Below are 72089 nucleotides of genomic sequence, written 5' to 3' on the forward strand. Positions count from 1 at the left end.
CATCAAAACGAGTCATGTTGGAATAATCATTGCTACAATTAGGTTAAAGTTGAGAGATAATTGCTCAAATTGAGCTAAAGTTGAGGAACCATTTTCTAATTGGGTCAAAGTTGAGGGACTATTTCTACAATTTTCTCATACTTTCCCATATTTGTCATTTGATTCAACCTCACTTGCGTGACATGTGACTCATTTTGATAGAAGTTTTAACGGAGCTGACGAAAGTGGTCATACCTGCCCATTTTGATGAGTTAAAGGACTAATAGTTATGAATTTTTAATTGAGAAACCATTACTCCAATTGCCTCAAAGTTGAGGAATATTTGCTATAATTTTCTTAAACATTATTCCAACACTATATATAAATTAAATATAAAACCTAATTGGTTGTTGTTGGGGTGGGGGCTGGTGGTGGGGTATAATAAGCAAACAAAGAGGTCCACTTGGATATGATCAATATAATATTGGCAAGAAAAAGAGTCCAACCAAATCATGTACGTACTTGGTTCATGCATGGCAATTGCCAAAACTTTCTTTTCTTGGAAGCAAAAGTATCCAACCGCACAAGTCTCTGCAAATCTCAACTTTACCCATACCCTTCCACTACCACTTACTTTCTCACCACAAATTTCAAGGATCCTCTGCCACTTTGAATGAAAATTAATTAAATAAATAAATAGTTCTTTTCTTTCTTTTTTTTTTTTTTTTTTTAACAGTTCATTTTTTGGTCGAAATAAATAAATAGCTCAACCATTTTAGCTGTAGCCTGCAGGGAGATTTTTTTTTAAGGAACCGGATCCTCTCTAGATTCAAAAAATCTGAACTTAAGGAATAAATGATCCGGACCATTGAAATTTGATTAAACGCCTACAAATAAGAAGTTCTTCTAAAAGTATAGTCGTTGGATCAAATTTTAATGATCTGAATTATTTGATCTGCACATTCAATTCCTATAGATCCAAAAGGGATCCTGTTCCATTTTTTAAATACTGCAGAAAATGTATATACGAAGCTGCAGAATCCACTCCACCATTGGTTAGACTGAATACTTTATCCGAGCTTGTCCACTTTTCAGATCTCAGTCGGCAGTCTGGCTGAATAATTATTTGTTAACTATATACTCCCTTCTGTCCAACTACCTGCGCTCCGCTGGTTTAACAAACCAAAAGCATCTTCTATTTTTCTTTATCTTCTTCCTCCTTTGTTCCAAAATTAAAAAAAAATAAAAATCTCCCTTGAAGTATCATCGCCTTGTATTGATTTATCATGTATATTTCAATTACGAGCGTGGTGTAAAAAGTTGTGCGGTGTTTAAGAATAGCAACAATCAGAGCTAATTTCTTGCCCGTATAATACATTTTAACGTTAGTAAAAAGAGAAGGTAATATTCAATCGACCAGAAATGACAAACGAGAAGGTAATAACATCATTTTTTAGCATCACATTTGACAATGCTATTCATCAAGTAAACTGCATGTTTGGAGTGAAGGAAAAGGCACACACTTTTGCCAACACTTTCATAATTTGATTGTGATGTCTTTTCCACAATTTAAAACTAAAAACCTCCTTCACCTGCGCTGCCACATAACATACAAAGAAATCACTGCTGACTATTTAACTCTACCTCTACTCAATTTCTGCAGATACTTCTTATTGCTCTACTGTATATGATTTTCCAACAAGCTTTTTTTTTTCCAAACTTTTTTCGGTCTTTTACAAAAGGATCCCTCGGAGACAACTTAACTAAAGATTACCTGTGGTCACATCTGAAACTATCTGTGTAATTATAGCAAGCTCAACCGGACACGAGATAAAGCGGGGTTCTGCGTAACACCCCATGCTGGATTTTCGGTCAGAACTTGCTATTGTGCAACTTATGTCATCCCTTTGTTTGCCTGCAGCAAGACTCTTCGTAGCTCATTCATGATCCCTTGCAGAAGAACTGGTTTTCGGACAACCCCATTGATTCCAGTTTGCATACATCTATCCCACACATCTTCGTCAGCACTAGCAGTTACGCCAATGATCAATGGCCAAGTACGGCTTCGAAATTTTCTAATTCTCCTTGCAACTTCAAAACCATCCAACTCAGGCATGTGAAGATCAAGTAAAACAAATTGGAATGAAGATCCAGCAGGACCGATAGTACCAATAGTAGAAAGGCATTCGAATCCAGATGAAACGGCAGTTACAATGCAACCAAGCTTCTCAAGCATTTTCCGCGTCACAACCCTGTTCACATCATCATCATCAGTTAATAAAACTTGCAAGCCTTTGAAAAGTGAATTGGAATGTGGGTGCTCTGATGATTCTCCAGGATCTGAGATGGCTATTGCAGTGGACAGACAAGGTTGAAACCGAAGAACAAGTGCCATGCTTTGAGCAAACCCTTGAGGATTGGGGACTGCCCATATATTCCCTTGCATCATCTGCCGAATAAGAATTAATACTTCAGTTAAAACAAGAAAATACCAACTAAGGAACACCATGGGAACATACATTCCTCGCACAAAATGTAGAGCTAGCAGATATATGTAAAGGTTTGCAAATCAGGACAAAACTATATCTCCAAAAGATTTTACCATGTACTAATGCTAGTAAATTAGTAACGCTCTGAGAGCAACTACCATGTTCGAAAATCTTAAGACTATCTTTAAAATGAGCTACCATGCCTTCAAACTAAGTTCTTCACAAATATATGCATAAAAAAACAATAGTATTCAATCAAGTGGTGAAATAAATTTCACTGCCTCAGATATGGCAGTGAGGGCAGCTTTTTTCCTCCCGTACAACCTTACCTATCAAAGGCAGAGGTTCCTATTACATTCTGCTGTAGGGTTCACATCTTTGGCTATCAAGATTGCCTGTCCTAAAAACTTGTAACTAGTCACAAGAAGGGCTACGTAATTCAATTAGCATCTAATGACCAATTTTTGACACGGTAATATTGGAAGGAAAAGAAACATTTTACATCCTACAAGCACATGTGCGAACATTTTCATGCAGATTCTGGCTATACAAGCATCTTCTGCTATTGAGTTTCCTATCTCAAAAAGAATGCAGCGTCTAACTTTAAATTGTAATAATTTTTGTTCCATCACTAGTCCAAGGGGTATACTATTTGCGCATGTGTGAGCACGCACACACACAAACACAGAGACAAAGTTGATAACTCTCACCTGCACTAGCTTTTTGCAAATGGTGAAGCTCAAGCCCTCCTCAACACCTTCACTGGCGTATCTCCTACCAACCAGCTGCACTGCTGGAATTGTGACCTCTGATTGAGAGCCGCTATTGCTTATCCCAATCTCAAATCTAACACATAAATCACCATCAGACGAACTATGTCTCCAGGCTGCCCACCTTTGATCACTCCTCCCCTGACTCCCCTTCTCTGAAGCAACCCGAAACATTACCAACCCTCCCACACTGTTTCCATTTAACAGGCTTCCAATCATATGCAAAATCACTTGAAACACCCGTCTTTCATCCCCCATGACATGATCAGGTAAGGACTTGTCCACATCAATTCCAAAATCAACGCCCCTAAACACACACAAGCATTTGGCAAGGCAAGCTGCTTCCTTTATCATTGCATGCAACCCAAAAGATCTCATCTCCAATGGAAATCTTCCACTTTCCTTTGTCGAATTGTCCATCACATCATTTATCAAGGTTGATAGGACATTGCTCGTCCTCACCATCGCATCAACAATAACTCGTTGATCATTATCCAAAGTGTCGTCCTGCATCAAAGAAAGCAAACCCAAAATTGAGTGCATCGGCCTCCTCATCCCATCACTCATTACCTTTTGGAATGCAATTCGTGCATGGCTTGCCATCATAGCCTTCATCTTTGCCTGCTGCAAGGCTCGATTTTGCTCAGCCAACTTCTCTCTCATGAGTTGAGACTCCTCGAGGACTGCAGCATGGGATAAAGCCACAGCAACCTGATCAGCAACTACCTTAATTATCTCAAGGTCTTGGCTGCTCCAACATCTAGATTGACCACCAGGGAGGACCAAAACCAATATGGCATAACAAGCCTGGATCAGCTCCGGAGTTCCTCCTTTGAAATTGGAAACACGAAGCATTGGCATCCGAATTGCAGCCACTGGTCCTGGCTCACCTGAGTCACCACTGGCATGAACAAGTGCCGAGTCAGGCCCAAGGCTGCTCACCCCATCACTCCCTTTGATGTGTTCCACATCAGGATCACTTATAGGTATAGAAAAGTTGTACGCATGAGAGTAATTCCTCCCTTTCAACTCATGGGTGAGAATCATCTCTGTTTTAATTTCATTAGGCATCCAAACTGCACAGTACTGCAAACCCAACGTCTCTGATAGCTCAAAAAGTGTTGTCGACAGTATTGTATGCCTATCAAGTGACTTGCGAATCTCTTGGGTGAGCATCCGAACATGCATTCCAGCTTCCTTCTGTCTCATTATAATCCCAACCTCTCTCCCGAGATCCCAAGTCTTCTTCTTCAACATGAATTCCCTCACTTTCACTTTGAGAAGCAAAGGGATGAGAGTGATGAGTGTTATAGCAGTGGCACACGAGACCAGAGCAGTAAGAATTTTGAAAACTGTGAGTGCCAGCATAAGCTGGAACGGGTGAGGCCCGTAAGTCCAGCCATTGAGTAAATGTGTCAATCCACATAGCACAATGAAGGCAATGAACTCAAACAGAACCCATTTGAAAGGTACATTCGAGCAGCTGACAAAGTAGAGCAGCTCAATGGGGATCGAAAAGTAGGCTACGGCAATCAAGAAATCGCTCACTCTCTGACATTCTAGTATGCTCTCAATGCTCCACCAGCTTCCATCATCGTCACAATTGCACCGCGGGAATCCGTTATCAGACGCGGAAACACAGAATAGAAGCAATGAAATTGATAGCAAAGATGCCAATGCCTTTAACATTGCACCCCAAATGGCAACGACTTCAATCCATTTAACAGTAAACACAGATTAAAATTTCGAAACTAGAATCGTAAGGCCAGAAACTTTAATTTCCATTTCCTGTAAATACAGACAACCCAAAAGAAAACAAACCCCCATTAACAATTTGAAGGAATTTAACAGCGACAAATGTCAGATCTCACAGAACTAAATAAGAATTGATGAAAGGCACAGTGATCAAATTTTCCACAATTAGAAGAGATTAACCCAAAATTAAACAATGTTAATCTCAGAAGGAAAAAAAATTAATCACAGAAGCAAAAGAAATCGTTTTTAAACAAAACCCACCAAACCAATCTCCTAACTCTAACCAAAAACATCAAAACATACAATACACAATTATATTATATAAAACGCAAATAAATAAATAAATAGGAAATGTTGGGCAACTAAGAAACGCACCTGTACCACCACACTGAGAAACGCTTCGAAAACCCAGATTGGAGTTAAAGGACCTGCAGATCTTAGGCTTGCAGCACATGCAAGAGACTCAAAGTCAAAGCTCCTCTGCGGCCATCAGCAATGAGACCCGTTAATCTCATAAGTAAACAAACACAAACAAAAACCAAAATCTACCACCCCCCATTTATAGCAATTGGAAGCTTGCTTCCGTTAAAAAAAACCCAGAAGCCACATCCCAATAAGAATCACAAACCCAAGAAAAAGAAGAAGAAAGAACTTTAATTTTTTTTAAAAACCACTAAACCCAGTTGCCTGAATCAGTAAGCCGTGTAAACCGCTGGTGTGATTTGGTGGAAAGAACAACCAAAAACTAGGTAGATAGCCTCTCTCTCTCTCTCTCTCTCTCTCTCTATTGTTTTCCCTTTCTCAGTCTTCGGCTCCCTCTTTATAGCAACGAAGAAAAATTCAAAAAAACAAAATTGAACCTGATGAATTTTTTTTAGAGGGAGAGAGGGAATATTGTTTGCACCGTTGTTTCCTTCGGAGAGCAGAAAATTAAAAAGAGAAGGAAAGAGGGGGGGGCCCACTCTGTAACATGAAGAGAACTTGGACGCTCTTTGGCACAATCCGTCACTGTCACACGACTCACACCCAAGAGCATTTTTTTCCTCTCTCTCTCCTCTCCTGCTCCTCCATACGGACCCCCAAATATATAAAACAAAAATCAGCACAAAACTAGGCAGCCGAAGAAATTGCATCGACTTCCATGAAACGGGTTTATAAAAGTTGTGAAGTTATTGTCTAATAATACAGGATTCAATGTATATTTTATCCAAGAATGACTTACATTGTGTTATAAAGCTAAGAGTTTCAAACGCTAATGATGAATGTAAATTTCTCTTCTCGTTTGCCTTCATCGTCAGACTCATCGCTCTCGCATGAATAAAGTTTCTCAACTTCTTCACACGCAATTGAAATTGCATTAACAAGGGAGTGATGATACATTGAATATATACAATTTTCATTAACTCATTAATTGGAGAGGTTATAATTTTAATAGAAAAACTAATAAAAAGAGTTTGAAAATTTTGAGTTTTAGTGATAAGGACAAAATAAAGAATAAAGTGAATAGTACCAAGATTGACTTTTTAATGTAAAAATGTGGTTTTTTGTTAAAATGAACATTACCGTGGGCTTTTCGTTAAAACTCCCAATTTTAATTGCATTCTTTAATTGGTTTACCAAATTTACATATTAGGTCTTGACCAAATCTCATTAATTTGTTTTCCAAATATCCATTAATCCTACCCACCACTATTATATTATATCCTCGTATTCCATATGAATTAAATAAAAGAAGTATATCCTTTTTCTACAACTAGATAAAAGAAGTAAATAATATGTTTACAAACATGGTATTGTTTTTGAGCAAAGGTGGTATTAATACAAGGGGGGAAGAACATAACAAAATAGAAACTATGGATTTGTTGTTATGCTACACGGATGGTGGATCTTTACCCTAAATAAATGGTATTACTTATATAAGGTGTTCAAGTGGAATAGTTTTAAAAAAAAAAAAAAAGAGTATGAAAACACCAATTTTGAGTAGTGTTGATTTGGCATTGGGATATTTAGAAAGAATTTCGAGTTAAGATGTATTTTGACGGAAGACGTTATTTAATAAAAGTAGTAAAACTCATTTAGAAAGTGTACAATTAGACTCGACTCCACTAAGGCCTTGACTTGATGCAAATGCCCAATAGTCTTGGTATCGTCATTGGCGAAGATGAAACGCAGGAGTCCAAGATCGAAATGTAGAGACTAGGTAAAGTTATGAAAACGTAAGGCCATCTCTAATAGATGTGGTTATAGGGTCATAGGTTAATTTTTAGCCCCTTATTTTTTTATTTTTATTTTTTATAACAAAACTCAACTCTAATGAACAGCTGGGCCAAAACCAAGTGGATCCCACCAAAGACAAATTAGAGCCTTTTTGGCTTTCAGGTTGGGCATGTGGAGGCCGCCTGCCTGGCAGCGCGTTTGTTGGGTTTTTTTTTTTTTTTTTTTTTTTAGGATGAAATTAAAATTTATAATTTTTTTTCCTATAAATACCAAAGCCATCTCTAAACCATTTCTCACATCTTTTTCACCCTTTCATATTATCTTACTTTATTTTAATCAAATTCTTCACATTCTATTCACCTCAAACCTTCGAGTACTCCTTTGGCCGTTCGATCGCTAAACGCAAAACAAGATCCCTTCCGTTCGAAGGAGGATGATGAAGAAATTTTGGAGCCTGAAGTTCCTTATCTAAGTGCGATAGGCGCTTTATTGTACTTAGCTCAATGCACTAGACCTGACACACCTCATTCGCTGTTAATCTTTTGGCAAGATACAATAATGCACCAACACTCAGACACTGGACTGGTATTAAAGACATCTTCCGTTACGTTAAGGGTGCTACAACTATGGTCTTGTTCTATCCCTACGGATCCTCGAGTGATGCCGCACCCCCTTATCTCGAGTTGATTCTCACCTTGTTAGTTATGCCGACGTAGGATACTTATCTGATCCACACAAAGTGCATTCTCAAACGGGTTATGTCTTTATATTGTTGGAGGCACTGCAATCTCTTGGAGGTTAACTAAACAGATGTTAGTTGCCACTTCATCTAACCATGCTGAAATTCTCGCCTTACACGAAGCCACTTAGGAATGCTTTTGGTTGAGAGCAGATGTGGGCCATATTTGAAGCTTCTGTGATCTTTACCCTGTCATTGATGTCTTGACAACGATCTATGAAGACAATGCTACATGCATCGAACAACTCAAGAAGCGTTACATCAAAAGAGACAACACCAAGCACATTGCATCAAAGTTATTCTTCTCACATCAACAACAAGAGTATCAGAATATTGAAGTAATGCAAATCCATTTACAAGACAATCTGGCTGACATCTTCACCAAATCTTACCAAAGGCGACGTTTCAGAAGCTTGTTCAGGGAATTGGTATGCGTAAACTTTCTGAGTTGTAACATTGCTAGTTCTCTTTGGAATTGTGCCAAACTTAGGGGGAGTATCATGAAGTATACTTGCTTGATCTTAATGTACTTTTTTTCTTACAATTAGGAGCATTTTTTTCCACTGGGTTTTTGCTACCTAACTAGGTTTTAATGAGGCATCCACCTTGGGTTGATCATATCCTGATGATGTCTCGTAGACGTTTCATTTGACTTTGCATTTCTCACGCATTTTTACTTAGACTAGGGATTTTGTCCCTACTCGGGTTTTTGCCATAGCCATAGGGTTTTTTGTGAGACTTACTTCCTTATGCACGTTCCTACCTTATTTAAGAATAGCTTGTTCCCAGATTTAGTGCCGACGAGTCGACTTCCTCAACTTCTACATGATGCCAAATCTACCTTGAGTATTTACACACTCAAGGGGGGAGTGTCGTAAACTTCTAGTTTAAGTGTGATTGTAAATCCTAGATTAGATTTGATTATAGTTATTTCCTATATAGTCTTGTATTCCTTGGGTATGAAGGATTTCTTCTCTCCCTTATTACTATAAATAAAGGCACTACGTTGGGGAGATACAACACATTCCTCTACATCCCTACAAACACACAAACACACAAACACATCTCTCTCTACAATCTCTCATTGCCGCTGGCCCCCCTTCCCTTAGTCAGTTAAATATAGGCCACAACAAGGTTCTTTTTATTGGCATGGAAAAAATTTATCAAATAAGAGTAATGGGGCTTTAAATTTTTTATGAAGAATTTAATATTGAGATGATTATATCATAAAAATAGAATTTGTTTACGAGTTTTAATAAAAAAAAAAAAGGAAGATTCGAAGAAAAATTTAAAGTTGTAACTCAAAACTATTGCCATGAGATTTTACCTTTGTTTTGTAGGAACTGACAAGAAAAAGAACTTAGTCTTTATATGGTAAAAGGGAAGGCTAATTAGATTTAAAAAAATCACCCATTAAGTAAATTAGTTTTTTATGGTAAAAGAGAAGGCTAATTAGATTTTAAAAACCAAAATGGGTTGTTGATAAACACAAATTTCAAACTCATGACAAGATGGGATTATCAAATTCCACTCACCACTGTAGTACAGGCTCTTTATGGTAAAGAGTAGAAGATATGTATATATATATATATATATATATATATATATATATATTTCAAATTTCAGGATAGGCCTAGGCCTAGCTTGGCCTCCATGTGGCTCCGCCCTTGCCACCAGAGGTTCGTGGCTTTATTTCGAAGGCACCCATTGCCTCCACCTTCTAGAGTTCTACCAAGTACTAAGCCTTCAAACGATCAACCTCTAGTGTCTCCCCTTTCTGGAGTTCTACCAAGTACTAAAGCTTCAAATGATCAACCTTCGGTACCTTCGCCTTTTGGGGTTCTGCCAAGTACCGAGGCTCCACATGATCAACCTTTGTGAAAGCTCCTTCTTTTTTCTTTTTTTTCGTAGTTGTAACTCATGTGTATGCATCTGTATATGTATAGAAAAATTTCATCTCTTATGGTTTTATACAGGCCTGAAACTTCTAGTTCTATTAGTATCAATCATGAGTTTTTAAGCAAAGATGTTTCCTAATATTATATACTTTCACATGAGTTCCCAAGCATCATAGATTCATGAAAGTTTTATGTCGATGGCAACAAAATCAAGTTCTGCTAAGTTCACTACTTTCTTATTCCCAAAAAGGAAGAAATTCAGGTATGATAGAACTTACGATAATTAATTCATATCATATAAGCACATGTCTACACAAAAATATTCAGATTTCAAGTTCTTAACTTCGTTTATATTTTGAACTTCAAGTCAAAATATTATACATATGTACTCGAAATATCGACATTATTAGAACATTTAGGTTCATATATTTGGAATTCATACCCATACTCAATCTATACATGGATTACGGAACTTATGGTCCTCATTTACATGAATCAAGTAACTTCTGGCCTCATTTATTAGTATGTGGACTGAGGTGCTGTGGCCTTCATTTCAATTTAGTTGAGGAAACGCTGCTCTCTCAATTGATTCAAAAACTTCAAGTTTTAGTTTTGATTAGGGAACTTCGGGTTCAACCTTTTTATATGATGAGGATCAATGAGCTTCAGGTCCGATCTTTTTATATGATAGAACTTCAGGTCCAATCTTCTTCTAAGATAAGGATAAAGAAACTTCAAGTTCTAATTTGATCAAGGAACTTCAGATCTTAGTATATACTCATCATAACAAAATGTAGTACAATAAATAAATTAAAGCAGAGGGCGGTAATTCCTACCATTATCAATAAAGTGTTTTTAAATAAGTAAAGATTGTGACAAGAGCTTTAATTCAACACACATAAATATCAAAACTTAAACATAATAATTGTCATTAGAAGGAAGGCAACAGTGTTGCGCCACACACACACACACACATAATTGTCATTATAAGGAGGGCAACAGTGCTGCGCCAGTCACACACACACACACACATATTAATTTATGAAGGGTGAGGGTGATCAATCCGTACCATTTATATTATAATATGTATAGTCTATGACTCAATCATATTAATAACAAAATTAATAATAATAAGGAAAAAGTTAATATTAGCTTACTATACTTCCACTTTTTCTTTTTAATCTTGGTCATGTATCAAAGGTAATGTCTGAGAATTATAGGAAGATCAAACCATTGGACCTAACTCAAATTTTAGTATGGTATTTGACGAGAGGGTAATGAACAACTTCAACGAAGATAGGATTTCCATTTGAGGTCAGGAAGTTGGAGTTTAAAAGCTATTAACTCGGCTACTCATTTTTCTGCGAATTTTAGGTCTATAGTAGTATTTCTAAGATCAAGAATGAACTAACCATTGGATCTTTATGGGATTTTGATATGTTATGGGACAGAGGGTAAGAAACAACTTCTATGAAGGAATCATTTCTGTTTGAGTATAGGAAGTCAGAGTTTTAGACTTAGAACACGATTGTTGGTTTTCTACGAATTTTGAAATCTGGACCTTTTTTGTGAGATTACAGCTGACAGAGGTGGGAAGTAGGTAGTGCTTCATTGGATTTATGGTGTTGTACTCTCCACTGACACGAGAGCTTCTCATGCTGATATGTGTGCAGTGGAATATAAAGTAAATGAGACACAATATTTAAGAGCTTCGACAATTGTGCCTATGTCCTTGGGGAAGTAGTAATATTTTCTTTCATTATCTCAAATAATAGGAGTACAATGATAACTCTCATTATTTTCTCTCTTCACTCTTCTTTTCTTTTTCTTTCTTTCTTTTCTTCCCTCTTTTTCTTCTTCTCTTCCTCCGTTTCTTTTTCTTTTTGTTGTCACCTTGACCTTCATTATATAGGCAAATGAATAGGGAAACAACAAAGAACTATGGGTCATATTTTATGAAACTAAAAACTAACTAAAAATGAAATGTTTATGGAATGGGTCATAAAAATTCAATCACCTTGAGTGCCACTATCTTTCTTGATGCTGCATTGGGTATTTACCAAGGATAACACTAGGGAGACTAAATGATGTGCCACCTATAGAAAATAAACACATTAATCTTGGGTGGGTTCGGTTTCAATCAGTTCGGTTTTTTGCCAAAATCGAAACCAAATCGAAATTTCAGTTTAGTTCGGTTCAGGTCAGTTCAATTTTTTTTAATTTTATTCAGTTCAGTTTAATTTCGGTTTGGTTTTTTTTTTTTTTATAAAACCTTCTTTTTTTTTCTTTTTTCTTTTTAATTTGAAATTTGGTCTATGCTCTACAACTTTGCTTACAGTTTTTCCATTTCAAAGAAAGTAAAGGAAGAAAAAAAAGAGAGAGGGTAAGAAGATGCAAGAAGAAACGAAGAGAAAGAAGATGCAAGAAGAAACAAAGAGAAAGAAGATGCAAGGTTTAGGGTTTAGGGTTGGTTGGGGAGAAGAAAACTTAGATTATGGGTTAATGGTTGACCTAAAACAAAAGCTTAAAACTTGGGTCTAAACTTAAATTGGGCTTGGAATATAAACACTTAAATATTAAATAAATAAATAAACTTAATTATATTTAATTTGGTTTGGTTCGGTTTTCTTACTTCGGTTCTTTTTTTTTGTTCTGTTTTTTTTGGTTTTGGTTCGGTTTTTTTCGGTTTTCAGTTTTTCAAACCCACTCCTACATTAATCAACACTTGAGTAATAAACTAATTATCAACAACCACATAATTTGATTTAAAGGATTGGCTTTACAATTGGTCTCCTTAGCATTATCTTTAGTTTAAAAATTTAGTCTCCTAAACACACCTAATTAATATTATTACCCTAAGCTGATTGATTAAGAGAGAGAAGAAATGGGGACATCGTTAATTTTATTCCTTCCATACATGTTTCCAATTTAAAATTTCATTCTCAATGGACTCTTTGTAAGTTATCTGTCTCTTTCAAGATTTTTGGGGACTAAAACTCCACCCTCCCATTGTTTTTGACTGGTTTCGCAATTCGCAATTCTCAATTACGGCACCGTTTCAAGTCATCATCTTGAACATTCTCCAAAGGAGAAGTCAGATGGAAAATGAATGCACACGATAAACATCAGTTTTACAAAACTTTGACTATAGCAGCATTCCCTGAATAATTCCGTTTTACCTTTTGTCTTCTTTCATTTTACAATTATGTAGCCATTTTCATATTAACTATGTGATAATTCAGTATTATTTTTCAATCTGGTTAATTTTTTGCCCAGCAAGCTGATTTAGAACATACACGATTACTATCATCAAAGCAGGTTACTAGATAAAATGAAATGAGAGGAAAAAGAGAAGGTACAAAAGGTAAATGGCTAACATTCCCCATCACATGTTTATTGAGATTTCTCAAAAGGGAGAAGCAATAAAGATTTATGGGCTATGGCAGCCGAGCAGTTTAGTTGGTTGCAGCTATAGTAGCATGCGGCTAAAATGTTACTAGCAGAAAATTTTGGGATATATATTCTTTCATCAAACAATTTTAGCAGGATAACATCTTCGCTTGCCACAAATGAAAAAAGGGGTGATACTTGCATAAAAACACTTTCACACTCAAGTTAATTCGGATTGAGTTCTATATTTATCTTTACTATAGTGTCATATTGACATGAAAAAAGTTGTTTGTGCAATATTAAAACATAGAAATATACCAATTTTAAGCTTTTTTATATAGTAAAAGGACCTATAAATCTTAGGCCATATTCTGCCACTAATTAGTATATGGGAAGAAGGCCTTGCTCCAACAGTAGTACCATTAGATATTATAATTCTGCTTTTACAGATATAGCTTGAAAAAGAAGATCCATAACGATATCAGGGATTTGCACTATATAAACTTTTATCAAAATAATTGAGTTTATAGACAAATTTCCACGCACTTAGACAAATAGTTCCTCCTCACGTACGAAATGTTGAATCATGCATGCTTGTTAAGCCATGCATGATTGCACCTCTTCCACAAACACTGTCATTGATGATCATCCTGTGGGCTAAAAATGTTCAAAACTACAATTGATTTTGGAAAACTGTGGACAGTACTTGAGTCAATGTCTTAGTTATGATACATGATGGCATTGCATACTTTTGTGTAATACATGAAACAAAGAAAAAAGAACTGGGTCCTTCTTAATATATTATGAATCCATGATCGGCCAATATATTCATGGATTCGGTTTAACTGGTACGTATTTACTCAGTAGTATCGGTAATTATATGCAAGATTTAATCGTTAGATTTATTGAATTTTTATAAGCAAAATTTGACGGTTAATTTTTCAAACCACATAGTACTGAGAGTTATATGTACATTCGTATAGGACAATAAGTAGTGGTATTTGAAAACTTAGGGAATATATAGAGAAGAGTAATGTTAGGGAGACCATCAATTTAAATTATATTCGGAAAACCATATGACGTGATTGTTGATGATTAAATTATTATTTAAATGTTGATTAACGTTCTTAGTTTATATTGATAACACATCACATAATTAATAAATACGGTTTAAAAAATTGATCTACTTAATTGTACTTTATAGAAACTTGAGGAAAAGCATGTATGTTTGCAAAGTCGCTCACTCAGCAAGAATGCATGGGGATGGCAAAATGATGCTTAGTATTATGGGGACACAAGGCATAATTGGGTTGGGAAATTCGAGATGGCACAAGGGACTTTTTTCTTTCTTGCATTTCTATGTGCACTAGTAGCTATGTAGAGATGGTGCATATTTAAGGAAGCTGGTGCTTGGAGCTTGGTGTTGGTGGAGGGGTCTCTGGACAATGCATGCACATGCTCATACAACGACATCCCTCGTGTTGGAAATAAAGGGGTTCGTATCTGTGGCTAACTTTGAGTGGTTATTTAACAATGTTGGGCCTTCCTTTTTAGGCTATTAAGTAAGCCCGATGTAAAGACTGAAAGGCCGAAATGAATGGTCGGTGCAGCTTAATTGGAATAGTCGTATTAAGCTAGCTACTTAGGCCCTGTTTGGCAGATCGGATAAAGGATCGGATAGGATTAGTTATACGGACCCGGGTGTTTGGCGTTCACTCGTACTAAATAAGCACCGGATTAATTTAACCGGTCGGATAGGATAATACGGTATACACCCGCTTAATAAAACCAACCAAAACGTCCGGATTATTTAGTCGGGGAAGAAGAATATGGGAGAGAAAGGGGGGGAGTTTGGGGGGTGTGGCGGAGAGAGCTGGGGAACAATTATTTGGGATTCTTCTATCGGAGAAGAAGAAGGGAGAGAGAGGGAGGGTGTTTGTGGGGTGCGGAGAGACCTGGGAACAAAAAAATGATTTCATTTTTTAAAATTTTTTTTTTTTAAAGTTTGATGCCTCCTATCTAGAATAATATCAAACACAGTATAAATAATACGGTCACTAGTCCGATACTGCACCAAACACCCGACTAATTTAGTCAGTACTATCTGGTGGCTATTTATCCTATCCGACAGAAATAGTCAGTACAGTCCGAGCTGCCAAACGAGGCCTTATTGTCAAAACTATCCCCACTCGATGCATGTAATTTTGGGTTAATCCAAAGGTTCTCCACTAGAGTAGAGCTTATAAACCTTCAGATTAATGATTGCTTGATAGAATAGATGGCGAAGTTGATCAATTATTCAATTGTTACAGATTTAGGTTCCGAGTTTCGATTAGGGTGTGTAATACGTCATTTCAAATAATGATGTGGATTCTAAAGTAAATTCCATTGTTTACCATGTTAAGTTTGAATTTTTATTAAGTGTTGTGGATATGTTTGGAATTTTGTTACTTTTCATATTTTGTTTTCAATTTGGATTCATAGCAAGCATAGGGTTACGCTAGGGTATAAAACCATCTTAAGTAGCCGTTTTTTGGGTTGTATATTTCATATTATTACGAGAAATGTTAAAAGGCTCCTTCAAAAGTGGGACTTTCCATGGACTCTTTACGTCCTCAAGTTTCTTAGCACAATGTTTTATAATGTTAGTACAAGAATTGATGTTAAACTGTGGAATAATAGAGAGACCATGAAGAGTCCCATTTGATAGGATTAAAAGCACACCACAAAGTAGCACACAAATGTCCTATTAATTTTCCTTATTAACAATAATATTTGTCAATTGTAGCATGTGAAAATAAGGGTCTTTCCCGCAGAAGATTGTTTTATCTAACTACTTAAAATGTCACAAAAACTGGGCTGCTGTCCCTACTGACCAGCCACCGAAAAATAATTATTAGACCGACTTACACTTATCTAAAGTCTACGAAATTTTATATGCAGATACTAGACACACAGAGCTACACTCACACAAATATTTGGGATTTTTGGAGTTGATTTGATATTTAAATTAAATCGAACAAAAACAAGACAGAGACAGATTTTTAAGTAGTTCACAAATTAAGAAAAACGAGTTAGGGGAATTGCTATCCACCACCAAATAATCATGCAAACATGTTATGTTTCATTCAAATTCCTTTCATTTTTGGATGAAGATGCTCAAGTTGGCTCAATGTTAGAACTCAACCTATTACTCTTTCTTATGTAGTATGTTAAGAGAATGACGTTTTCAACTTAACTTAGTCCCTAACATGCAATCTCGAATGGTGTGTTCATAGATTTAACAAGTAGAAATCATTAAGAACGAAAAGAGTTTGAGTCATCACAAGGCATCGTAAGTACTAGCGTTGTCTTACTTATCCTAGAAATTGATTCACATGTTAATCGCAATTAACAAGTACTACTCTAGAACATATGTAGGTCCTCATTTGACAAGGGCAGGCACACACATATTCATAGCATTAGAATCCTAGATATGCTTACTAAGTATGCATCCGTAGAAAACACATAAAGAATTCATCAATGAGACAAGTAGTGAACCAATTTTCATCCATTCGTAAAAGTAATTCAAACGAAATGTCATAACAAACTTGCAATCATATTAGGGGCTTCAAAACAGCCCCTAACTACTAAAAATTAGTTACACATAATTCTCAAATTAAACCAAAAGAAAGACATGAGTTTGAGAAGATAAAACCGAGAGAAGAGAATGCCAAGATTTCCTCCTTCCTTTCCTTCCTTCCCCAATGCAGCAGCCTTGCCTTTTTCCCTTGCTTTGCTTTTTTTTTTTTCTATCTTTTTTTCACACTTTTTTTCCCCTTTTTGCTGCTGCAACCTGTAGGTCTTTTCTTCTTTTCTGCTGCCACAGTTTTTTTCTCCATAACTCACCCCACTAACAGCCATTTAGTGATGACAATAAGTGGGAGGAAATGCTAAAACAATTGTAACTCTTTGCGCAGCCTTTATGCCCATTACTCTCACTTAATTTTTCATTTCCTCTGATATTTGAATAGGTGTTAGCTGGCTTGTTCTTGGCTGCATCAGTTTTGGCTGTTAGTTTTATGGGATTTATTGCTTTCAATGCTTTCTTGTCAGTTACAAACTGCTCAGCCTCCTGGAAACATTTCAGTGTTAGAACGGCCATAACTTTTTCTAGAAAAATGATATTAACAATCCGCAAAATGCTCCAGAAAATAGACATCCGTAGCTTTCCAAGCATATAAGGCTCATTCTCTAATTCATTCTGAGCTATCCGCAACTTGCTTCCAAAGTCAGCTGACCTGCACTGGCAGTTTTGACGAATTTATTACTTAAAATTCCACTTATGTTATATTTTTCTTTCCTTTACTTGAAAAATCCTACAAAACACAAAAACAAGGTAAATAACTCAAAAATATAAGGAACTAACTAAGAAAAGACAAGTGAATTTGATATAAAAAATATATAAATATGAGCTTATCACCATTTTAAGAGATCACCTTAGCATAACTCCATTCAGACATGGACCTTGAGAGTTTTCTTGTAATGGATCTAGTTTTCTAAATTTAGAGTTACAATTTTATTTTCTTGTAATTATCACGTTGCGTAATTACAAAAAGATCACTAGAGACGGTTAAACTTTTATAGGATACGGTGAGGTAAGAGCACGTGCAATGTCTCATCTAATACATGTTAAACTTTGAGCATTGAACTCAAAATCAATTGAGAGAGTGAGAGGCCATGATTTTAGAACACTTTATGCATTATTTCTTTCTCCATAATAAGATACTCTCAACATGCTTCCTAATGTATTAAATTTATAAACCATCCCACAAGAAGTCCAAAATATAAAATGCATAAAATCACATTTTGAGTGTCAAATTTTTATGTAACTTCAAAATTTGAATGGAATAATAAAAAAAACTTGTAAAAGAAAGCAACTAGCAAAATTAAAAACTTACATCCAAAAAACAATCATAGGTTACAAACATACAACCCAAATGAAATAATAAGTTACAACTAAAAAATAACACTAATATATTTTATATTTAGAGAAATAATTTTAAATGTCATATGATCATGTTAAATACTCAAAGCTTGTAATTAGTTAAACTCTTATGTTAGTGAGTCTAATGTACTTTTTTAGTAGTTTGCCTTAATTTTTGAGAACTAGTGTGACATCTTTTGGTACAAAAAATAAGTAGAGAACTTGCAAAAAGGAAATCAATTATTGAAAAACCTATTTATTGCCCACCTCTAGTGTACACTAGAGATTTAGCCCGTGTGTTGCTGTAGGAGTGTCAAGCGAATTATAAGGACAATATGCAAATAAGGGATTAAGTGTTGGTAATTGGTATATGGATATGTAGAGACTATTTATACAAAGCATGTACAAAGTATTTACATAAAACCATATAGTAGTTGTTGATAACTTAACCATCTACACTGATATTATATACATATTAAAAGTTGTTCAAAATATAACCGCTCCTATTTTACCAATGTACTCCAAAAATTGTAGTTTTTTTTACCACTAAATAGTAGCTGGTAGCTAAATTATATTTGCAGAAAACAACAGGTTAGCATTTTACATTTAAACAACTGTTCAAAATATAGCGGCGTCTAGTATGAAGTAGGAGTTAACCAACCTGTTTGGTGCTGACCTTCAATGATTCTGCACTCTTGAGATTTACTCTTTTTTCTCTATGGGTCCTCTGTTACAAATTAGATCACCCAAATAAAGAATCCAGCAAAAATTAGTTATAATTTTTCATAAGCTGCATGTGAATAATGGCTATAAAAATTAGTAAGTAAAACAAAGAAATGATATTGGGTAGAAAGATTAGTTAATCCCTCTACAACACAGAATGTTGCACAATAATGTGTGAGAAAGAATATGGTCATTCACAGTAAAAAGGATATCATGCACATAATTCGTTTTTACAAAAATCTGTTGTATACGTGTGTACTTATCTCTTAAAAAAATCAACACACACATCATATTTATTTCACAATACTACACATGCATATAACTACTATCAAAGACAAATAGTATTTCTGTCTTAAACTTTGGTTGTTAGCCCTTTCTACATATTTTTGTTAAATTGTAACTTAATTGATGATTCAATTACAATATTCTATATGAAAAACACTTATTCTCAAGCCACCTGATTTTGGCATTTGGGTTGGGGGGCACAATTTTCCCTAGAAGGAGCCATCATGTTTTCCACGGGTTCCCCGTTATTAATAGAAGGATAAATGACAATTAGAGTCCTTCGGTTCGTATCACTGAGTAGGACTGCCAACCAAATAATTTTGAAAACATCATGCTTTTCAGTCATTTGTCATTGTTCTTACCTAAATTTGGAATTCGAAGATAGTGAGTGATGTTGTAATTATGTATTATGAAATCATGTTGTAATTATGTATGGAATAGAGAAGAATGCAGAAAGACGATTTTCTAGTGCTGTTAATATCAATTCTGAAGCCAATGTATTATAGATTTATTGAATTTAAAGAGTATAAATTTTTAATTATGAGATTGACTCTCTATAAATTGTAAATTTCCGGCACTTATGCGCATACAAGAAAGTCAATGTTTTCCATTTTAGGTTTGAAATGATTGCTGTTGTTATTTTATAATAGGAAAGAATGTTTTTACCAAATCACTTACAAGAATTCATAAACATACTCACCTATATACAGGTTTTCTGCAAAATGATCATCATTTCAATGCACAGTCAATCAATGGTCCAAATTGTTCACTTTTAGAATTTCTTTCAAGAATACAAATAATCAGCTAAACCAACAATTGATTAGTTATTCGGTTGTTTTGACATTTTCATTAGGGTTAGGATTTAACCTATCCCAATAGGTTAACCCCTATTGGTAATCTCCCTATACGATAATAGGGTTTTATTTATCAGATTAATAAGGATTTAACCTATTAGGGTTCGGATTTAACCTATCCCACTACTATAAATAAAGGCACAATGGGGAGATACAACACACACATCAGAATTACATCTCTCTTCTCTCTTTATCGGCGCCGGCCCCTCTACCTCTCTGTCCTAAATACAATTCAGTCAAATAGATCTACAACACGTTATCAGCACGCTCTTGCCAACAGCTAGAGAACTGAAGGATCGTGGAGGAAGCTTTCTTCTACGACATCAAAGGCTTTCAATTATTTATGCCAATCAGGTTCTTTTAAAATAAATTAAGATATTTGAAAGGATCTTGAAGCATGAAAACATTCCCCATGATGCATGAACCCCCTATATTTATATTTTCCCTTCAATTACATATATTGTATATATGTTCATATATCTTGTCAATATATATATATATATATATATATATTTGTTCATGTAATACGCAATTATGCTATGTGGAATTTGTGAGTCAAAGGATTGAAATTAATATAGAAGCAATTAGGGTTTTTAACCCTAGAATTCGAAAAAAAATAAAATTTGGGATTGAGCAGTGGCTCAACGCTGCGTCGCCGAGCCAATATGGCTGGCTTGCAGCCATGCTATCACTAGGACGACGTCGTTTCGACACCACTGCATAGCACTAGGCCTCAGCCTGGGTTGGTCTCCATACGGGCCTGAACCCTTGAGTCCATTAGCAGGCCCTAAAAGCCTTGCTGGGCTTCGCACGACCTGGCCCGCCTGCAACTGGGCTTTGTCTTAGCCTTGGCTTGCAAAATCGAAACCAACCTTTTGGCTGGGCTTTTCGCACCCAAGCCCAAAATCGAAGCCAGCCTATGGCTCGACTTCGCGCGCATACCCCTGGCCAGCTTCCGAGCTGGCCCATGTTCCCTTGCACTGTTGGGCTTATCCTAAAACCCCGACCCATGGTCTGTAGGCATGGTTAGGCTGCTTCGCAACCACCCGTGGCCCTCTATGCCCTTTTAGGGTCTTGCCTTACTTACGGCACCCAAGCTCATCGTAATTGGGCTATGATTTTTTGAATCCAATGCTAATTTTTGGCATCTTATATAATTTAAACTTGAATGTTATTATTATTCGTGCTTCTATGATCGACCCTGCATGGTCCAATCTGTTGAATTAATTAAAGTGACCAGCAATCCATTAATCTGATAATTAATCCAAAATCATTGGCCTGAAGCTTACTTTTTGACAATTAACGATTCAATTAATTATTTCATCTCTTTGAACCGTTGACTATCTTTTGTAGTCCCGAAGCACTTATACTTAGGTTCTTGAAGTAACCTCAAATCTACTACACTTTATTGTATATTGTATTATGCATTCTTACAGGTACCCCTATATGAACTAAACGTTCATAACTAAATCGAACTTGTAGTTTCAAATTTAGTGCCTTTGAAACCTGAAGTTTTCATTCAAAACTTACCACATGAAACTTGTAGCTTTCATGCTTAAATTAAACTAGTACATGTCTATAAAACCCGCATATTCTACGATATATGTCTATGGCTTTTCTATACGACTAACCACGTTTTGGTGTACCCTCTATTTTAGGGACATATCGAACTTGAACAAGCTTGATTTCACTGCTCTGGAAGTCTCTGGAAGACACTACTTGGAGTGGGTTCAAGACATGAAGCTCCATCTTACTGCAAAGAGTCTTAGACCTACTATCAACGAACATATCCATGATGCACTGCAGACCAAGTACCTCCCAAAGGAGGACCCACGTACCATCAGCCTCGCTTTGGCGGATTGTTTCCATCACTAGAAAAACATTTACTTACCTGAAACAAGACACGACTAATAACATTTACACTTCCAAGACTTTAAGTATGTGAATGAATACAACTCTGAAGTTTGTAGAATTCGATCATTGCTTAAGAATTGTAAAAAGGAATTAACCAAACAGGACCTCATGGAGAAAACCTATTTGACCTTCAATGCCACTAATATTGTCCTGCAGCAATAATATAGGGCACAGAAGTTCACCAAATTTTTGAATTTGATATCTATTTTACTTCTCATTGAAAAGCAGAACCAGCTTTTGATGAAGAATCATCGAGCTCGACCCACTGGCTCGAACGCTCCGCTTGAAGTGCATGCGACTAATTCTAATTGCCACAACCGACGGAAACTCAATTGTGGCCGTGGCAAGGGGTAGCAAACCCCATCACGGGCCTAAGAATAACAAAACAGAGGCCCACCCAAGGGAGGAAATTTGACCCAGAAACGCCAACCCCTTGCTCTTAAGGCCTCAAACTTCAAGAACAAGGGAAAAGTTACCATTCAATCAGCTTCCACTGAAATGAACTTGTGCTACCCTGTGGATCAAATGATCATTGGTCACGTGCATGCCGATCTACCCCTGAGGCTATTGCCAATTATCATTCCCTTTGTGAAGCTAACTTTGCGCATGTAGAACATCCCGAAGATGCTCACAACTTTGGAGGTTTCACATTTTAAGGAGGCAATTGCTCCTATGGAAGAATAAAGTTTTATTTTTCTGAGACATGTTGGGGTGTTTTTACACCCCTAAAGGTCGAACCCATTAGGAGTGGCCGAACTCCCCTTTAATGTTTTTGGTTTATGGTTTAATTTTTGGACAATTTTGCTAAGACCTTGGAATTATTTGTTTGGATTGGTTTGTTTTGAATTATGGATATGGACAACATTTCTCGAATTGATTAATTGAATGAATGAAATTATATTTATGCATGTAACCGATTCAATTAATTCATTTCTAGGTATGACTTGTGGAGAAGTTAGTTATCTGGTTGATAGTGCCACCACACATTATATTGCGTAAGAAACACTATTTTACTAACTTCATATCTAAGAATGCACCTCTGACAACCTTCTCAAGCCCATCCAACCTTGATACAAGGATACGGAAAAGCCCATATTATGTTGTCAAATGGTACTGAATTAACCATTAAAGATGCCTTTATTCTCCATGTTCCGGAAGAATGATGCTGAGCTTTAGAGATATTCGAGATAATCAATATCATGTTGAAACCATTGAAGAGAATGGTTTTGAATTTCTTTGTATCACTTCTTGTGAATATGGTCGGAAGCGTATTCACGAGAAGCAGGAACGTCTCCTAAGTGGGTTGTACATAACAACTATTCGAGCCATTGAGACCCATCACATGGCCGACCTTATGGCTGGGTTCCAGGACACTCCCTTACTTTGGCATGATCGAATGGGACACCTTAGATGAGATATGACGTGCCGTATCTTCAAAGTATCTCATAGGCATCACTTAAATCTTATCCTGGCCATCTGCTTTGTAAAGCATGCTCCTTGGGGAAGTTAAACATTTAACCTCACTTACAAAGATTATTCATGACCCCTATAAGTTTCTTCAGATGATTCAAGGGGATATTTGTGGACCTATCCAATGAACATGCGGACCATTTAGATACTTCAATGGTGTTGGTTGATGCATCGACGCGATGGTCACATGTCTGCTTATTGTCCACACGCAATGCTGCAATTACAAAACTTCTAGAACAAACTTTTAAGCTTAGGGCTCACCATCCTGATTAACAGATTAAGTCGAATCGATTAGATAATGCTGGAAAGTTTACGTCACATATTTTTTTACGATTATTGCATGTCTATTAGGATTAAAGTTGAACATCATGTACCCCATGTTCACACCCAAAATGGCCTAGTAGAAGCTTTCATAAAGCACCTTCAAACGATAGCTCGGACTTTGGTTATGCAAACCAACTTACCAGTACTTGCCTGGGGCCATGCAATATTGCACGCAGCTATGTTGGTTCACTTGAGGCCCACCGCTACCCAATCTCATTCATCGTAATAACTTAGGTGCACAGTCTATGTGCCAATAACGCCACTACTACATACCAAAATGGGTCATCAGAGAAAAATGGGAATCTATGTCGGTTATGATTCGCCATCCATTATTCGTTACTTAGAGCCCTTGACAGAAGATCTCTTTACTGTACATTTTGCGGATTGTCACTTCTATAAGACAATCTTGCAATTGTTAGGGGGTGATAAGATCATTAATGTTCCTGTAAAATGCCGCAAATTGTTGTGGATTAATCCAACTATGTCTCATTTAGATCCCTGCACCCCTCAGTCTAAAACTGAAGTGCGATGTATTCTAGATTTTCAGAGCATTGCTCAAAGCATGCTGGACGCTTTACTAATCTAGCTAAGATGACGAGATCACATATAACCACTGCAAACACACATGCAAGGATAGACGTACTTAACGTACGTTGTACCACCACCACATTTGAAGGCCAGATTATCCCTGCTAGTGGGCCGATTGCACCTCCTATGCAGCCTAGTACATTAATGGCTAGTCAATCATCTACTCATACCCTGAAGCATGGTAGACCCCGTAATTTAAAGGATTCACAACTCGCAAGAGGAAAACGGCACAAACTAGTGAACCTAGTTTGAATTCGACCATTGTTTACTCATTTATTCTAACGCTTGAGGTTATTTTAGATTACGGTGATGTTTTAGATGAGAAATACCAGCCTCCCAAGAATCGTGAGATTTGGGTCCATTATGTAGTTTTGGATGAGGTTTGGAATTGGAATAAGATGATTGTCGATGATGCATTCGTATATATAGTTACTTCCGACATCATGCTTAGTGATAACATTGAACCACGTTCAGTTGATGAATGTCGACGTCGTACGGATTGGTCAAACTGGAAATAAGCAATCTAGGTCAAACTCGATTCGCTTACGAAACGTAATGTGTTTGGGCATGTAACTCATACTTCACCACATGTAAAGCCTGTGGGCAGCAAATGGGTTTCCGTAAGGAAGCGTAATGAGAGGAATGAAATAATGTAACTCAAAGCACGCCTTGTAACACAAGACTTCTCTCAATGCCCTGGGAATGATTACGAGGAGATGTATTCCCCTGTAATGGACGTCATAATGTTCCGTTACCTTATCAATTTGGTAGTTTTCGAAAAATTGAATATGCAACTTATGGATGTGGTAACCATGTATCATTATAGGGATCTAGATAGGAAAATCTACATAAAAGCTCCAAAAAGACTTCCATTGGTTGGTTCAAATAGTTCTAGACCATGGAATACTCTTTCGATTAGATTGAGGAGATTATTCTACGGATTGAAACAATTCGGGTATATGTGGAATAACTGTCAGAGTGAATATTTGACAAGTCAGGGTTATGTGAATAACGAATTATGCTCATGCGTGTTCATTAAGAAGTCACATTTTGGATTTGTGATCATTGCAGTTTATGTCGACGGCATAAACCTCATCAGAACTCCTGCATAGCTTGAGGAAATTGTCATTCACTTGAAATCAGAATTTGAGATGAAAGATCTTGGGAAAACTTAATATTATCTTAGCCTGGAGATCTAGCATTGTTCGGATGGAATTCTAGCACATCAATCGAACTATAACCAGAAGGTGTTGTGACGTTTTAATAAGGATAAAGCGAAGCCCTTGAGTACTCGTATGGTTGTTCGAACTTTAGATGCTAAACGAGATCCTTTCCATCCCAAGGAGTATAAGGAAGAGATTTTAGAGCCAGAAGTTCCATACCTAAGTGCAATTGGTGGTTTTTTGTACTTGGCTTAATGAACTAAACCTGACATCTCCTTCACTATTAATTTTTTGGCTAGATATAGCAACGTGCCTACACATAAACACTCGAATGGTGTTAAAGACATTTTTTACTACCTAAAGGGTACGACAGATTTTGGGTTGTTCTACACCCACGAATCCTCAAGATGAGCCGCTACCTCCTCGGTCTTCGGGTTGATTCCCACCTTGTTGGTTACGTAGATGTTAGTTATATATCTGATCCACATAGGGCACGTTCTTAAATAGGTTATGTCTTTACTGTTGGAGACATCACTATATCTTGGAGGTTTACCAAGCAAACGCTAGTTGTGACTTCTTCAAACCATGCTGAGATTCATTCCTTGTACGAAGCATTGCGCTTTTGGTTGAGAGTTGTCATGGAACATATTCGAAGCACTAGTGGTCTTACTTCTATCGTTGACTTTCCTACGACGATCTTTGAAGACAATGCAGCATGTATCGAGCAGTTAAATAAGGGATACATTAAAGGAGACAACACCAAGCACTTAGCACCGAAGTTCTTTTATTCTCACCAGTAACAACAACATCAGAACATTGAAGTCAAGCAAATCCATTCCCAAGACAACTTGGCCGATCTCTTTTCCAAGTCGTTGCCCAAGTTTACTTTTCAGAAGCTTGTTGAAGGAATCGGTATGCATAAATTATCTGAGTTGAATTGCTTGTAGTTCTTTGATTTGGAAGTTATATCTAACTCAGGGGGAATATCCTGAAGCATATTCACTTGATCTTAATGTACTATTTTCCCTATGATTAGGAGCATTTTTCTCACTGGGTTTTTGCTACCTAATAAGGTTTTAATAAGGCACCCATCCTAGGATGATCATACACCGTTGTGTTCATTACTTTCATTTTGTTTGACATTTGTTTTAGTCATTATGCATACTTCTCACTTTTCTCATTAGTCTATGAGTTTTTACCGACCTTAGGTTTTACCATAGCTAGGTTTTGTGAGTTTTACTACCTATGCATACTTTCTTTTAAATTTGAGAATCACATTCACCCATTGTGTCGATAACTTCATCAACTATTCTACCTTATCCGCGGAAGATCTAATGCGACATTTTGTTTAAGTATTTACACACTCAAGGAGGAGTGCTGCAATCCTATTGGATTAAGAATGTGATTGTGTAAATCCTAGTGTATCTAGGAGTATCTTTGTATATTCCCTTTAGGCGTTAAATTCCTATTAAAGTTGTAATCCTATTAGGGTAAGGATTTAATCTATCCTACTACTATAAATAAAGATACAATGAGGTGATACAACACATATCTCAGAATTACATCTCTCTTTTTTCTCTGTTGCCACCGGGCCTTTCCCTCTCTGTCATAAATACAGTTCAGTCAAATAGGTCTACAACAATATCATATATATTTCACTCAAGAATTATAGAGAGAGGGAGAGAGCGGCAAGCAGAGAGAAAAAAGAAAATTGGGTGAAGTAAATGGTGCGTTTTTTCAGCCCATTTCCCTTTTATTTGTAGTAGTAAGGAAGGAAAAATCCTTGCCTTTGAAGTAATACATCACAATCAGGAAACTATCTAAAAGATATTACACAATTACATTCATAGCTAAATTAAGACTGCAACATTTCCCTTGAATGTGTAAGTACTTAAACAAATTGTCTCACCAGGTCTTCAGTGATGAAATAAGTACAGTTGATGAAGTCATCAGCACAATAAGTGAATACGAGTCTCAAAATATATGGAAGAATGCATAAGTAATAAAACTCATAATTTAAGGAGAAAAGTGAGAAGTTGCATTAAGTCAAAACTAAATGTCTTTATGACATAAGTAGAATGCACAGAAAAGTATGACAAACCTATGATAGGTGCCTTGTAAAAACCTAGTCAGGTAGCAAAAACTCAGTGGGAAAAATGCTCTTGATCGCAAGAAAAATGAGTTTATTAAGGTCAAGAGAGTATACTTCTGGATACTTTTCCTGAGTTTGGCAAAACTTCCAAATGAGAACTACAAACATTGCAAATGAATAGTTAAAGATACCAATTCATCAGACAAGTTTCTCGAAAGTATTCGGTAGTGACTTCGTAAAGAGGTTATCTTGGGATCAGATTGCTTGACTTCAATCTTCTAATACTTTGTTAATGAGGGCGCAATATGTTTAGTGCTGGCTTTATTGATCTATCATATATTGGTCTGGTTGATACGTGCATCATAGTCTTCATGGATGATCGTTGGGACTCAATGATGGATGAAAAACCGCAAATATTTAGAATATGCTTAAAAGAGCTCTCCATATGTCTCACGTGTGGTGTAGTGAGGTGTAGTGAGTTTGGAACGATTCAAAGATGCAACTAAGGTTTATATCATGGACCTCTAAGTTATTGCAATATCCGTAACGGTAAAGACATAACCATTTCACAAGTTCCTTATGTGGGTTTGATAGGTAACCAAGGTTAACACAACGAATAAGGATCCGAGGATCATGGGTTGGATCCGCTCGGGATGCATAGGGATAAGCTCAAATTAGTAGTACCTTCAACATAGTAGAAAAACGTCTTTAAAGCTAATTTAGTTCTGCGTGTAGGTGCAATGCTGTATCTATTCCAATAGATCAAAAGTGCAAAGTTGAACTCAGATATGGAACTTCGGGTTCTATAACCTCTTCAAGGATCACATTGCAAATAGCCTATGGATGATTATTAGTTTACTCAAAAGTTAACATCTTCAGGGTGTAGTTTGACTGGTAGACCAAAATGTCGTTAGGGTAATGCTTGAACTTCAGGTTAAGACATAAATGAGGTTTCCCAAGATTTTTCATCTTAGTGAGATTCATATCATTGACAAAGACTACAACTTTAGTAATTTGGAATACTTCATTGTTAACATGCAAGGGCGTAGTTTATTCATATCTCTAACTGATCAAATAATCGCATAGCCAAGAATATCACATTTGCCTAATTGCCTCAATTCGCAAAGTGAACGCCTCATTTGAAATAAGAAGGTATTTAGTGGTTTAGAATTATTTGAATCAGTCTATGTAAGTCTTCGAGAACTCAGATGTAAATGAATAAACCTTGCGCCACCTTCATAATGCTGCAATCCATCGCATGGCATTTGAGAAAAACCTTGTGCCTTAAGGTGTGCATTACATTGTAGTATTTCAGTCATCTCTATGTGCTTATTTTCTTACTTGTAACATGATAGGACTTGGGTGATGTAGGAATGACAGGTCCAATCACATTTAATAAGGAATCTAATTCAACCTAGAATGTGATTTCAGTTGTCCAATTAGTTCTACATTGTCATTAAATGGAACGTGGTTCGATATCATCGCTTTTCATTTATGTCGGTAACTGCCATATAATTGAACATCATTGATATCATCTATGATAATCTCATTTTAATTCCATATCTCGCCTAAGTATTAGACCAAGAACTTTGAGTCTTGGGAGTAATCTCGATTGATCTCATAAGATGAAAATGGTTGAGACAACGATCTAATAAGGAAGTGAATCCAACAAACCGAGTGATTTGTTACACTTCAAGCCAAAGAAAAATTGATTGGCTATCCGCCAATGTACCAGACCATCCAACAGGGACAACTAATCGTTTTTTAGGGGAGGCAACTTCACGCCTGCTACGTATGTCTATCCTTGCAAGCATGTTGCAGCTCGTATATGATCTCGTCACTTTAGCTAGATTAGAGAAATGCATATGGAGTGATACTCTAAAAGTTAGAAATGCATATGGTGACAGATATGAGACATAATGGGTAACGTCCACGTAAATTTGCAATGTTCTTCAGGAACCTTGACATTCTTATCTCCCCTAACAATGAGAAGACTGTCTCATTGAAGTGACAATCCGCAAATGAACGGTAAAGAGATTGTTTGCAAGGGCTCAATTATCCAATTCCATTCCCATCCCGTACTATGTTTATTGTAAGTCCACCTTTGAAAATTTAGATTGTTGCTTGATTCATACTCCTCTTGCTTAAACAGTTTGGACTAAGGTAAATCCATGCTTGAAAATTTAGACCATCTTTTGATTCATTGTCCTTTTGCTCAAGCTATCTGGACCACAGTGTCTTCTTGTTCTACCCCTAGACCCTTTTCTTCCTTTCCGAGATTGGTTGCAAAACTTTAATTCTTGGCAACTATCACCTAGTCAAACAAATCATGCTCTTTGTAAAGTCCTCCTCCTTTGTTGGAAGATTTGGGACTCTAGAAGTAATTGTATCTTCAGAAGTCTCCGTTTTGGTACGTCTGAGATCATAAGATGGCTTCCCCCTCACCCTAATTTTCTTAAACTCAAATTTTGGTTATGTTAAAAATTCCATTGCTGCTACTGGATTTCTTATTAGAAGTTCCAACGGTATTGTTCAAGTGGTTAGGGCTAAAACCCTTGGACACACTAATGTTTTGTTGCAAAAGTTTCGGCTTTAAAGGCTGGCCTGATGCAAGCTAGAAGAATAAGTTTGTCCAATATTATGGATGAAGGTGAGCTTTTGATTGACTGTATTAATAGAAGTTGCACTGTCTGTTGGCGTCTCAACATTCTCATCAATGATATTTTGTTTCTAGTTGCTTCATTTAACAATTTTAGTTTTACCTATGTGTGGCGGGGGGCCAATGTTGCTGCAGATGCCCATGCTACTCATGGTCTTTCTTTATCTTCTGGTGTGATTTGGATTTTTGTTTCTTTTCTACTTGCTAGACAGGCCTTGCATTTTTATACTTCTTGTACTGGTCGCCCTAGGGCTTTGTGCTTTAATTTATTTGAATTTTTTTTTTTAAAAGAAAAAGGCGAAGATGAAGATGAGGACTTTAATACAAGTGATTAAACAAGGTAAAGAACTTTAGCATTGCATGTTGTGATGTACCATTTGGAAAATTGTTGAGAAACCTGTTACTACAAAACAGACGAAAGAAATAAACTTAGAGCCTATAAATTAACATGCAATAATTTCCTTGTTTGGATTTATAACAGAGAGATATAGAATATTTGCTTAAAAAACAAAACTTGAATTTGGGACTTCCAATTCCCAAGTTTCATTCAATGTAAATGGTTGTCATTTAATAACTAAAAATAAAAAGACAAAACTCAACCATGAGTGGCCATCATTGTCACTCCTACCACCGTTGCCGCTGCCACCACCACCACACTCACCATCATCATCGATGCCGACGTCGCTGTCGCCTATTATTATGTGAGTAAAACACTTGGAAAGAAAGGTTTCTTTGCATATAAGAGTACGCTCATTCTAAATGACAATATGATCCTTAATTATTTCAAGGGAAATTAGGGAATCTGTCATCAAATTAATTAGAGATAAAAAGTAATCGTATTTGGTAGACAAGAAAAAAAGAGAGCTCTGATATGCGTTCGATACACTTTTGCTGCTAAGAGCTACTACCGAATCACTTACGTATAATTGTTAAGATATGAGAAGTCGGATATGGTCAACAAGTTTAGGGGAGGCGCCAAGGTATTGGAGCATGACAGATGCGAAGTGAATTAGGAGTCTTGGAGAGACATCCCTAAGGAGATAAAGATGGTCATGATTAATGCGTTAGCAGTACATGTTAATTATTAATTAGTTAAATAATAATTTAGTTCTTTAGATAAAATATATTAGTAATATGTATATATATATTTTTTTTTACATATCAGCCTGATCGAGACATTGACAAAAGTGATGTCAATCTGATGAAGTTCATTGACGTCATGTTCAAGTATCATTTCTGAGAGTTGAAGTTTGATGTTGAACGTGACGCAGAGTGGTTGGATTAGCGGATGATTAGAATAGCTTTTTTAATAGTGTATTTATGGTTTATTAAATAATGACACTGAATTATAATTGGGAAGAATAAAATTATATGGATTGTATTTATTTTGTTTTGTCTTGAAAACATATTTTCAAAATACTATAATATTGACATCAGTATTTTGAGAAACTATTTTCAAGATGGAATAAAATAAATATGTTCTATTAGTTGTGCAAGGCTTTACATGACAAAAAGTTTGTCGCTAGAACCTTTGCAACACAAGAATACGTAGCACAAAAACACTGTGAAATGGTCGGTTAATGTTCAAGTCGTCCTATTTGTTGCGTATTTGCCGGTTAATTACATGACAAACGTTTGGTTGTGCAGACAATTGAGGGATGAGACTTCGTCATGCAAAACGATGGTCGGTGGGGTTGAAATCGTGTCATTTATTGCGTATTTTAGTGTATTTATTTCATACTTTGCTTTTTATCGCGCAAAGTTTCTAGTCCTCAACGCACGATGAACTGTTCGTCGTGTAAAGTGTTACATGTTCTTTATAAGTACATATTGTTTTACAGTTTTCTTCACATTATTTTCTAGCCTTAATGGTAGATAATAAGGACAGTAAGAGAGTGGTGGTCCGGGCTCGAATGGAGGAAAGAAACCGTCTGCAAATCATACCCCCCTCGGCCTATGATCTAACGAAATATGTGAAGTTTTCGCAATCAATTGGTGTAGCAATGCTGAACAATTGTCCTGCTACTGAGTGGCGCTTTTGGAAATATGTGCCCGATGACGTGAAGAAGTCAGCGTGGATCAACTATTAGTAAGTGTGACAAATGTAAAAAGTAATTCATTTTGTGAAATAGTTTATTATATGTTGTAATTAATTATTTGCATATATGTGTAACAGTGTAACTATACTCTTGATAATATGAACGAAGAGTTGATGAAGTTGATGGAGGAGGCGTTGAGGAAGGATTACAAGCAGTGATGTTATGACGTGGAGCAAAATGGAGGACTAGTGGAGCAATAGTTTTAAATTTATGTTCTTAAGGACAATATTTATTTATAAGGTTTTATTCTAAGTTATGCATTTGGACTTAATTAACCTTTAATTCATGTTTTATTGTTAAATAATTGAATTGGTGGATTAAATTTATTTAAGTTTTCAATTATTTTTAGAATAAATATTATAATTGAATATTTGTTTGTAAATCTATATTTACGTAAACGTCATAATTATAATCAATTAGGTATCTATTCGTCACTATAAATTTTGTGCGACTAACACTTAGTCACATTGACTTTATGTGACGAATTGTTGTTTTGTCTCGCAAAGGTTCTTGTGCGACAAACAATTCATCGTGTAAAGGGCGTAAAAAATGCAATTAAATTTGGCATCATATATCGAATCTATACGTTTTGAGCGACGAATGATTTGTTGCGTAAGGGGGTAAAAAACACGGTTAAATTTGACGCAAACCTATACGTTTTGCACGACAACTGTTTTGTCACGCAAATTCTTCATCTTTTTAATTAGATTCCTCAGGTGCAAAGGCAGAAATTGCAAATTTTGCAGCTGTTGCCTCTGCCATCCTTCCTCAGTGTTGTATTCAGTAAGTGTTTCTGTTATATATTTCAAAATTTTGTTGTGAATTCAAACTAACGCCATCAAATTTATTGTGTATGGGGCTGGTGTCCACAGTTATTGCTCGATGTACGACAAATTAGAGGTATATTATTTAGTTTTGTAATTAGGAGTTATTTAAATTTACAACAAATTAGAGGTAAATTGTTAATGAGGGTTGTTAATTTGTTTGTTAATTAGATGAAAATCAAAAGTGTACGTCTTGTACAAAATTGTTTTGTGTTGTACTAAGTTAATGGTAATTATCTCCATACACGTGCTTTCAATAAAAGCTTAGTCTCTCGTTCAAGGATTAGTTGGATTTCGTGTATGGATGCAAAAGCATGACTGGGGTTCAGTTGATTCTTGAATTGTCCTATTATTTGGACAGTTTAGGAATGCCTAGTTATGGGGCGTAGTTTACAATTGAAAGATTAGGTTTCGATTGTGGGAATTTCAGTCACAACTCTTTACTTTCTTCAAGTGCCAGATGGTATTTTGATATCTACTTTGGCCACTTGAAGAACTCTAGGGAGATGTTGTCGGAATTTTCCCACGTCGGAATCTAATCTGATGGAGCGGTAAACTGCATCACATAACTATGGATTCCTGAATGGGATTAAGGCTCTAATTGGAGGCATAAGTGACAATATCTCATTGAAGTTGTGTATTGATTGGAATTTTATTGTGCTTGTAGACATTATGGACAGACAATGGATACTAAATTCGAACGGATGTGCACCCAAGCACTTGGATGGAATAAATGGGATGATAGACACATATACAAATTAGAATCATAATGGGGAACAATTAGACTATGCTCATCGTCAAATGTGACACGAATAGAAAATGTTGAACCTAATGTGGATCCTAACGAACAGGTTATGGATAGTATAAATGACTCTTTTCCATTTCCCTCGATTAATACAAACGAGGGAGGGATGATGATGTGCTTGAACGCATGGATAGTTGCTTTCAAACAATATGAAAAATTGTTCAAAAGTGCCAACCAAGAATTATACTTGGGATGCGAAGACTATTTGGTGCTCATGATCATTGTGGGGTTGATGCATGGCAAAATAAAGTATCGAATTTCGAACCAGTGCTTAGACTATTTTTTTGGGGTTTTCAAGAGAATGCTGCCAATAGACAATAGTTTGTCAAATGATCATAAAAGTGCGCAAAAGGTGTTGAATGGTCTGGGATTGGGTTATGAAAAAATTCACGCTTGCAAAAATAATTGTATATTGTTCTATGAGGAGAATAAAGCGCTAGACAAATGCCCAGTATGTAACTAGTCGACGTTCAAAATGACATTGCAAAATAGATCGACAAAGATACCACAAAAAGTTATGCGTTATTTGCCATTAAAGCCGAGGTTGCAACGATTTTATATGTTGACGCATATTGAAAGTGACATGAGATGGCATGAAGAAAGTCTGGTGGATGATGATGTTATGAGGTATCTAGCAGATGGAGAGGCATGGAAAGATTTTAATCGGATGTACCCTGACTTTGCAACTGAATCTCGTAACGTTAGGTTGGGACTTGCCAATGACTGATTCAATTTTTTTGAGGTTCTAAGCCAATACCATAGCACTTGGCCGATATTTGTTTTTCCTTATAATTTACCACCTTGGAAAACGCATAAAGAAAGAATATATGATGATGACTTTTTTTACCACTAAGGATCTTGGTAAGTCTATTGATGTTTATTGAAGCCAATTAGTTGATGAGCTAAAAGATTTATAGGAAAATGGTGCCCGTATGTACAATAAGTCGATTAGGAAGATGTTCACAATGTGGGCAGGAGTGATGTGGACAGTAAATGATTTTTTGGCATATGCCACGGTTTCTGAGTGGAGCACTAAAGGTTATTTCTCATGTCCAGTTTGTAAGGATGACGTTACACATCTAGTTGGCACGCTGGAAAAGTTTGCTATCTTGGTCATCGAAGATGGTTGCCTTTGGACCACGAGTGGCGTGAGAAGGACAAAGAGTTCAACTGCAAAACAGAGCCTCAGATCAGACCATTTGGATTTCGGTCCGTTCGGGAAAACTGTAAGTAGGCCCCGACCAGCAACCTATTTGAATTGGACCCATAAGTCTATGTTTTTTAAGCTCTTGTACTAGTCCAAGCTAAAATTGAACACAAGCTCGATGTTATGCATGTTGAGAAAAATGCATTTGACACATTGATGGGTACAATTTTAGATATTGAGGGGCAAGAAGAAAGACAATGTCAAAGCTCATCTCTATTAGGAACGAATGAGATTATGACCCCGTTTATGGATGAATAGGGATGGTGACACAGTAAGAAGATCCCTTGAGTATTTTTCACTCAAACCGAAAGATAGAAATTTTTTTGGAAGTTTCTATCTTCAATCAAGTTTGCAGATGGGTATGCTTCAAATATTGGCCATTGCATGAACGTTGACGGTGGAAAACTTTCAAGACTAAAGAGTCATGATTGCCATGTCATTCTACAACACCTACTTCCAGTTGGGGCACCTGTTGCCTGATGATGTCGTGAAGCCAATCATATTGTTGTTTGTATTTTTTTCCCAATTGATTGCAAGGTCGTTGCAAAATCAGACATTAATCAGTTACGCTATGACATTGTCTAAGTCCTCTGCAAGTTCGAACAAATATTTCCTCCATCTTTCTTCACAAGTATGATCCACGTTATGGTTCACTTGTTGGAAGAGGCATTGCTTGCTATACCAATTAACTATCGATGGATGTACCCAATAGAAAGGTATAAACTCATTATTCAAATGTTCATTTGTCGTCATATGACGTGTTTATCTTATTTCTTTGCTAACGATATTTGTATTTTTGTAGGCTTCTCGATGACCTAAAAAAAGTGTACGAACTAGGTCGAAGCCTGAAGGATCCATTATAGAGGCTTGGGTCGCATACAAGTCCCTTACATTTTATGGAATGTATCTAACAAATGTTTAGATGATTTTTAATCGTCCTCAACACGATAATGAAAGAGGTGTGCGAATAGAGAAATTTTCTGTTTTTGTCCAAGTCGAACGATCCTTTGGCGAGCCTGTTCGAGGGGAGTCATTTACCAAAAAGGACATGAAGGTTGCGCATTGGTTCATAATAAACAATTGCAACAAGACAATGATATACCTAGATGAGCATGAACAAATGTTGAAGAGGGATTTATCCCTCAAATATATATGCGAAGAAGCACCGTGAATTGTTTCCTCAGTGATTTCTCGAATATGTAAGTTTTACGCATTAGTAATGAACATTTTTTACTAATTTCATCAATATATTTGAAGTGGCTAAAACAAGAAGTTATTTTTTGTTATCGTGTCAAGTAAATTAGTTAAAAGCATCCAATTCACCCGTTTACACTGAAGAGTTATATAACTTGGCATTCAGTCTTATTCGGGCATAATTATACTATAGTAGCAATGTGAATGATGTCAAGTTTTTGGGGACTGAGTGTAATGAAATGTTGTGTACACAAACAGCGGTGTTCATGTCCCGAATGGTAGCAAAAGTACTTACATTGAGTTCTATGGAAAACTATCTAGTGTCGTACAAGTGATGTACAAAGACCGTTACCAATTGATCATTTATAAATGTCAATGGTTTGATACAAACCCACATAGTTAGGAAAGTGTTAAGAGGGACCATGGCTTATTCTCAGTCAACACTACCAGAACCTGGTATGATGACAACCTTTATATTTTGGCAAACATGACAAAACATGTTTTTTATTAAATGACCCTGAGGTCAGAAGGGGTTGGAAATTTGTTCAAAGGATTGAGCATAGGAACGTGTATGCTATATCGGACCAAGATCTTAGTTCTGGCAGGGATAACATCAACTGTCGTGAACCAATGTCTTGAGTCTTTGATAGAAGTTGGTGGGGAAACAGTAAGGGATAATAGTCTTGTCCAAGAACAGTTTCAGATACTGAGCGTTGTTGGAATCCAAAAACCGATCGACTCAATTTCAATTGACCTCGATGATCTTCCCCGATACGATCCACCAAAGCTGTAAACGACGACGGTGACGTACCTATTGGTGAGGAGGAATGGGACACTAAAAATGATGATACCGACAATAGTGAAAACTATTATAGTTCGGACTAGGATTAATTAATATTCGTGTATTATAATTTTGAATTTTTTTGTAAATTAGATGCAACTGTATTTATCATAAAATAATTTTAGTGGAATATATGTAAATTTATATATTTATATATGCTAGGTTTTCCAAAAAATTCCATTTTTTAATCCAGACACTTGCGCAACGAAATATATAAATTTGTCGTGCAAGGGTTTTAATTTTATGTGGGGACACTATAACAACTCATTTTGGGTCCTAAAAATTCAAAATTTTATGAAAAAATTCGAATTTTTTTAATTAATACACATTCTTACGCGACAAGTACCAAAAATCTCATCGTGCCAAGCCTATTTGTGCAACAAACTTCCATGTTTCGTCAGGCAATTTCTAATATTTGGCGCACTGTTAAATTTATCTTAAAAAATTTAAATTTACATGAAAATTAAAAAAAAAAAAGGGCAACAACTTTGGGGTTGCGTGTAATACTAAGCAACGTCGCACAAAGGTGTTCGTTTTAATTATTTCAGACAACCTTCCTCCTCTCTCCTCACTTTCTTCTTTCTCTTACGCACGCACTCCCTCCCTTTTAGTCACCATCCTCCACTCACCCTCCCCCTCTCTCACCTATTCTGTCCATCTCTTAGGCGCACTCTCCATTTCTTTCCAGTCGTCGTCCTCTATTCACAGGTATCTTGCTTTTCTTTGTTTTTTAATTTCATTTTAATTAGTTATTTAGGCTTATTAGATTAGGGGATTAGGTTTGGTGATTAGGATTTCGATTTGGGGATTAGGGTTTAGAATATGGGATTAGGGTTCCACATTAGGGTTTCTAGATTTGGGGAATTTATTTATGGTTCATTTTTAATTAGGGGAATGTAGTATAATTAGGGTTAATTTATAATTAGGCCTTAATTTGTAAATGGGGGTAGTTTTTAATTATGGGAATTTAATTAGAGAATGTAATTTGGGGTTAGGGGTGAGGCACATATTACATTAGGGATAGGGGAAATTTCTAATTTAGAGGAATGGTATATAATTAAGGTTAATTTTATAATTAGGACTTAATTGTAATTAGGGGTGGTTTTAATTAGGGAGAATTTAATTAGAGAATGTAATTTGAGGATCAGGATTAGGGGTAGGCACATATTAGATTAAGGTTAGGGGAATTTTCTAATTTAGGGGAATGGTGTATAATTAGGGTTAATTTTATAATTAGGGCTTAATTGTAATTACGGGTAATTTTTAATTAGAAGAAATTTAATTAGAGAATGTAATTTGGGGAATTAGGGTTAGGGGAATGTTGTATAATTAAATTATAGTTACATAATTAAAATTACATTTAGTTTATTATTCTAAATAATAGTTAGAGCATTTTTATTTTTAAATTAATCCTTCTGGTTTTACTTACAATTAGACAAGTTTTGAAAATTATACATTTCGGTTTTAATTGTTAATCTTACCTAATAAATTAAGGTTGGGGTTGGTTTTTAGTGGCCGGATTAGGTTAGGGTTCTAGGAGAATAGGTTACGGTTCCAGTGGATTAATTTCAATTTGTACAAAATAGATATATAATGTTATTTTGTAATTACACTTTTAGTTTTAAATTTGTTTACCTATACGATTTAATTTTTAAATTATTAATTTTAGTTTTTATTTTATTACTCTTTTAATTTGGTAGATGTCTCGCCTTATATCTACCCGGAGGGCTGTGAGCAGTGGGTCCCCGGCACCTCTCCACCATCTCATATTGCAATGAGCGCTGTCAGCGACATTGGACCCTCCCGTGGTTGCGTCGACACAAGCCGGCATCATCCATGTCTTTGGTGGCGCTTCCACCTACTTCACGTCATACTTACTGGCGTGCTTGGACGCCCGACACTGCATCCGCATCCGCATCCGATACCGACCACCCAAGTAAAATAACAAAATCCATTTACTACTTAGCTAAATGAAATGTAGTTATTTGCTACTTTAACCCAAAACATGGAGAAGAAAAATCTAAACCTAGCTAAATGACTAGTTAAATATATTTACAAAACTTGATCTTTATCTTTAAAAAGATGAGTTTTAGATTATAACCTTGTGTAAGATTTAAATCCAACTTTTGTCCCTTAAAAAATTGTTCACAATGTTGTTTGCATGTGCTTAATTGTTTATTATTGTTTGTAGGATCTTCACTGAGACCTTGGATGCGACCCTCGGGCGGAGGTTGGGTAAGTAATGTCGGGGGATGAGGCATGCTCATCAGCGAGCTACTGAGGTCTCATCGTCATTGCAACCACAGAGCCCCAGCATCACTAAACTGACATATGAGGTGGCCGACCTGAGGAGTAAGCTCGCATTGATTGTTAAGTCCCTCAACTCGAATGGCATTTGTCTCCCACTCGGTGTTGCGGTCCCCAACACCTCCGACCACAGAACCCATCGACCATCATCCTCCCTAGCACATCGACTCGCAGCTCGTCCAACACCTCAACTCGCACCCTGAACCATAGACGACCCTACAGACCACCCCATTTAATGACCAAATAAATTATAGGTTTCTTTTTTCTTAGTTTTAAACTTTTTACTAGTACGTACATTTTTATTTATAAAATAAATTAACAAAAAAAAAATGATCCTTTTGCGACGACATGTTTGTCGCATAAAGTAATATCGACAATTTCTTTTTTTGTTTTTAAGTTAAAATTAATTAAAATTTGACATCACTCTACGAATTATTGGTCGTGTAAAGTTTTTGTGAACTAGTGTCCTATTTCAAGTATTCGTCACACAAACTTATTGGCCACCGGAACCAACCATCCCATGTATTGTATCCTGTCCAGCTTACTTTGTTGCATCAGCTTACGTGTGACAAACTACATTCATTCCTTTAAATTCTGTTCAACAACGTCTTTGTCGTCGCGCATGTTCATTCTTGTGCGACAAAATTGTTGTTCTCATCATGCAAAGTCTATTTTCATGACCCTTGCGCGACGAACTTTTGGTCACATAAACTCTAATGCGATGTTATGACGCTTTACACGACGAATTGTCCTTCGTCGCAGGAAAGTGTTAAATGTAGTAGTGTGGCTGCCTAGGGCTCGACTTAGGGAGGGCTTGAAAAAAAAATCAAGATAAAAAGGGTTTAGCCTATTCATCTCTCTCCCTCTTTTTTAGTGTAAATAATATTATTTGTTAAAAAATAAAAGGTTTGCGTTTCATATAAATGAACCCTGCAATTCCCTCTCTATCTATTTGAAATCTATCTCTCTATGCGATTGTAAGTGGTGGTAATCACAGAATCTTTGAATTTTATATTTTATTTATGTAATTGTACGTATAGAACGTTATATAAAGGTTTACATGTAGTAAGAACTGTCTTCATCCTTCTTTTGTCGGCTTGTTTGAGTTTGATGGATTAGCATAGGCTATTATGTTTGTTTAATTATTTGGGTTTTCTTTCGTAGTTTCGAATTTAGATTTAACACATTCGAGGTAGGGTTTTTTAGGTTTGTTATAAATATAGCTTGTAGTTAGTATGATAAACAAGATAGTCACAATATAACCTTTAGTTTATGCAGTTGTCATGCCAATATTTCTTTGCGTTGATACAATTATTTTTATGTGGTTGGTTTGTTCTTCGATTTGTCGCCAAATTTGTTATTCTTAGCGTATATTTGATAGTTTTATATGGAGTAGAACTTTTTCTTCATCCTTTTTTTGTCGGCTTGTTTGAGTTTGATGGATTAGCATAGGTTATTATGTTTATTTAATTATATGGGTTTTGCTTGTTAGTTTAGAATTTGAGTCTAATTTATTTTTTTTCGAGTTAGGCTTCTTAGGTTTTGTTCTTTGAAAATATGGCTTGTAGTTTAGTATGATAAACAAGTTAGTCACAATGTAGCATTTTAGATTATATAGTCATCGTGCAAATATTTCTCTGCATTAATACAATTATTCTTTTGTGATCGGTTTGTTGTTTGATTTGTCGTCCAGTTTGTTATCCTTAAACATTTTTTTGTTCTTCGTACTCTGGTTTTCAATTATCAACCATTGGATTCTTTTATATGAATGTTCAGGAAACCAAAATTGTAAGACTTCATGAATTGGAATGTTACGAAATAGTAGATTTTGACATAGAATTATATAGCGAATTGACATTGGAGGATTACATATATATTGTAATTTGTAGTTAGTTATACATATAATTGGAGGACTTTGAAAACTCAAGGGCCCCTTTATAGTGACTCCCTCAGGTCCAATCTCAGAATGTGGATGGTAAATTAGGTTTAAGATAATAGAGTATCCACACTCAAAATTACGTGTTTAGCTATCTTGACGATGTGATACATTTAATTGAACTTGTTGAAATGCAATGGGAGAATTTTGGCTTTTTAATTTTTGTTTCCTTGATAACGAAGAGCAACTTAATTTGTCTTGATATGTTATAGGGGCATATAAACATAAATATCAGGCTGGCGAATATAGCAAAAACAGCTTGCCATTACCATTGCCTTGAAATTCAAGGCTCGAATGCTAATTAAGTACGCGTATTCCATACACTCACTTACAAATTTCTAGTAGCAAAATTTATTCCGATTGCCAGTATATTTAGCGGTGACCTCAATACAGAAAATGTCAAAGACAAGGGTTATATGTACTATATATGTCATATTTTTTATGTGAGCTCAATTAGGTTTTTGAGAGTGAAGACAAAGTATTTGTTGTGCTTTCTTTAACCTTTGTGCTACTAATGACATATTATTTTGGTAATAGGCCCCGATGATGCATACATTTGGAAAGCGCCCTAAAGCTGCAGACTGCTAAGCTTTATTGATTTTACTAATATAGACCAAACCATGTTCCTTCCTACTAGCTAGACGGTACAGCTGGACAATAAAAAGACAGATTGGAAAGGAAAAAGTGTGAGTTGGAAATGAAAGTAGTCATCAACTGAGGTTTTATGGTTGATCATCATGCATGCAATACATGCTCTATTATTTTGAAAACCACAAATTGCTTTAAACTAGTTATCTTGCCAAACTATATTCTGCAACTAGGAAAATTAGAGTTGGTATTTTCATTTACATCTAGAAACTAAATTGTAGCTTCCTTAATTTTACCCAGATGTAGAGCAGCAATGCAGAAGACTAGAGGAGTGCAGTAGAGGTAGAATATTGTAATTTATTTGAGTTAGAGAGCCACCGACAATTATCTTCAAAGTTTGCCGTTCTTTTTTGTCAATGACAGAAGGTCTTCGTCAACAACAAAAATAATGAAAGGTTACAATTAAGACTCTTTTGCTTCTTTTGGTTGAACAAATACATGTTAGAAATAAAAAATCACGATATAGAAACCTGATTAATCTTTTATTAATATGCTTGATATAACATGTAATGATGTTGGATTAATTAATATGGTACAACCTATTGCCTAATTAACCTTCCAATGAAGGATAATTTATGGATTTTTAAGAGGTGCAAGTAGAGGCACATGCATGCTAGGTCTCATCCATAAAAGAGTTTAAGATAATAAACATGATTAAGATAGAGACGTTCTTTTAATGCATGAGAAGTGGTATTGTTGGTTGTAACTAAAGGTCCATTAGCTGCTGTGTGTGTTGCCTGAACTCAAATTTCTTGCGGTGCCCTAATTCGTCAATATTTTATTATTATATGTATGTTTCCCATGGAGCGCAGTAGAGGTTGAAAGACTCAAAGAGGGTGTAGACCATAAATGGCATTCTAATACTTTCATGTTAATTACGTTACTGAAGCAAATTGCAGACCTTTAATTGTATCAGCAACTGTTATAGTTATGCAAAAATGTCAAAAAGCTAGACAGAACAAATTTGACACATTTAGATTGGGGTACCTTAAATTCACTACGATTAATTTGATGATCTGTGAACTTATTTTCAAAAGATAAAGGAGATGTACATGCTAGAAGGTTACTGTAAAGACCAGGAATTTTGAAAGATGCATGTCATCATATCAAAACAACAACCATCAAGAATTTTGTAGATTTTAATTGTAGATGTAAAACAAAAACAAAGATAAAAACAAGAACAATACAAAGTAATTCGGTAGAAAAATTAATGACAAGATCATAGTGCAGCAGATAGGGGCAATAGACATATAGTAGGTAGAAAGTAACAAGAAATCGGTCATAATATTATCAAATCTTATGTTAAGCTATATATCATCATGCATGGTTTATAGTTTGTGCTAAATTAAATATAAGCAAAAAGTCGGTATATGGTATTGTTAATAAGCTGTACAAATTGCAATAATACTTAATAATCAAGTTAATTGTAACAAGGAAATTGTCTTCCCCTCCATTGTATTTGAAATAGAGACCTACCGATATTTATGTAACCAAACCTAGACAACTTAAGGCAAATACATATTTGTATTTACGATGAAATTCTTAAATACCTTTTTGTGCTAAAGAAAATAGTTGGCTAGCTGCTGGAGGAGTTTCTTGTTACTAATATATCCCTAGGTAGGTTAAAATAAATTAACCATGCCCAAGTCGAAGTTCCAAATCCACTTCATCGTTACTCCTCACACCCCTTCTGAATTCATCATCCTCCAACTGCAAGCTCAAATTCGTACCCCAAAGTTCTTGGTTCATACCCAAAGAGTGTGACCTTGACCCAACTGATGAATCGTCAAGGTCATAACCGTATGGGATTCTAGGGTTAGATCCAGTTGGCTGAAAATACATTCGGTAATTCATCTGATCCAAAACTGGGTAGTACCCAGAAACCCTCTGGCTTGAAAGTGGTGCGCTACTATATTGATGATGATGATGAGAAGTACTCATGGATATGTATTGATCCTCATTCGAGTAGTGATTTGCATTAAGTGATGATGTACCTGAGATGTGTTGCATCGGTTTGACTCGATCTTTCCTGTGGATGTTCATGTGACCTCCCAAGGCTTGAGCGTTGGTAAACCCCCTCTTGCAAAACGTGCATTCGTAGCTTCGTTTCACCGTTGTAGCACCTGAATTGTGATCATCTGATGTGACTTGATCTTCATCACTTGAGCTCGTCTCCGGGGTTCTTGGTCTCCAAGATTCCATGTCAAAACACCTTGTTCCCCAACTGAATTTCTTATGGTTTTCTTCACTTGGAATCACTAAGCCGAAGAATCAATAGAGAGATATAGGGTTGGTTGTATTATATGTAGGGAGGAAACCAATTTAAGTGTGAAATGTAGATGCAACTACAAGACACACTGGCATTGCTATAGATTGTGGCTTTATAATAAGCAGAACACAGTTTTGGCATTTGTTGAAAGACTTTTTCATCTAGCCGGCTAAGAAATGGTTCCATTTTAACTATTTTATTTATTTAATTTTGAATTCTTACCCATAATTTCTTTCTGCCCCTAATTTTGGGTTTGTTTCCAGTTGTTATTTGTCATCATCTCTATGTGTGAGTGATTATTTTCTGCAGACACTTCATGATGAGTAAGATAGCTAGGGATACTATTTGTTGGGAAATTGCAAAGAAATTATGATATTCTTCTAAGAATCACGTAGACAATTAAGCTGAGGCACAGGTATCTCATTCTCTTTAAGAAGATTCAAGCCCACTACAGTTTGACAAAGTCCACAAGTCGGTGGTCCAGAAATATATCCCTTGAATTGTCCCCTCCAGGATACAATAGCCCAAATGAATCCTTATGTGACTCAAATGTATTTGCACAAAAAGGAAGAGACTAAAACTCCACAACACGAACACCTTTCTTTGGCCAATATGTAAAAATGAAAAGATGAAGGAATGTAGAAAAAAAATGTTGTAGAACAAACTGGGTAGTGGGCTAATGAATAAAAAGGATGATGAAGAAAATGCTACTAATTACAGATTTATTATCGTGAAGAGGGTAATGAACACAAATTATAGATTTATTATAGTGAATCATTTTTAATATTATTTGTCATCATCTCTATTTGTATTTGTGATTATTTTCTGCATACACTTCATGATGAGTAAGATAGCTAGGGCTACTATTTGTTGAGAAAATTACAAGGAAATTATGATATTCTTCTAAGAATCACGTAGACAATAAGCTGAAACGCGGGTATCTCGTTCTCTTTAAGGAGATTCAAGCTCATTGCGATTTGACAAAGTCCATGAACCGGTGCATAAGTATATCTCTAGACCTGTTCCCCCATGATACAATAGGCCAAATGAATTGTTGTGTGACTCAAATGTATATGCACAAAAAGGAAGAGTCTAAAGCTCCACAACTCAAACACCTTTCTTGACAACAAGTAAAAATGAAAAGATGGAGGAGTGTAGAAAGTAATTGTAGTAGAAGAAACTGGGTAGTGGGATAATGAATAAAAAAAAATGATGGAGAAAATGCTACTAATTACAAATTTATTGTCACCCTTAGTGAATAGGGTAATGAACACAAATTAACAACCAAAAGAGTTATAAGAGTTACATAAGATGAATGGCTAATAAACTACATCTTAATTTCCACTAGCAACAAATAATGGCAATTATAATTAATTAATTTATTTATTATTTAAATGCCCCAGCATTCCCCCACTCATTTTTATATTAATTGAGAAGAAATAAAGAAAAATAATACTGGCCAAAGACGAATCATTATGCATCACAAAGTTATGACCCTGCATTGAACCTCTATTAGTTAAACAAGAATTCCTACACCAAAGTTGATAGTGGTCTCAGACTTGAACTACAACTGTTTAAGGGAAAATAAGAATTACTGCTCACACATAATAATCTAGGTGTTAATTTCTTTAATAGCTAGCATGTTACACCCTTGTGCTAATCCTGGTTTTTATGAGCGTATTTGAGAACAAACACCATTCTCATAAAAAGCGGCCCCACTGTCACACTCATATAGAAAAAATTTGTCAAGGATGCTCATATAATTATAAAAATTCACTCAAAATGAGCTACAGATTTTATTAAGAGTTTAAATAAATTCAACCTCCAAAAACCTAGTATAGGATAAATGCACTACACCATAGAGATGAGAAAAAAAAAAATAGTGCATCTCTTACGGTCATCATATGATTCATTTTTTCATTGAACCCAGTTCTTAAGATCTCTAATTATTGGGTTAGGTGTCCACATATATGGCTCATGAATGTATGGGCTATAGTCTCATCCCCTTCGATATACTCCAAACCTTTTCTCTTGCCAAGGCTTTGGTTAATGGATTTCCAAGATTATCATCAGATATAATATAATTCACAGTAATGGTACCATTGCTCAAGGAGATCACATAGCACTATGTTTTCTTCTTATAGGTTTGGATTTGCCGTTATAATAACGATTTTTCACCATGCTGATAGTAGCAGTGTTATCACAATGAATCAAAATAAATGGTATTGGTTTTTTCCAAAGTGGGATCTCATATAAAAAAATCTTTCAACAATTATGCTTCTTGAGTGGCTGATGTCAAAGCAATAAGTTCAAATCCCATGCTTGAATTAGCAATAATATTTTGTTTCTTTAATTTCCAACATAAAACACAACTACTTAATGTAAAAATATAACTAGTAGTAGAAAGAGATCACCTAATATATTGTTCCAATCAGCATTATTGAAACCATCAAATACTGCAGAATATTTTTTATGAAATAAATCAAATACTGCAGGATATTTTTTATGAAATGAACCATAATTCTTAGTGGTAAGTAAATATATCATTACTTTCTATGGCATGGCAATAGATTTGTATTTAACTATTGATTGCCGTTTATGCTATTTTGTAAATACGATCTTTTAGCGGATGTAGAAAAATGAACAATTATGGTAGTTGATATCACGTTCCGATGTTTAGTGTTAATTAAAATATGAGTAAATGTCATATAGTTTTTAGAGACTTTATAAATTCTGAGCAATATTTTCAGTAATAGTAGAAAATGGAACGTAATAACAATGATCCGAATCGTCCATCTTTTTGCATATGAAAGATTATGATTTAAAAAAAACAAAATTTGAAAAGAAAAAAAAAAGAAATTCAATGAGAAGGATGGAGCTTAAATGTAAACGACAATCAATAATTAAATTTAAATCTATGGTTTATGAGATTATAGTGGTGAATTTCGCAGTTGACCACTTCACAAAAGTTGTAAAGCATGTCATTACGAGCATTTGTAAAAAATATATATATATTATTTTTTTCACACTTCTACATTAAGTAAAAACTATTCAAAAACCTTACTACAACTTTTGGAGACAATATAACACTTGAAGACAATAGATCAAGCCAAAGTTCTAATACCATTTCACTTGAAGACAATATAACACTTGAAGAAAATTGAAGGGTTTTTTTTGTCAAAAAACACATGCATGCTTTGAGTCTCATTGACAAGGTTCTGATTTTTAAGAAAGGCTCTACAACCTTGAAAAAAAACTCCCTTATTTTGCATATCCTTCAACATTTGATATTTTGTAGTAATGTACTAATGTTTTTTTCATTAGACTCTTATTTTGGGTATGTAATACTTGAAAGACAAATGTGTTTTAGGTTTTGAAGTACTAATTTAGTATTACGTTTTTCTTTTGATTATTTCTTGGTGTAAAATATATTTTCTTTAACGGATAACGGGTCAGATCATATTACTGTTCATATTAACGGGTTGAGTTCGGGTTATGTCATATTACCCATTCATTTTAAAGGGTGTTACATGATACGATACATTAAGATATCAGGTGTGGATGCAAATTTCTTCCTCTTGTTATTGGACAAAATTGCACCTACAAAACAAATAACACCTTAGGTCAAGGCCAAGAGTCTCACGCACCCACTATGAATGGGGGGAGACTTTGGCCGAAGCACCTCCGATGCCAAAGTTAGAATTTAGAGAGAAAAGTGTTTGGAGAGTTTTTGCAAGAGTGTGGAACTAGCTTGTTAGAGAAAATAGGGTCATATATATAGGGAATGGAGGTGGTCGGCCCTTAGAGATTTTTTGTGTGAAAATGGGTGATTTAATTGGTAATTATTGGATTAATTAGGCAATTAATCCATTAATTAGCCAATTAATCTCCATTTATATGGAATAATTTGTAGTTTATGAAGTAATTACCTAAGATGAGGATGGATGAGATAATTTGGAATTTGTTACCTATTTTGGACACTCTTGGGTGATTGTCCACTGCTCGCGCGTAGGACAACCGATGTGTCTCAGGGGTGACTTTTTTTTTTTTTTTTTCCAAAAATCCACGTGTCGCCTTGTGATTATTTTAGGCTCCACAAATGCCCCCACACCTACTGGGCTGCTCGTAGGAAAGGGTAGCAGGTGTAGAGATCTTCTTGCTCTAGGAAACTTAGGATTGCTTCCTGTTTTAATGCAGATTCCCTTTTTAATATGAAATTAGATCCTTCTAGGAAAGGGAAATAAATTTCTCTCAAGGGCCGGCTACTACTTTAGGTTGCTCGGCTTGGCCAGAGCAAAGGGCAGCTTATGCGGCTGTGGTCGCAAATTGTGGTGCCGGGGCGCAATGCTAGGCGAGTCGCATGACTCATGTCCTTTGGGCTCTAAGACCTGACATGGGCTAGGCCGGCGATTGAGAGAGATGAGGAGGTCGAGGGCCTCCTGGGTTGCTGAAATGTTGGGCATGCAGGCTTCTTGCCTTTGGTCTAAGAGAAAAAATGAGGAAAAAGCCAATATGGGTTGAGTTCCCCTACCGAGTACCGTGAATATCGTTGGCTGCTTAGTTCTCTTCACTGGGAGAAATGTGGGTTGCTCTCTCTCGAGAAGGTAAAGAGGATCAAGTTGAATACTTTGGTTCGTTTGATCGTTATCATAGAGCCTACTATGAATGAAGGTGGAAAGAAAAGATCTTCCTCGTCTGCTCAAGAGATGCTGGTTAAGAAAAAACTGAAGACTTCCTCAGCTGCTCGTGAGGGTCCACCTGCTGTTGAGAGGCCTGTGATTGACATGACTTCTTCCAATGGGGAGAAAAATGAGGTTGCTAGATCTGAGCCTGAAGTGCCTGCTATGTCAAGAATGGCTAATTCGATTGTTGATAGTATTGCTCAGTGTATAGGTCTTGTCATGCCTCTACTGCCGAGGTTTATGCCAAGACATCCGTTAGGAGCTAAGTCCGGTTCTCATTCGGAAAGGCTTGCTATTATGAAAAGTGATAAGGTAGACTCTGCTGCTAAAGTGGCACTAAGGCCCACTCCCTCTGCTGCTGAGACTGGTTCACCTGCTGGGAAAGAGGAGACTGCTCGCGTGGGCAGCTGTGAGAAATCCATTAAGCCTGCTTCTAGGGAGGCTGCTGAGATATGTGTGCTCTTGAAATCAGATCTGCTTGAAGACATGGACACTTGTGCCAAGTTTTTTGATGGCGTTAGAAAGGTTTGTTTGCCCAAGTTCATTTGTGAAGCATACAACTCAATATAGAAGGACTGCTCGGCTTGCTATGATGCATATATAACAAGGCTGCCAAAGAGGTGGTGAAAACTATGGCAGCTGAAGCTTATTCCTTATCTGAGGAGATCAAGAGGTTGGACTCTAAGCTTATTGCTTGAAGGGGTTTAATATTTCTTCCCCCATTTCTCTGCAGCTTGAGACCGCTCGCCAAGATATCGTTGTCTTGAAGACTAGGCTTAACGCGATCCAAGTTAAGTATAAAAGTGCAGAGAAAGAGATTGGATGTTACATACCACATATTCAAGATCTTGAGTTTGCAGTTTCTGAGCTTCATTTCGCTGCATATGCAAAGGATGAAGAGTTGATTGCTGCTTATAATCAAGTGATCCACTTTAAAAGAATCGTCGATAAGCTTGAACCCCAAGTGTTGGAACTTCAATGTGTACTGAAGATCAATGAAAGTTTGAAAAAGGAAATGGATGAGCTGCAGCACGTCCGTGTTGGTCTGCTCGAGGAGAATAAGCAGTTGAAGGGTGAGAAAGATGGGCTCGAGGTTTTGAGACCTTCTCTATTTCTCCAGAAGACTTGCTTACTTTTACTTTTGAGGCTTCCATTGGTAAAGTAGTTGAAGAAGTTGGTGCCCAGGCTAGGGTAACCGAGGGTGAAGCACTGGATGATGTCGATATTAAGAGTGTCGCTGCTACTGAAGGTGTGGTAACCGAGTAGCATGGGATGTTCAAGCCGCTTGAGTGTAGTCTTTAGGTAGCCTTTAGGATTTTCTTTGTTTTTCCTTGTAGCTTTTGTTTTTCTTGAACTCCTTTGGACATTTCAAGTTGTTTATAAACATCATTCCTTCACTTTCTTTATCTTCTCTTCTTTTGTTCATACCCTAAGCTTTAGACTTTATAGACTAGTAGCAGGCGTGCTACTATTCTATAAGCAGACATGCCAGCGTAGTCTACGTAGCCGTAGATGTTGGTATAGAACTTTGCAAAGTTATTAACCATAGGGTTGGTAGCCGAATGCCTTACTTACAAAAGCAGACAAATTCACGTAACCACTAAGTTGTTAACCTTGGCTTTCTCCAATTTCGTAGGTTGCATAGCAAGTATCACAACACTTTAGGACTTGGTGTAAATTGTTCCACGCTTGGCAGATGTGAAGCTTATCGACTAAGTAGCATGTCGGTAATGGATAAAGCTTCGTATATGTATGCTAGCTTGTTTAACCTTTCATAAGAATGTGCGGTTGTATAAGTCTAGCATAGCTTTACTGCTCAAAGGGCAAGCTGTAGGCAGTCTTTTGGAAACCGTAAGATACCTTAGTGCACACGGTAGCAGCTTTAGGGTTCCAGGACAGCTGTCTATCGGATGTACTACGTAATGTGCCCCCTCCATCTCTAAGGCTTGGTTCCTCACGGATTAGGCCAAGAGACCCAAAATCCTTCAGTTAGCTAAGCCTTGAAAAAGACCATTGTGCCTACTTCTAGGAATCCCATCACAAGCCATCGTGTATCTAGTTATACTAGGGCAGCCAGGCTCATCCACGTCTGGATATTCGGAGTGTAGAGTTTATCCTTCTGTCTTGGAGAGCTGACTCATGTGGGTGTCGAGGAATTGGTTTACCCTCTCGTACTAGAGAGCATGGTTTTAAGCATACAGCTGAGCCAAATTGTGATTTCTTCTGAATTCTTCATTGAAAAATGAATGAAACGAACGAGAACTTAGCTGTAAGGTAGGAACTGCATAACAACTCGATAGTCCTCGGCTTGTGAGGTGGTCCACATTGAGCTGCTTGAGTCTTCAGGCTTTGATGTAGTGGGAGGTCACATATGGTACTTCCTCAAATTGTAGGCACTCCACTGCTTTTCGATCTTTTTGTCGTTTCATGGTAGCAAGGGTGTAATTACTCTTGTTGCCTACTCTGATGATCTTGTGCGGACCTTCCTAGATGGGATCCATCTTTTTGGAGTCTTCTCTGTGAGCAACGATGAAGGCTTTTCCTAGGACTAGATCTTCGGGCTGGAACTGCGGGATCTTGGCCTTTTTATTGTAGCTGGAGATGAGCTGTGCTATTAGGCTGCGATGCGGGTGATGGTATGCTCGCGCTTCTCCTCTGCCAAATCTAAGCTTGTGGCCATTTCCTTACTGTTTTGCTCAATGCTTGGCAGTAGAATGGTGATACTTGACTTGATGACATTGGGATGAATGATTGCTTCTGAGCCAAATGCCAAAAAGAAAGGAGTCTTACCGGTTGCTCGTCTTTTGGTGATGTGCTATGCCCATAGACATCTGGGAAGGTCGTCTGGCTATTTTCTTTTTTGTTGGTGAGGGATTTCTTGAGGCAGTCGGGGATCATCTTGTTGGATGCTTCAGCTCACCTATTGCCTTGAGGATATCTTGGCGTCGACATGTGCTGCTTGATGCCATACTTTTGGAAGAACTTCACCATACCTTTGCCCATGAATTGCGGGCCGTTGTCATTGATGATGGATTGTGGGATGCCAAATTGGCAAATGATGTTCCTCCATATGAAGTTCTCTATGTCCGTTTGAGTCGTGGTCGTCTTGGGCTCCGTTTTGGTGAAGTAGTTGGTTGCCACGATCATCATGCCTCTGCCCCCAAAAGTAGAAGGCATAAGTCTTACCAGGTCGATTGCCCACTGCATGAACGGCCAATGACTCGTATGTGGGGTAGGCTCGTTGGCAGGCAGTGCTGGTATCGGCTTGTAGCACTGGCAGCAGTCGCACTTTTGTACTAACTTCTTAGCATCTTGGTGCATTGTAGGGAGTCGTGGAGTTGGGGCCATGTTACATGTAGCAAGAGATGCTCAACTGCCGGTATTAGACCATTCTAGAGTTAAATTATAGAGCAAGGGTCGGCTAGGGCCGTGTGACGCGCAGTAGGAGGTAGTGATCAATTACCCGTACATGTTGCTCCTATGTAGAATCTTTTAGGGTGACGAGGACAAAACTTGCTTCCGAGTGTGTCATTCCAGTGTTCGTCTGCCCTTAGCCTATCTTTTGGGCCGAGTTGTTGTGTTCGTCAGAAAACTTTGCATCTGCCAGGGTTTACGCCTTTATCGTCACGCGTTTGGATTGGGCGGAATAATGCGTCATGAGGATGACCGTGTTCGTTTAAAGCTAAAACTTAAGCTTTCAGGTTGCAACAACGATTGCCAAAGTTAGTTTTTGAACTTCTGATAACATTGAGAAGAGCTTTTAAACTGTGGAATATAGGTAGTTGGACCCTCAGCTCTTTTCGTATGATGGTAGAGTTTATTACTGCTTCAGATACCGTCAAACAAGTGAATCAGTCCTCATCTGCTTCCGGTTTGGATAGTAGGGAGGTGATGTCAAGTACTTCTTCAAGTCTTTGAATGTGCATTGGCATGCCTCATCCCAAAGTGCATGCTTCTATGTCAGAGCGAAAGAGTCTGCTAGAGTTAGATCTTCTTTCATGATCAATTTTTTGAATAACGGGTGGTCTGCTGGAAGTTCCTTTTGGAAGGCTGCTCTAGCTATCGAGTCATTGCATCCGACTATCCTTGCCTTCTCTGCTTTGAATCTCTTCACATAGTCACAAAGCAACGCTTTTGGGTTCTTCTTGACGTTAAACAAATGGTCAGACTTCTTTTTGATCGAGCAGTAGGATAAATATTCTTTGGTAAAAACCAAACAAAGTTCGTCGAAACTTCGGATAGATTGTGGTGGCAGGGTGTAGAACCAATCTTGCACCTTGCCTTGTAGAGTGGTGGTGAATATCTTGCACATAAGATCGTCGTTGTTTCGATAAAGGATCATTGCGCTTCAGTAATGTTTTAAGTGTTTTTCCGGGTCTTCATCCCCTTTGAAAGATGTGAAATATGGCATGCTAAACTTGTGTGAAGGCTTTACCTGCTCGATCTTATCCGTGAAGGGTGACCTGCTTATGTTGGTTATGTTCTGTTGTAGAGCCTTATCAGCCACTTTGTTGTGTTGGAAATCACACGATCGCTTGTTTAGGAGCCTCTCCACTTCTTCCTGAATATTCCTTTGTTGGTGTAGCAGAGCTCTCGGCTGCCCCCAGTCTTGACCTACTGGTCTAGGCTGCTCTTCTACGTGTTCGCCTCGTCTATGCCGCGACAGCGGTGCATGTGGTGGATTCCTAGCAGGTGAGGGATTTCACAGGCTGCTGGTTGAACTTGAGCTGGATTAAGTGACTGCTTCTCTCCGTCCGTCATGCTGCTTACTCCAATGTGATGTGGATGATGCTTCTTGTGGCTTAGCCGCGAATGAACACTTCGCTTGGAAGACTGCTCATGTTGATTATCAGAGTGTGGCCCCAATCGTGAGTGTATGCTCGTTCATGGGCTTAGTCGAGAGTGCATGCTCCTCCATGCGCTAAGACGGGAGTATACGATATCTCGGAGGCCCAATCGAGAATGTACTCTGCCCAAACACTCAGTTCGTGGCTGGTCGAGTGGCTGTTTGTCAGGACGTTGCTGGAGAGGTCATTTGTCTGCCCTTGTCCTTCTTTGGGATACCTCATTTGGAACACGTTGCATTGTGGTGCACTGCAAGAGCTGGTTCACTAAGGTTGTCTGTTGTGCTAGGGCGCTTTTTAACTCTATAACTTGTTGAGACAAGTATTGTTCGCCATTTGGATTGGAAGAGCTTGGAAGGAATGTTTCTCCTTGAGCAGTGGAAGTATGGTAGACTCCGGGCGCAAGATTTGAGCTGGGAAATGTCAAATCCGTAGAAAAATATAGTGAAAATGCCCCCGGTTTGATCATCGGTCCAAAAATTTGTAGCTAGGACGGTTGAACTAGTCTTTGACCGATTTGGGCTGCTTGGAAGGCCATGGGAGCAGGCTGGACTGCGGAAGCAGATTGGGCCACAGGAGTAGGCTGGGCCATGAAAGCAGACTGTTCAGCGGGAGCAGGCTGCTCGATGGAAGTAGGTTGGGCCACGGAAGTGGGTTGCTCGAAGTATGGCACACGTGGGTGTGAGGCTAGGGCTCGGCTTGGCAACGCATTGGGCTCACGTTGGGCTTGGAGTGACATGACTTGGGTTATGGCCTTGGTGCCATGAGCCTTGGATAGCACGACTCGAGCTGTGGTAGTGGTGTCATGGACCTCGCCGTAGGTGGCCACCGCGGTGGTTCCCGTGGTGGAGCCTTATGGTGGTGGTGCCGCTCCCCCTAGGATCACCTTTAGTCTCATGGATTACCACAGTCCCATTTCTTGAATATTGGAATTTTCACTCATGGAGTTTTCTAAATTTCTAGCCATTTTATTTCTCTTTTTTGTTTTATTAAAGAATCTTTACAAATAAAAAATTCTAATAATAAGAACGTACGAAAAATGCAAGTGGACTAGAAAATAGAGAAAAAAACCTTTTTATGCTAAAGTCTTCTACGAGTGTGAATTTCAACTCTCAATGAAAGCACCAATTTGTGGATGCAAATTTCTTCCTCCTTGTTCTTGGACAAAATTGCACCTACAAAACAAATAACACCTTAGGTCAAGGCCAAGAGCCTCATGCGCCCACGATGAATGGGTGGGGGGGGGACTTTGGCCGAAGAACCTCCGATACCAAAGTTAGAATTTAGAGAAAAAAGTGTTTGGAGAGTTTTTTGGAGTTTTGCAAGAGTGTGGAACTAGCTTTTTAGAGAAAATAAGGTCATATATATAGGGAATGGAGGTGGCCGGCCCTTAGAGATTTTTTGTGTGAAAATGGGTGATTTAATTGGTGATTAATGGATTAATTAGGAATTAATCTCCATTTATATGGAATAATTTGTAGGTTATGAAGTACTTACCTAAGATGAGGATGGATGAGATAATTTGGAATTTGTTACCTATTTTGGACACTCTTGGCTAATTGTCCACTGCTCGCGCGTAGGATAACTGGTATGTCTCAAGGGTGACTTTGTCCTTTTATTCCAAAAATTCACGTGTCGCCTTATGATTATTTTTGACTCCACATCGATGTGCCACGAAAACAACATGAACGTGACAAATACGACACGAATGTCAAGTCTAAAGTTTCACACCTTCATGTAATAATTTCAAACCTAAATACCACACAGCAAATTATATGCTCTAAGAAACGAGCTCTCTTAATTACTACACATCCTATACGTCAGCTCTTTTATCTACCCTATTAATTGACAGGTTAATAATTGGAAACTGATGATGTGATTAATTTGTTAGTTTGCTTCGTTTCCATAACTATCTAGAGGTGATAAGCTAATTATCCCGTGTCTAACTTACTTTAGCGTGCATTCTTAGCTTCAAGAAAAGGGATTAGAACAGTCAAACACCGATTATGTGTCAGAGTACGTTAAGTTCTCGATCATCTGCCACCGTAGTTATAACCCTCCATATTAATCGAGACTTCTCAGCGTTGCTCTAGGCAGTTGTTGCTCGTACTGTGTTATTATCATCTCAAATTCCAAATATCATTTTAAGTAGTTAGAGAAAGAATGCAAGATGAAAAACAGAGACCGAGAGAATATCAACTATCCATTCATTGAATTGAACCAAGCTAATTAAGCTCCAATTAAACAACTAGCTATAGTAGTAATAGTGACTAGTCTATTATCTATGATTAAGAGATGATGAAGTGGGAATTCGGGGGAGCAGTTCAAAAGGAATAAATAAAACAGTAACACTAATTAAAAATAGAAAAATCTCTACCATACCATTTGTCTCCATGTTTAGTAGCAGTTATTGGCTGGTGCATTTTGTACCGGAGGCGGCCAAATTAAACCACGTCCTGTTGCGGGCGTCTGATGGCATTTTACCTTTGACCATGTCTCCAATATGATATCATTGCTTGGTAAGATTAAGAGGAGACGGCTACTTTCTTCTTTTTTGTTTTTGTTTTATAATTACTATCAAGAATTATTCATCATCATCTAATTTAAATGTGCAACTATAATAAAAAATGTTAGGAAAATTATATTTTGAAAACCACATAATATGATGATGAATGGATTGAATTTCATTTTTTATGATTTAAAGAATAAATCAAACCATCAATGCCACAACACATGCAAAATATAATCTAAAAAAATGATTTCTCTAGCATCACTCAAATTATAACCATCATTACTCAGAGAAATTACTATCAGAAATTACTAGTTACTTGACGGATATTTGTTGGACGAACCATTTTCTATCGGGTCAAAAAACTTTACCAAATGATTAAAAAAAAGTGGTCGGATAAACCTGGTCAACATTTCGAGTTTTATCAAGGGCTTTGCACGACAGCAAAATTTTGCAAGGCAAAATATTATTCGCCAGGCAATGTTTTGGCATAGAGGGGAAATATTGGCACATACTATGTTAGCATTTGCCCAAAATTTTAGTTCGTTGGCTTAAGGATGTTTGCCAGCTGAACCATTTTGTTAGGCCACGTGTGTTAACCATTGGGCAAAGCTCCACAATGACTTGTCAAAACCTCTAACACTTTGTTTACTCGACACATTCTTAGTTTTGCCCAACAAATCATATTGTTGGATAAAACCATATTCATTAAAAAGGTATGTGCCTTCTCTTTCTCCTTCTCCTTTCTTTTATTCTTCCTCCCCATAGCCATGCTGCTCTCTCCTTGTGCAAAATTCTCTCTCTCTCTATCTCTCACCCACCTCATCACCCATATGTCCCCTCTCTCTCAACTAATTGATTTAATGTTCTTTTTTTATTTGTTAAATATTTTTTGGTTAATTGTGGGATTAATTTATTTTGTTTGTTGTAAGTTTGTGCCTAGATTGAAAAAAAAAAAATTAAAGAAATGTTGCAGTCCTATTAGATTAGGAATGTAATTGTATAAATCCTAATGTATCTAGGGATATCTTGGGATATTCCCTAGGGTTAGATATTATTCTATTAGAGTTGTAATCCTAAAAGGTTAAGTAATTAACCTTCCCTACTACTATAAATAAAGGCACAATGAGGTGGAATAGAACACATCCCACAATTACACATCTCTCTCTACTATTGCCACACCCTCTCTCTATGGCGTCCATAGTTGTTCAGTAAATTATGCCTACAATACATTATCAGCACATTCTTGACGTTGCACTAAAGAGAGTTTATGCTTCAATGAGGAGAGTATTACGTTTTAATCATTCTTTTTATGATTAATTTATTATTTTATTGAATTGATCTACATGCTATTGATGCAATTTAATTTTTCTGTGTTGAACGTGATACAACGCATTGGAGATGCAATTCCAGCTTTTCGAGATGGATCTTTTACAAATTCAAAGGCTTTTTTGTTTTCTAGCAGTTAGCTACGTTAAAATAAAGGAAAATATTTAAATAACCGTGAAATATGAAAACATTCCCCATGCTGTATGAAAACATATATATATGTATATATATATTGTATGTGTCTCATATATTTGTCAATATATATTTATACGTTTCATGCATTACGCAATTTTTGCTATGTGGAATATGTGAGTCAAAGAATCGAAAAAAAAAAATAGAAGCAATTAGGGTTTTTTTAAAACCTTAGAAATCGAAAAAGAAAAAAAATTAAAATCTGAAAAAAAAAGGGAAACCTCGGCTGAGTCGTGGCTTGTAGCCACGTTCGCACCAAGTCAGAGAAGCCAAGCCGGCTCTGCTCCAAAAACCCAGATGCCCAAAACCACTCCCAGGTTCGAGACGATGCCTTTTTTTTAGCGTTTTGTCACCTGCATCACCGGATTCACCATGTTTCCAGGTGATGCTGACAGATTATTTTCACAAAATTCGATGATCCGCAGTCGTCTTCGTGGGTAGATTTTTTCGAATGGATTTGAGAGATTCCCGAAGAATTTTCGAGTTTTTGGACTTCTCCGACATCGCGATCATTTCTTGTTGATGTTTTATGGATTCCGACCTTGGTTTTGGACTGATATCGTCCCCGCCGAGACGGCGCCACCTTCTTCCCCGGCGATACCACACACCCAGTGTAGCTGGGGTGCCCTGAATCAACCACACCCTTTTTGGGCCTTGTCCAGGCTTAGCCCACTTAGGCTTCACGTTTTTTTTTTCTTTATTTCCTGGGCTAGTTGCCCTCTCGGCCTGTAGCCAGCCTGAAGCTGGGCTGATTTTTCCTGCCACCCCACTTGGGCTTCTTTTTGTTTTGGCCCATGACATGACAGCAAGCATGCAGCTTGCTTTGCTTGTTATTGGGATGCCCAATGCAGCTAGCCCGAGCTCAATTTGGGCCTTATTTTTCTTGTGTGGCCTGTTGCCAACATTAAATAACAAATGGGTCCTAGACAAATTTTATTTTTGCTTCTACGATCAACCTCGAATGGTCTCGATTTATTGAATTAATTAAAAGTGATCAGCAGTCCGTTAATCTGACAAGAAATCCAAAATTATTAACCTGAAGATCACTTTTCCTGATTTGGACATTTCTAATAAAACCACTTTAAGTGGGGTATAAGACGTGAATCTCCACTTGACTATCAAGAAGCTGAGAAACCATTTAAGTCAACAATGACAAGGAAGAGCTGAATAAGCCTTCGCCATTATCTTCATTCGAAGACTTATGCCCAAAGCATTACAAACGGAAGTACCTCCCGAACAAGCATTCCATGGCTCTTTGGCACACCATGATTATGTGTATGAATGAGTACGATTCTGAAGTTTATAAATCTGATAGAATTTTGACTGGAGAATACTTTTTCTCCTCCTTCAATGTTTCTAACTCCCTCCTAAGGCAGCAGTGCAGAGAATAGAAGTTTACCAAATTCTCGGATTTGATTACTACCACAAACGTGAGAGAAAGGTATAGGCTCAGCTTTGGCTAGAGTCTACTGAACGGTATAGACTTAGTTGGGCTGGAGTCTACCGAATGGCTCAACCCAATTCGGTCAAAGCCTACCGAATGGTGATGCCCTACTTCGGCAAGGATGCATCGAAGGGCATGCCCTGCTTCAGTAGAGATGCACCAAACGGTAATGCTCTGCTTCAGTAGTGGCCTACCGAACAGACCCCTCCAACTTCGGCTAGAGCCTACCGAACCCAAGTCTAGGTCTGTCCTTCTCACAATCCAATTTCGAGTTTTGTTTTTACAACATATAGTAGAATCAGGGCCTGCCAAGGTGTGGCATCATGCCCAAACCGTGATCCTTGGTACCTAAGACCTAAAACCTCAAGAATAAGGGATAGTATTCCCAAACCTCAACCCTGCAGAATCTACTTCGTCTCGATGGAATAGATCATTTGTTATGCACCTATTCGTGCCCCTACCAATGTCGTTAAGGAGTATCATTCTAGTAGTCAATATGTGAGACTAATTTTGCTCCACCAGAAACTGTTGGAAAAGCAGAATTTTGACATGAATGGCCTTGTTGGCCAAATCCACCCTAGTAACTTTGGTTTACTTCGTGAACATTTTTCTATGTTCTTGGATTCCCATTTGGTGTTTGTTTTCATTATGGATAATCTTATTGATATTGTCCTCGAATACGAGTTAATTGAATCATGTGTCTTGTATACATGTGACCAAATTCAATTAAACAAGTGATTAGGTAGAAATGTGGAAAAGTTAGTTGTCTGGATGAATGCAATACTATGCACACTAACTTTACACCTAAATCACATCTCTAGCAACAACTTCCCGTCTATCTAACCTGATTAAGAGCATTGGCACCTCTTTGTTGTATGAATGGAATTGAATTACCATGTCAGAGACCTTATACTCTATCCGTTTCGAAAGAACGTCATTGAGTTTTTCTAAGGATATTCGAGAGAACAATGATCATGAATGAAACCACTGAAGAAAATAGAGTGAAATATCTTTACACCACCTCCAAAAATGAGCCTGAAGCTTTGATTTAGGGCCAATGGGCTACTCCCAACTAGGAACATGCCATATGTGGCCAGCCTAGAGCTTGGTGATTAAGCAGTTTACTTACTTTGGCACGACCATTTGGGACACTTAGGTCGAACAATGATGCCATGCAGCATCTCCTTACCCGAAGCAAAGAAATTGTGCTTACAAACACACTTTGCCAAGCCTGCTCGTTGTGGGAAATTGATTTTCTAAATCATTCCTAGCAAAGATACAAAATGACCACCTTTTTCACAGTGGATTCAAGGGAATATATGTGGACTAATCCAACCAAAATGTGGACCATATAAATACTTATGGCTTTGGTTTATGAATAGATAAACCGATCATATGTTTCTCCACACACATGGATGCTAAACCACTTGGCTGATTTTAAGGGTTCATCACCCTACTTATCCCATAAAGTCTAAGAGCCTGGATAATGTCGGAGAGTTTATATTGACGATTTTTCGATAAAATATTGCATGTCTCTTGGGTTTATAATTGGACATCAAATTCCCATGTTCACCCCAAAACAGCCTCGCATAGTGATCATAAAGCATAATTTAATTGATCGCTCGGATCTTGGTGAACGCACCAAGTTTTCGGTTTCTGCCAAGGCTATGCAATCTTGTACGCAGCTATGTTAGTTCGCCTTGAGGCCTATTACCACCCAACCATTTTGACGCTATAGTTGGTTACTAGGTACGAACCTGACATTTTTCGTATTAACGCATTTGGGTGTGCATTCCATGTGTTTATTTCCGTTGCCGCAACATACCAACATGGGTCTTCAAAGAATGATGTATATCTTTGTCAATTATGATTCTCCTTCACCTCAACTCTCTTAAAGCCCTTGCATGCAATCTGTTTACCGCTCATTTGCGGGTAGTCACTTCAATGAGACAGTTTTCTAGCTATTAAGGGAAGATAAGAACGTCAACGTTCTTGTAAAACAGTGCGAATTTACGTAGACGTTGCCCACTATGTGTTATCTCAAGTCCCTGTACCGCACAAGTGTGATAAGCAAGTGTGATGTATTCTAGATTTTAGAATGTCGCTCCAGTCGCATTCTCTGATCTTGCTAAAGTGACGAGATCATATACCAGCTGTAAACATGCCTGCAAGGATAGACTTACTTAACGGACGTCGAGTCAACTTCCTCGATGGGTGTGCCGCCCCTATTGGATAGTCCTGTACACAGGCAAGTAGCCAATCAATCTACCTTGTCCTGGAGCACGACAAATCACTCAGTTCATAGGATTCACTTCCCAAGAAAAGGAAGATCACGACACAACAATGAATCCATACTTGATCGTTATCTTAAATCATTTCCATCTCATGAGATTAATCCGAATTACTCTCGAGACTTGAAGTTCTTGGACTAGTATACTAGTTTGGATGAGATAATGGAATTGAAATGAGATTACCATCGATGATGTTTTCACTTATATGGTAGCTACCAACATAAATAAAAAACAATGATATTGAACCATGTTCCGTTGATTAAGTGACACCGTAGAACTAATCGGACAACCAAAATTACAATCTAGGTCAAATTCCTTACCAAAGTGTGTTTTAGACCTATCGTTCCTACACTGCCTAAGGTAACCCCGTTATGTTACAAGTGGGAAAGGAAACTTGTTGAGATGAATGAAATAGTACGATATGATGCATGCCTTACAGCACGAGGTTTCTTTCAAACATCCTGTGATTTATAGCAGCATTATGAAATGTGGTTAATGCTTTCTCAATAGGGATATATATACAGAGATTTATATGTAAGTTCCTGAAGAATTACATGGACTGGTTCAAATAGTTCCAAACCACGGAACACCCTCTCAACTCGTTTAAGGCATTCACTTATGGATTGAAACAATCTGACAGATGTGGTATAGCCATCTAAATGATTATTTGATCAGTCAGGGATATGTTTAACGAAGTCTTATTTTGAATTACTAAAGTTATAGTTTATGTCGTTGACACGAATCTCACTAAGACTTTGAAAGAGCTTGAAAAAACTGCCTCACACCTGAAGATGGAATTTGAGATAAGGGATCTTGGGAAAACTTGTTTATGCCTTGACCTGAAGTTAAAGCATTATTCTGATGGTACTTTAGTCTACCTGTCAGACTATACCCCAAATGTGTTATCTTGGAGTATACCTATGATTGTCCATACGTTATATACAAATGAGACCCTTGAAGAAGGTACGGAATCCGAAATTCCATATCTAAGTTCAACTTTGCGCTTTGTTGTACTTAGCTCATTGTATTAGATAAGACATCTCATTCGCTGTATTGGTAAAGATGTAGCATCGCGCCTACATGCAACCACTGAATTGGTATTAAAGACGTACCCTGAAGGTACTATGAATTTGGGAAAATCCCAACGCATCTCGAGTGGATCCAACCCCCCCCCCCCCGATCCTCAGAATGATGCATTACTTATCAAACCCGCACAAGGAAAAATCCGCGAATCGTTATGTCTTTACCATTAGGGATATCATAATATCTTGGAGGTCCACGATATGACCTTAGTTACGAAATCTTCGAATCGTTCCAAGACTCACCTCACTTTACTACGTCACAAGTGAGACATGGTGATAAGTTCTTGTTAAGCATATTCGAAGTACTTGCTATTTTCATTCATCGTTGAGTCCCAATTACGATCCATGAAGACTATGCCTGCATGTATCAACCTGACCGAGACATGATACATCAACGAAGTCAACACCAAGACATATTGCATCTACATCATATCAGCAAAGCATCAGGAGATTAAAGGCATGCTAGCTGATCCTAGACAACCTTGCCAACCTCTATATGACGTCACTACCGAAGTCAACCTTGCAGAAGCTTGTCTGAGGAATTGGTATGCCTAACTATTCATATGTAATGCTTGTAGTTCTCATTTGGAAGTTCTGTCAAACTTAGGGGAAGTATCTAGAAGTATACTCACTTGATCTTAATGTACTATTTTTCCCTACTGATTAGGAGCATTTTTCCCATTGGGTTTTCGCTATCTAACTAGGTTTTGACAAGGCACCCAACCTGGGCTGATCATACCTTTGTGATCTCTTCTACTTACGTCTAAAAGACATATAGTTTTGACTTAATACAACTTCTCACTTTTCTCCTTAGTTTATGGGTTTTTCTCCCACCTTGGCTTTTACCATAGTGGGGTTTTTTGAAGTTTACCTTTTATGCATTCTTCTGTTAATTTGTGACTCACATTCGCTCATTGTGCCGACGATTTCATCAATTATACTTACTTCATCGTTGAAGACCTGATGCGCCATTTGTTTGAGTATTTACACACTCAAGGTGGAGTGTTGCATTCCTATTAGATTAGGAATGTGATTGTGTGAATCCTAGTGTATCTAGGTATATCTTGGGATATTCCCTAGGGATTAGATATTATCCTTTTAGAGTCGTAATCCTAAAAGGGTATGGAATTAACCTTCCTTACTACTGTAAATAAAGGCATAATGGGGTGGAATAGAACACACCTCACAATTACACATCTTTCTCTTCTCCCTACTATTGCCCCACCCTTCTCCTCTATGGCCTCTATAATTGTTCAGTAAATTATGCCTACAACAAGAAAATGTTTATCTCTTAATTTATTATTTTTGGTAAGTTTTAACCTATTTAATTGTGATATATATATATATATGTATGTTGAAATTATGGGTTATATGAAATTTTGAGCTTGTGTGTTATCGAAACATATGTAGCTTAGCTGAATTTAACTTGTGCAACATTAGCCTAGGGAAATCATGGTTTAAAATTTCATAACCGTTTATATGAAGTTAATTATATAGATTAACTTCGTATAATAAATTTGAAAAAGTCTTAGACCCGTTTAAGAGTTTCTTGGATGTGTGTGTAGATGCAATATGCATCTTTGCGATCTAACTGATTCCTCAATTGTCCAATTTAGACAATTCGGGAGTGCACTAATGCCTAGCAGAGGGTAGGTGAGCACTGGTGTGGTTTAGGCTTGGTATTGATGTGTGTCATTGACTAGGTGGGTCTAGCGCAAGGTTGGGTAGTAGGATATGAGGTACTGATTCGTAGGTCATCGGATCTTGAGTCGAGTATGGTGCAGGACAAAGAGATGGTGCAACTGGTAGTGCGATGATGAATTATGGATGTTGAGCATGGTGGTTCAAGTTAGAGCTGCATTGCAAATACGGGTGTGGTATAATGGTGGTGTGGTGGTGCAATGGTGCCACAATGTAGGTTTAAATACAGACGGCATGTTTGATGCAAGAAAATCGAATCGTGTAAATTGCAATGCGGACTCAATGAGTTCGAATCAGGTCAGGCGGGTTTGGTATGCTGTGCGATTCTCAACACAACATTAGCAGAATTTCAATATTTTTTTCGCTTAATTGGATTAATAGTCGTTGTGGTGATAAGATAGTTAGAAGATAGCTTCTATGGTAAAAAAATTAGGATTTAAGTCCATGCGGTGAAGTTTGCTAGGTTTAAGCCAAAATTAGGATTAGCACATGAGACTCACTTGTGAGACTAAAAAGATAAAGTTAGCCTCACATGTATGCCCCACGTGCTAACAATTAACAAAGAGTTCTGTTTTAGCCTAATATGTGTGGCTCATGTGCTAATAATTAATGGAGAGTTGACGAAATTTTCAATTTTGGGCATAAATCCTAACAGACTTCACCACAGGGGCTTAAATCCTAATTTTTTTAACCACATGGACTATTTTCCAATTACCCTATGAGCACAGGGACTAATAATCCAATTAGGCCTATTGTTTTAACGGAAGAGGACCCTTGTTGGATCCTTTTCTTAGGGATCCTGGGGATTCTGTGATCATGACCGTTCATCGTAGATCATGCGGTCAGAAATCTTTTCAAAATTTAAATTTTAAAATTAAATATAAATAATACCTAATAAATACTGACCGCACGATGTACAATAAACAGTCACGATCACTGGATCCCTAGGATCCCCAAGAAAAGGATCCAGCAAGGATCCTTTTCCTTTTTTAACAACAAAACTGTAACTAAAGACAAAACTGATACTGGACAAACAATCTTATAAAAAGTATATCGAATCCTGAAGGATCAACCTTGCTTCTGATACCAAGTTGAAAATCAAAGAATCAAATGGACAAACAAAGAAGCTACAAATATTATTACAGAAAACAAATAAACGATATATCGAGACGGCTACAAACTAGAAGACTACATCTTGACTGATCTTATTTTCTACTAGAGTTATAAAGCATTATATTTGTAGAGAATAAACCTAACCCCTAACACTAACACACTATGCCCAAAACTACTAAACTTACAGTAAAACCCAAATAATAACCTAAATACTAATTTTTTGAGCAAATAACCTAAATACTATTCTTTTTCAACAAAATATTCTAGATTGTCTTTTAAGGCAATACATGATTTTCAAGCTCTCTCATTCTCACACACACACACACACAAGTTAATGTAAATAATTAGTACATGCATGTGATATTTAGCGGAGCCTATACCTAGTTGAAAACAATGCAGAAGAAAAGTGAGGAGATTAAGATGTTGATGTGCGCCGACTACCTATTCCTCCTCTTCACTTACACTAAAACAACCACCTTTGCAGCCTCTTCATAACCCTATTTGTCTCCCTTTCTTTCAAGCTACGACGGGTGGGGACCCTTCTAAGTGTACTAAAATTTCCATATCTCCCTTTCCATTGTGGTTTTGGTTTTTATTCAATTACGGCATACAATAATTTGCTAGTTAGGGTTAAGCTAATCCCTGGCAACTCCTAATGATCCTAATATAGTATTACTTGTTATAATTACTCTCTTTTCTCTGGGATATCTTAGTGATGATATTAGTCTTATCATCTTGTCATGTGATCCCTAAAGGACAAAGTGGGTTGATGAATTACCGCAATATGAAAAGACTGTTACGAAGTTTAAAACCAAGTTCAAATGATAGGAGTGAAGTGATCAAGTCTCATAATATAAAAAAAGAATTAAAGCCAGTAACCAAGTGATGATCAACCTAATTAAGTGATTAAATGTAATACGAAATCCATCCATAGACGCAAAAAGCTCTTGATGTAATAACAAACGAAACGAAGAACACAAGAAATTTGTTAAGGGTTAGCTTCTGCTCTTTTCCTTTCTCTTTGATCTTGTACATATAATTGCATGGTTGAGTGCATGGTTGCCTTACATTAGTTTAGAGTTTCTTAATTTAGAGATTAATTATATGTTTATTGAACTACGTTAGTTTTAGTTTCTGCTTGTGATACTAGAGATTAATTATATGTTCGACTACGGACTACCCTTTCTCTTGATGAGGCATTCATATCTAGAGAAAAAAGGACGGTTTTGACGGATTTATTAGATGGGCCATGGCTTTATTCGGCCCAACCTATCGGATCCGTTTGTCTTAGGCAGGCAAGAGTCTAAATTTTTGGAGAGCCACAATTTAGGCAATGATATCAACATGACGTGATGTGCTGTGTGAACGTGATCTCTCTTCAGTTCTCTGCCATTCACTTGGACCTTGGAGTTATAGGTAGGGCACTCCATATGACCAATCCTTTATCTAGTCAAAGTGTTGGATTTGCCTAGCAATTTGCTGAGGGTTTTGGAGAGTTATTTATTTATTTATTTTTGGTTATAAGAACTGATAGCAATTTCATTACTAACCAAAATTAAAATCCTTAATCTACTCCAAACCCACATCAAAATCTATACATCTATAGATAAAGAATGGGTACATAACATAATTTTTGACAAACTATAACTGAAAGATCATATTAATTTGAGACAGCTATATCTAGGACTACATTAATCGATTTTCAATTTTAGGGACCATCTTGATGATGCAGGACCTATTTATGTATCACATCAGCATTGTGGAGCCAAAAATAATCAAGAAAATTATGGAGGCGACACGTGGACTTTTGGGTAAAAAAATAGAAAATTACCTTTGAGGCACACCAGGATTCCCACACGCATGCAACAGACAATAACGGCTCAATCAAGGTCAAAAATGATCAAAATGATATTTATTCAAAACCCTCTCATCACTCCTCATCAAATCCTCGCCCATAAGGTAACTCCCAATTGTTCTTTTCAAATTAGGATTAATTACCAAATTAATTACAAGATATTATTTGACATAATATCTTGCAATTATATTCAAAATACCACCATAAGCGGCCAGTCCCTATTTCTTCAAATAAGGCCGGTCACACCCCTATACATAGCCCCATCTTCACACCAAAATACAAGTCTAATCTTTCTCTAAAATTCCCTAAACACTCTCTCTCAAATTCTAACTTTGGCATTGGAGATTCTTTGGCCAAAACCCCTCCCCATTCATCGTGGGCGCATGAGGCTCTTGGCCTTGATCTTAGTTGTTAATTGTTTTGCAGGTACATTTTCATCAGATGAGAAGAAGGCGGAAATTAGCATCCACAAATTGGTGCTTTCATTAAGAGTCTTGATTCATACGCTCGAAGAAGACTCTTGCATCCACAAATTGGTGCTTTCATTAAGAGTCTTGAATAAACGTAAAAGAAAAGTACAATGATTAGAAATTCGAAAACCACACCGAATGTAACTTCCAATGTTCAAGGATTTGGACCACAATGATCCATGAGGCTCAACAGATGAAGAACGAAGTGGCACCACCCCCACAGGGCACCCTCAGCAAGCCCACTGCCCATAATGAGCAAGCCTAGGCCCGTGCCATAAGGAAGCCAGCCCAGCGCAAAGCAGCCTATATTTAAGCCCACGGTGCTACAATGGCATCTGAGGCCCAAGGCCAGCGTGAGCCTAGCAAGCTCCAAAGCTGAGCCCAAAACTTGCAGGCCCAAGCCGCGCCGAGGAGAGCCCAGTGCTCATTCGCTCCAGCGACCCAGCTCGAGTCAGCAGTTTAACCCAAGGTCCGGCCCATTCCCATGGCTTTCCAAGCAATCCAAATCCATCTAAGATCAATTCAATCGTGCTTGCTCCAGATTTCCGAGCTGATGATTAAAATAGGCTATTTTCACCTCATTTCTCCGTAGATTTGATATATCCTAACTCAAATCTCACTGCCAGAGCCCATTACGCTTCCATTACTCAAGGACACGCATACAATCCCAGCTCTTCCAACCCAAATGGAGAACAACACTTGTCTCGACAAGTCATAGAATTGACAAGCGCCCTCGCATAGTAGATGACCTTGGTGAATCAACTTTTGCAGCGCACTGAGATGCAAATTCAGGAAGAAGTAAATAGGCTTCTGACCGAGCGATTGCGCAACTTCTAATGCAACGAGGTCTCTGATGAGGCATTATATCGAGATATAACCAACATAAGCCAATCACCCTTCACGAACGAGATCGAGTAGGCAGAGCCTCCACGCAAGTTCAAAATGCCACATTTCACATCCTTCAAAGGACATGGAGACCCGAAGAAACACTTGAAGCACAATGATCTTTTATCAGAACAACAATGCTTTTATGTGCAAGATATTCGCTACCACTTTACAAGGCGAGGCGCAAGATTGGTTCCACACCCTGCCGCCACAATCCATCTCAAGTTTCGATGAACTTTCTTTGGTTTTCACCAAAGAATATTCATCATACCGCTCGATCAGAAGAAGTCCGATCATTTGTTCAACGTCAGGAAGAACCCAAAGGAATCGCTTCAAGACTATGTGAAAAGGTTCCAAGCAGAGAAGGCAAAGATAGTCGGATGTAACGACTCAATAGCTAGTGTAGCCTTCCAAAAATGACTCTCAGCAAACCATTCGTTATTCGGAGAATTGATCATGAAAGAAGATCTAACTCTGGCGGACTCTTTTCACTTTAGCAGAGAAGCATGCACTTTGGGACGAGGCTCGCTGATGCATATTCAAGGCAAATTCGAGCGATCTTGCATGTGAAATTCCCTACCACTCTGAAGGAGATTCAAGATCCGACCAGACGAGCAGCCACATCTGAAGCAGCAATAAGCTCTACCTTCATACGAGAAGAGCTAAAGGCCTGACTTGTCTGTATTCCACACTTCAAAAGCTCTCATCAATGCGGAAACCATCTACCATAAATTCAAAAGCTAACTTTGGCGACAGTTATTACAACCCGAAAGCTCAAGTTTTACCTTCATACGCATGCAGTCATCCTCATGATGACTATTTTACCCAATCCAGATGAGCAATGATGAAGACGTAGACACTAACAGATGCAAAGTTTTCTGACGAACGCAACAACTCAGTCCAAAGGCGCACCAAGGGCAGATGAACACTAGAATGACACATTCAGAAGCAAGTTTTGAATTCGTTGCCCTATAAGATTCTACATAGGAGCAACATGCACTGGCAGTTGAACACCACCTTTTGCTGCGCGTCACATGGCCCCAGTCGACCCTTGCTCCACAATTCATCTCTAGAGTGGCCTAATATCGGCAGTTGAGCATCTTCTGCTGCGTGTAACATAGCCCCAGCTCCATGGTTCCCTACCATGCCTTCATGCCTAGCATAGGCGAAGTAACAAAACAACCTAACGACATATCGGAGGTAACTGAGCACGTCCTAGCCACTTCTGCTTCACTCGATAGAGACTTCTGGCATTTGCACATTAACGACGCATCCAACTACAAGAGCTCGAGGGCAGGCATGGTCTTTGTCATCTTAGACAGTTCGATGCTCGAGCAGGCAATCACTTTAGGCTTAAAAGAATCCAACAATGAAGCAGAGTACAAAGCCTTACTAGCAGGCCTCCGAATGGCAAAAGACTTGGCAATGAAAAAGCTTGTAATTTATTTTGATTCCCAGCCAATCACCAGCCAAACTACTGGGAGTGCACGGCAAAATATCTAAAGATAGCGCAATACTTAGAGAAGGTATGAAAGCAACTTGAGGTGTTTCAGACTTATACCCTCACTTAAGTTCTACGGGTAAACAACACTCACGTAGACACGCTAGCCGACCTACGCTTCACCCTTGACCACCAACTTAAAGGCTCTATTCCGATGGAGTATATAAACAAGCCAAGCATAGAGGCAGAGCCCGCAACCAAGGTGTCATAGGTTAGTACAACTCCAAATTGGCAAGATTCCATTATAGACTACGTGGTCAATGACACACTCCCCATGAAAAAAATTAAGGCCTAGAAACTTCAAACAAAAACAGCACACTACTACATATGAAACGGCATTATCGTCTGAAAATCCTACACTGGATCACATCTCTGTTGCCTAATGCCTCCCAACGACCTAAAAGTTGTAAGCTCAATCCATAAAGGTGTTTGTGGAAATCACTCTGGAGGCCGATCCTTAGCATAGAAGGCTATAAACGTTGGCTACTATTGGCCTACTAATCATCATGACACTAAGGAATTAGTACAGAAGTACGATCGCTGCCAACACTATAAGCCGGCACCAGCACTGCCTGCCAGCGAACTACACTAGCAGACGAGTCATTGGCTGTTAATGTAGTAGGCAATTGACTTGGTAAGGCCAATGTCGCCCGATACTGGGGGCTGAGGCATGATGATCGTGGCAACTAACTACTTCACTAAGTAGATGGAAGCAGAGCCCATGATAACCATAACTTAGACGGACATAGAGCGTTTTATATGGAGGAACATCATTTACCGATTTGGCATCTCTCAATCTATCGTCACAGATAACGGCCCGTAATTCATATGCAGAGATTTGGCAAAGTTCTTCCAGAAATATAACATCAAGCAGCACATGTCCACGCTGAGGTATCCCCAAGGTAATGGCCAAACCGAAGCATCCAACAAGACGATTCTCGACTGCCTCAAGAAATCCCTCTCTTACAAGAAGGGAAAATGGCTAGACGAACTTCCCAGATATCTATAGGTGTATCACACGACCAAACGACTAGCAACTGGTGAGACTCATTTCTCTTTAGCATTTGGTTCAAAGGCAATCATCCTACCAATGTCATCGTGCCAACTATCAGCACTCTACTGCCAAGCATTGAACAAAACAGAAATGAGATGGCCACAAATTTAGATTTGGCAGAGGAGAAATGCGAGAAGGTCATCACCTTATCGTAGCCTACCAGCAGCAGCTCATCACCAACTCTAACAAAAGGGCCAAGATTTGGCAGTTCGAGCTTGGAGATCTAGTCCTTAAAAAAGCCTTCATCACACTGCCCATAGAGAAGGCTCCAAAAATATGGATCCCATTTGAGAAGGTCCGTACAAGATCAGTAGAGTATGCGATAAGGGTAGTTACACCCTCGCCGCCATAAACAACAAAAAGATCGAAGCAGTGGAACACCTACAATCTAAAGAAGTACCATGTGTGACCTCTCACTACATCAAAGCCTGAAGACTCAAGTAGCTTGAAGAGCACCACCTTGCAAGCCGAGGACTATCCAGTTGTTATGCAGTTCCTACTTTATAGCTAAGTTTTCATTCGTTTCACTCGTTTTTCAATAAGGAATTTAGAAGTAATCTACAACTTGGCTCAGCTGCATGCTTACAACATCTGATAACCCTTACACTTCAAAAAAAGATTGCACCCTTCTCAGGGACTTATCGCAGGAATTGCACAACCTTAGGAACCAACCACGCTCTCCAGTGCAAGAGGGTAAACAAATTCCTCGACACCCATTTGGGTTTGCTCTCC

The 72089-nt window shown here is 37.5% G+C and overlaps 2 protein-coding genes across 3 annotated transcripts; both read right to left on the reverse strand.

The window, feature by feature from the left end:
* Nucleotides 1-1483: 1483 nt before the first annotated feature.
* On the reverse strand, nucleotides 1484-5776 carry LOC103940237 (ethylene receptor 2-like). 2 transcript variants are annotated; one of them, XM_009350325.3, is made up of 3 exons: nucleotides 5369-5776; nucleotides 3179-5026; nucleotides 1484-2428 (listed from the first exon to the last, which is right to left on the reverse strand). In XM_009350325.3, the coding sequence occupies exons 2-3, from the start codon at nucleotides 4925-4927 to the stop codon at nucleotides 1874-1876; spliced, it is 2304 nt and encodes a 767-aa protein (XP_009348600.2). In that variant the 5' UTR covers nucleotides 4928-5026; nucleotides 5369-5776; the 3' UTR covers nucleotides 1484-1873.
* A 37992-nt stretch (nucleotides 5777-43768) lies between these two features.
* LOC103963672 (transcriptional regulator SUPERMAN-like) lies at nucleotides 43769-44338 on the reverse strand. The gene has a single exon (XM_009376505.2). The coding sequence runs from the start codon at nucleotides 44336-44338 to the stop codon at nucleotides 43769-43771; it is 570 nt and encodes a 189-aa protein (XP_009374780.2).
* Nucleotides 44339-72089: the final 27751 nt, after the last annotated feature.

Source organism: the organism of the source record quoted next, unplaced genomic scaffold (genome assembly GCF_019419815.1).
Source record: "Pyrus x bretschneideri cultivar Hongxiangsu unplaced genomic scaffold, Pyrus_bretschneideri_v1 Contig21, whole genome shotgun sequence".
Taxonomy (NCBI): Eukaryota; Viridiplantae; Streptophyta; class Magnoliopsida; order Rosales; family Rosaceae; genus Pyrus; species Pyrus x bretschneideri.

Excerpts from the sequence above, each read along its gene's own strand:
- LOC103963672 (XM_009376505.2), bottom strand. The coding sequence starts at position 44,338 with ATGGAATCTTGGAGACCAAGAACCCCGGAGACGAGCTCAAGTGATGAA.
- LOC103940237 (XM_009350325.3), bottom strand. The coding sequence starts at position 4,927 with ATGTTAAAGGCATTGGCATCTTTGCTATCAATTTCATTGCTTCTATTC. Across the intron at positions 2,429-3,178 it reads TTTGCAAAAAGCTAGTGCAG|ATGATGCAAGGGAATATATG; the intron begins GTGAGAGTTATC and ends CTTATTCGGCAG.